The 72,089-nt window shown below is 45.5% G+C and overlaps 1 protein-coding gene across 1 annotated transcript; it reads right to left on the reverse strand.

Annotated features, from left to right (window-relative positions):
• Positions 1-3,020: 3,020 nt before the first annotated feature.
• Positions 3,021-31,058, reverse strand: PATL1 (PAT1 homolog 1, processing body mRNA decay factor). The gene is made up of 19 exons (XM_068988408.1): positions 31,044-31,058; positions 29,029-29,140; positions 22,946-23,163; positions 22,573-22,653; positions 21,636-21,830; positions 20,600-20,701; positions 20,067-20,156; positions 19,611-19,831; positions 17,685-17,774; positions 15,379-15,559; positions 14,732-14,855; positions 13,812-13,909; positions 13,313-13,372; positions 12,147-12,295; positions 10,775-10,934; positions 7,071-7,226; positions 5,104-5,195; positions 4,859-5,008; positions 3,021-4,544 (listed from the first exon to the last, which is right to left on the reverse strand). Exons 1-19 carry the CDS (start codon positions 31,056-31,058, stop codon positions 4,523-4,525), a joined length of 2,316 nt encoding a protein of 771 aa, XP_068844509.1. The 3' UTR covers positions 3,021-4,522.
• Positions 31,059-72,089: the final 41,031 nt, after the last annotated feature.

Genomic DNA, 72,089 nt, shown 5'->3' on the forward strand with positions numbered 1-72,089 from the left:
AAAGGCTGAGCACCGAAGAACTGATACTCTTGAACTGTGGTGTTGAAGACCCTTGAGTGTCCCTTGGACTGCAAGATCAAAGCAGTTAGTCCAAAAGGAAATCAACCCTCAATATTCACTGGAAAGACTTATGCTGAAGCTGAAGCTCCATCCAATATCTTTGGCCACCTGATGCAAAGAGCTGACTCACTGGAAAAAGACCCTGATGTCACAAAGATTAACAGCAGGAGGAGAAGGGGACGACAGAGGATGAGATGGTTGGATGGCACCACTGACTCCATGGACATGACTTTGAGCAAGCTCTAGGAGATGGTGAAGGACAGGGAAGCCTGGCGTGCTGCAGTCCACGGGGCCGCAAAGAGGCGGACACGACTGAGCACCTGAACGGCCATTGTGGGTTCACCTTTGTTCACTGCTGGATGAACAAGAGTGACTTGGCAAAAACTACCTGAGGATGGAATCTATTAACAGGGGAGCAGTTAAATCATGGCATGCAGTGGAACACCATACAATTATTAAACAGTGGTGCCTCTCTACATGGACATGTAAGGAAATCCATGATGCGTTAGGAAAAATCCAGCATCTACATGCATCGAGCAACCGCTTGGTGGACAACATCAGACTGTCAGCCAGGGTTTTTCTGGGGGTGGTGGTGGAATCCCTTAGAGTGGTACTAAATCGTAAGCAATGTAAGAGATGCTCTACTCACAACAGGGGAAGCACACATCACTGATTACCTCGTCCCCATCCAGATGCTTCCTAGGTCTCGGGCTTGACTTAGGTTAACCGTTACTTTGGAGAATGAACTTGGCTGAACTGCAGAGCTTAGAGTCACGGTGAGTAAACAGGCTCCTTGGAAGTCTTTCATGCCACATTCACAAGATAAAAGGCAAAGCTGAGGCTGTTAGGTAACCTGCCATCTATTCACAACTGTGCCTCTGCTTCAAGGTTAATGGCCAAAACTACGCTACCTGTGGCCTTAACACACTAGACTTGCTGCCTGAAAACCTGTTTTACTTTCTTAAGGATCACAGTGCCAACATACTTAAACACAGCTGGGTGAGAAGTGTGAGACGCCTTCCACTACTTCCCCACTTGGACTTTGCACACACGAGACTTCACTGCTCTCCACGGGGAGAGGGCAGTCGGCGGTCTGTGTCAAACTCAGAAGGTCATTGTGGCCTTCCTGAGACAGACAGGGCAGCTCTGGTGAAAGCCGGCTGGCTGGTACTCAGGCCACAACGGACCTGAGCAGGTTTTCTGTGTGGACGGAGCGGAGATCCATCTATTTTGATTCAGCAGTCAGTGAGGAAAAAATGCAATTTCTGTAAATATAGAAACTCACTGGGAGACATGGCTTGGACTTAAAGTGGTTTTGTGATTCCTCAACTGTTTAACAGGGGAATTTAAAGTGTCTAACAGTGCAGTACCTGACCACACCTCACAGGATAACTGTCTTGCTTTCACATTTTTTTCAGTACATTCACCTTTCAAAGTCAAGTACGCTGGCTCTGCAACCGAGCACAGCCAGATCAGGCCTTCTCATCCTGCTAGCATGCATCACTGGAAAGTAGGGGGCTATGCTTTCTAGCAGTTTTTAGAGAACAACCCCCTTTCGGTTCTACTATCAATACATGCAGACTGAAGAGAGTCTGGACAATGGAACCGAGAAACCACCACCCACACACACACTGCTCCACAAGCCTCCCCCTCGGAGGCAGCCACCGCCCTCCAAGCTCCCTGGATCGTACCCCTTCCACTCCCCGTGCCCACATGAAGTCATATACATGTGAAGGGCTGACCTACACTCGACTTCATACTCGAAGTGCTTTCTGATGTAACTAAGCTCTTCAAAAATAGTTATTTCTTCTCAGAATATAAGCAATGCTTGCTCTCTACAGAAGATCTGGAGAAAACTGAAAGCAAAAGGAAGCTCCCCCCAGTCCTGCCACTGAGAGATGCACGTCTTTAGGGGAACACCTGCAGGAGCATTGCTCTCGCTCAGTCGCGTCCAATTCTCTGCGACCCCATGGACTGCAGCCTGCCAGGCTCCTCTGTCCATTGGATTCCCCAGGCAAGAGTACTGGACTGGGTTGCCATGCCCTCCTCCAGGGGATCTTCCCGACCCAGGGATTCAATCTCTATCCCCTGCATCCACTGAGCCACCTGGGAAGCATGTCCTCCCAATTTCTTCCCCATCACATATACAGTTTCATAAGAACTGCATTCCAAGCATATATACTTTCTGCTTTCCCCCACACCAGACCATAAACACTTTTCATGATTAAATATTATACCTGTACCTATCACACAGATTACCCCTTGGCCACTAGTGAGCATTTAGGTTATTTCTAATTTTCCTATTACAAATGATGCTGTGGTAAGTTTGAAATAGCTAACATGAATTTACTACAAAGAATCACCAATTTCTTCTCACCTCTTCTGAGAAGATATAAATGAGAGCTAAGGAAATACTAACCATGAGGCAGCTTAAGTTAAAACTAGGCTTTGTGAAGGTTCTTAACTAAACTCTCAGCTGCCAAGAGACGAGGAAGGTGAGCTGCGGTCTATCCACTGAATTTTCTAATTCTGCTTTGCAGTTAAAAGTTGGGGGGGAGGGGCAGTGACTGTTGAAAGCATCCTAGCTTTTCTTTTTAAAAATATGCATTTATTTGTTTGTGGCACACAGGATTGGACCAGGGATCAAACCCGTTTCCCCTACACTGGAATTGCAGTTTCAGCCACTGAACCATCAGGGGGGGCCCACACCCTAGGTTTTTTAAGGAAAGTTATGTAAACATAAGATCTTTATCTGTCTCCCTTATGCCAAAATAAGAAATAAAAACATCAGGTGATACCATCCTCGCCAATCCCCAGCACCAAGAGGCCTGCTGATCTATCTAAACACGCAAGAAACACGCTAAAAGGCATGTTCAGGAGAAACAAGCAGGAATGTTGGCACATTTTTTTTTCAAGTATACAATTTGTTTTTATTTACAATACCCTATAAAAATGTAAATTTAGAAACTTTTTAATTAATTAAAACCAAACAAAAAAGATAAAAGCACAGAAGAGAAGGGATAATCATCGAGCCTTCACTTGATCGGCTGTGAAGGGAAGGCAGGGGGCGGTGGCAGAGGGGAGGAGGGGGCGCACGGGGCACAGGGGGGAGAAGTACAGGCGGAGAATAGGACAGCCGGTTGGAGCGGAGGGCCTCGCTGCTGTACAATACATTTATGTGCAAAATGTTCACTTGGGTATTAAATACCGGAACCTGCCCCCCTCCCCACTACATTCAGAAAGGCGAGAGCAGCGAGGTGTGCTCAGGACAGGCGGGTGAGATCAATCAGATGCTGTCTGTTCAGGGCTGGCATCACCAGGGACCCAGGCCCTCATCTGGGTGACTGCGGAGTGGTAGAGGGTGGTGACGGGGCCACAGGCGGACACCCCCCCCGCAAATGGACACAGACCCAGGCCCTGGCTGCAGGCGAGACCAAGGGGCTAGGGCAGCGCTTCCGCCTGCCGAGCCGAGGGACCAAGGGGCGGAGCGGCGGCCTGCGCTCCCGTGGGGAGGTGCGGAGGTCCCCCCCAGGACACCAAGTACAGACAGGGAAGGGGACGTCAGAGCATGGCTTACTGCAGCGGTCTCAGGAAGACAGAGCGAGTGCGCTGAAGCTGCGCGGTGGAAGCAGGCTCCAGGCCTGTGCTCCCGCAAGCCTCCGCGCACCTGAAGGCGCGGGCTCAAGCACCCGCGGCCGGAGCGGGACCAAGCCTAACCGTGTGCCGCTTCCACTGCGGCGCACAGAACCGAAGGAAACCCGAGCGGGGAGGAGACAAGAACGGCTCAGCTGAGGGTTGGGCACCGGCCACTGAGCGCGCTGAGCCGATTACATGTGCTGCATACCCTACATTTTATTAGAACAGGTAGAACCCATCAAGTCAGCAGAGGATGGACGAGGAACAGATTAAAAACACATCAGCTGGGTTGTGGTTAGAGAAGGGATGGTGTGCCAACTAAATTTCTCAGTCTAAACTCGTTCTTTAAGGGCCCTCTGGAGACCACATAAACATACGTGTCGGGGTGTGTGTGTGCGCGTATATATTTATATCTCTACTTCATCAGCTCTCCTACAGTCATAGAAATAAGGGGCGATGAGGGAAGGAATTCTGTGGCAGGCTACAACCTACTCTGAGCTGGAGCGGTGGTGGGGGGATGAAGGGAGAGGTGATGTTTGTGTCTCAAGGGCAAAGAAAAGGCAGGATGGAGGAGACTCGAGTAACGTGGGACATGCAGGACTGTCACACAGAAGGTAAAAGACCAGCCGGTGTGAACCCAGCCGCGTTTCACAGAGCAGTGGGCAGTACCTGGCATTCAGAGACAGCCCCCGTGAATGGACTCGGTCCCACCAGACGCTCTGGGGAGTGAGCTACCTTCCCTCCCTCATTTAAAACAACACTCCATTGGCGATGGCAGCAGAGCGGGAGGCAGCCAAGAGGAGGCACAGGACGCGCGTGGAGGCCTTTACCGTATCCCCTGAACTAGCCTACGGCACAAAGAGAGAGAGGAGACCTGTGTGAATGAGTTCAGAGAGCAGTCATCTGCACCAGAACCCAGCCCTGTGTGACCTCTCCTATCGGAACACTGCGAGATCTGGACCCCAGCTGTTGTCCCACTGGGAGGGTTCTGCTGTGGCCACAGTGCTTTACATCCAGCAGACACTCGTGTATTTCACAGAAGTCTTTAATCTCTTCCACTGGATTCATGACGTCTTACGCCCCTCTCACCCCCAACCTCCTCAACGTAACTTCTAAAGTGCCAGCTTCAGTGAGATGTGGAATTCTCCTGTTTCCAACTTACTGCAGTTTTGTCTCCAGCAAGTTCAGTTTCTGTCGGTCAACGTAACGAGAAAAGAGGGATACTAGGTTTGTGGGTATAGAGATTGGCTTGGCCAGGCCCGTCTGGGGAATCCGCAAAAGTTCTCGGGTTGCCACGAACATCACCTCCGTCCTAACAGGGAAAACCGATAAAAATAATAATGTAAGAAAAGGAATGAAAAAGAGGACCTGAAAGAACTTCAAAGAAGAAACACGGCCCAGACTGACCATGGGTTGCTTTGCGCCGATTCTGAAGCGGCGTCTGAGCTCTGTAGGTCTTCCCCGCGGCTCAGGACGAGGAGGAGCAGGGACAGGCCAAACTGTGAGAGGAGACAGAGGGTGTCAGATGCCGCACTGACGGCCAGGGCCAGGGGGTTGAGGGGGCGGCGCTGAATGCAGGCACCCCCCACCGTGCTGCTCTGAGCCCACGCAGAGCCCAGAGGGGTCCCTCCTGACTCGGCAGCTCAGGCTCTCAAGGGCAACGGGAGCCCCGGGCCCCACAGCCCCCAGCTCCCCCATCCCACCCTTTGATGAAAAGCGGACTCTTCCCTGCCACAGGATGGGGGCGGGGGGTAGCGTTTCTCCTATTTACTGGAACAGAGATAGAAGGGAAAGTTACAAGAAGACGAATTTTGATACAGAAAATTAAAGTTTATAGAAAAAAACAAAAACAAAAAAAATAAAACATAGAGTTTGAATTAAGAAAACAGGTGTTAAAGCCCTGTGGGAAAATACACAAAGAAAGGGAAATGGAATGATTAGGCTACGAAGAAAACATTCCCTTAAAAAGTGACATACATATCTGGAAATATAAAGGCTTAGAGGATGCTAATGAGAGTTTGAAAGACGAAAAGAAGAGAGGATGAGCAGATCCATCCGCCGTATCTAGGACTGCTAACACATGAATATTTATTTCACTCCGTGGGCAGGAAGAGCAGGAAACACAGACTCTAAGGGGCCCAAACACGGGCGAGGCCGAGGCTGGACGCACGGGTCACGGCTGCCAGGGCCCAGGAAGGGAAGCGGGCAGGTCCTGGGACTCCAGCCCCCTGTCTGAGTCCACCTCACGGAGGATATCCTCGCCTTTCCACAAAGGTCCCTTCATGTCACTGTCAGAAAAACAGCAGGTCACATCATCTCATCTGCCTTCAGGCTTCTGCACTGCCTTTATCAAAATAAAGCTAGGGGACCGGACAACGTGGAAGGCCCACAACTCCGGGACCCCGTCTCGCGTCCCGAGGCCCCGCCGCCCTCTCCGTCTCCGAGGCGCTCCCTGCCCTTCCAGCCAGGCTCTCCAGGTTTTCAGGTGCAGAAGAGCCCCCCCCGCCCCGGGTCTCCTTGTCCCTCTACTGTAGCGGATGGTCCCGAGTGAGCGTCACTGTGTACCCAGCATTAAACTGCATCATTCACGGCTGCCTGCTCACCTAAGTGATGCCGACATCACCTCCACTTTATAGATCAGGAAACCGGCTCAGCAAAGTGCAATGATCGGTTCACGGTCACAAACCTAGGACGCAGCCGAGGAGGGGTGGAAACCTGCTCTGCCTAAAAGCTCACCGCTCTCCTTCTGTACTGACTCCTGGGAGTCTCTGGACCTTTAATCTGATATAAATGAAATATGAACTGGGATGTCTTGTGACAAAGACCAGTCATTACCTACCTAATCCTCTTTCCTTCTACTAGATCTGACGCCACCCGTGGTGACAATGGCGTGAATTCAGAGATGTTTCCAGCTTTCCCTGCACTCGGGTGTGGCGTGAGACTACGAGCTGGCCGTTGAGATTAAGTAGAAGTCGGTGGTTAGAGCTCCGGGAAGAGGTCCAAGTGAGGAGGCCAGCTCCCCTACACCCTTCAGCCCTTTAAAACCACCACTCCTCCTGGGGCAGAGCAGAGCTCTAAATTCCACACCCACTGAGGACGCAAGCGTGGCAGCCGCTGCTGGGATGGCACAGCAGGGGACCAAAGGAGTCTGCACCCCAACACAAACCGGGTTTTCTCCACGTGAGGTACAGAGCACCCTGTCTTGTGAAAATCACTACCACCTCCAGCTTCTGTCACCACGAGCTTAATGGAGCTCCCGGCTGAGGTTACAGCTGCAACCCCCTCGCCCTCCTGTTTCCCGCCACGATGGCCACAGCAACCACCATTTGTACCAGTACCTCGGACTGAGAAGGCTCGCAGGGCTCAGGGCTCACCTTGTTCTGGAGCACGGCAGAGAGGTGCGGGTTGGACGGAGCTGGGGCCGCTGCACTCTGAGGTAGGTTCATCAGCTGCTGCAGAAGGCTGGTGACGGTCACTGGTGGAAGATGGTAGAGGAGGAGAGAGAAGGGACTCAATAGGCACGGCAGCACCTACCGGAAGACAGAACGGACAGGCCATCACAGTCTGGTAACTGCTGCTTCTGCCACACCCCTGAGTGGGCAGGGACGGAGGGGTGCTCACTGCCCCAGGCAAGATGTAACAAAGGAGCCTAACAAGTCCAGCAGATACTGCCAGCATCTCAGCAGCGGATTCCATGGTAACTGCTGAGAATTTTTTCCACGCGCACAGGAACATCATTACTTGTGATTACTTTTGAACCAAGGGTGCAAAATCACTTCTCAAATACAGAGCAAGATACATGATAGAACATCAGTATTCATTCTACAAATACTCAGATGCTTACAATGTACCAGGCACTATGGGCTAAAAACATAGGATAAACAGGACAGACCCTCAGGGGTCTAAGATACAGAGAAGCCATGAGTTAACTGTCAACTTAATATACTATGAGAAGCACTCTAACATAGGTAAATTCTGAGAGTCAGAGAGTTACTGACAAGTATTTTCAGACTTAATGGTATCTTGATTTATCTTTATAAAAGCTCAATGAGGAAACGGAGAAATGATCAATCAACGTTTATAGATCAGAGATGCTAAGTGATCAGAAACCCAGACTCTGGTCACAAAGCTAGTAGCCAGAACCAGAATTCAAGGCTGTTGGATTCCAGCCTGCTAGTTCACTCCTTCTGCTCTGCCATAAGGCCCAGACTGGGAAATTAAAACACAGGGCTGCTGGTGTAACCAGGCTGTGACACTTCAAGTCGAGGGTGCTTCCAGCACTCAATGACCACAGCATGAAAAATGAAGGCTGGTTCAGCTTTAAGTAGCATTCAAGAATAGAGAGACTCCTTTTCATGGTCGACTCTTCTAAATAAGCAGAGCTTTAAAAATTAAAGCATTCTTGCGTGCGTGCTAAGTCACTTCCGTTGTGTCCAACTCTGTGCGACCCCAGGGACCGTAGCCCACCAGTCCCCTCTGTCCATGGGACTCTCCAGGCAAGAATCCTGGAGTGAGTCGCCGGGCCCTCCTCCAGGGGTCTCCCGACCCCGGGACCGCACCCATGTCTCCTGCGCCTCCTGCACTGGCAGGTGGCTCGTTACCACTAGTTCCGCCTGGGAAGCCCAAAGCATTTTTAAACATACAAAGAAGTACCAACAACAGTATAGTGAAGTCCACGTACCCACAACCAAACTTCAACAATTCAATCAGTAACAGGTTGCCAACCTCATTAAATCTATGTTCTTCCCGTATCACATCATCTTTTTCATAAACAGCAATACTTCACTGCTGTCACAATATTATCGTACCTGCGGAAGTTTAACTCCTTAACGATCATCTAATATCCACTCCAAACTCAAATAAGTCCAACTGGCTCAGAAGTGCCTAGAAGCCAATTTGTTCTGATGGTTCAAACCGGACCCGCGCATTGCATGTGGCTTTAAGGCTTTCAGAATCTGTTAGCAGGTCCTCTCTCACTGGCCCGTCTCCTTTTCTTATGCCATTTGAAGAAACTGGGTCATTTGTCCCATAGTTTGAATCTGGCTAATGGCACCTCTGTGGTATCACTTAAGAATGACCCAATCTTCAGTCTTTCGCCCATAAAAACTGGTAATTAGGATCAGAGGTTTGACTGAACTCAAGTTCAGCAGAGGGGGCAGGGCGGTGCGCAGCAAGACACCCATGGAGAGCTGAGAACTCCCTCCACACAGTGTCAGGAAGCACGCTGCTCCCCTCCATGGGGCTCGAGGTCGTCTGCAGGTTCAGGTGTGGCCAGCCTGCCCCAACCAAAGAAATGAGAAAATCCCCATTCATCTCTGACCTCACGCTTTCAGCTCCAGTAATGGCTGCTGCTCAGACAGACTGTTTTTTCCATTAGGAGCTGTAAAACGGCCATTTTGTCGTTTCTTTGGAATTTATTAGCTGAAATTCTTCTGTAAAGAAGAACTTCCTAATATCAACACTCTAGTCACCTTGACATCTGGCTGTAATGCAGCAGGATAAATGCTTCTTTTCCTTTACTTACCACTTTTCAGAATAATGAGTTGATGGCCAAGCAATCTCTTAAAGTGTTTAGTACATTCTTTTCATATTATGAACTCACGAAACATATCCAATCTACAGCAATGCACTGGTGTTAATTTTTGTTTCTGACACAAATTATCCCATTGTGACCAAAAGGGGGTTCCTTCAAGTTGGTCTGTGCATCTTTCAGGCAGAACCATAGTAATCTTTCAGCTCTCTTGGTTTCTGACACGATACTCCATAATTATCTTGTACATTTTATGCCTCAGACCTGGAACCTGCTATTACCTCAAACAAACAGTATTTACAGATGTGGTCTATTACTCTTTAACACATACAGGTAAAATCTTAGCCTCTAAATTCAACCAAGTTTTCCTCAGTAGCAGGTGAGCTCCACTACAGCAGGCCTCTCTGGGTTTCTAACTCCTAGCACCAAGAATCAGGCGCTATACTTACAGGACCTGACCAGTGCCTGGGACATAGAAGTGCTTAGTAAGTATTTGCTGAGTAAAGAAACTCTTTCAAGTCTATTATTTCAGAAAGAATAATTTTCACATCTTTCGGGTTCATTCTCATAAATGCTATTATTCTGAATCTCATACTTAATGATACTAGCCCTTTGTGCTAACTGTATCAACTTCTTGCTTTGAAGTTCTAATACTATTTCAAATTTTGCTAATCTTTCAAGTATTGTGATAGGAATAAGCAGAGAGCAGTTCTTACAAACTTGATAATCACGTTTCAAATTCTAGCCCATGACTTCCCTAGTGCTCGGCAGTAAAGAACCTGCCTGCTGGTTCAGGAGGCATGGGTTTGACCCCCCGTGTGGGAGGACCCCACGTGCCCTGGAGTCACTAGGCCGGTGCACCCCGACTGCTAAAGCCCACACCCCCGAGAGAGAGAGGCCCGAGCGTGGTAACTGGAGCGGCCCTGCTGGCCGCCACGAGAGGAGCACCCATGAGGCGACAAAGACCCAGCACGGTCAAAAATAAATAAAATCTAAAATACTACTACGAACAGTAAAGAAAATAGAACCCACAAATTCTAGCCCAGTTTAAACTGCTTAAAAGCACTGGCCCAATTCCTGTGGGACACCACTGAAGTAAGCGTACAGGTCAGTGTTAAGCCACTAATAACAGCCCATGAATGATACTTTATATCCAATAAGGTAAGCAAGATCATGAACTGCAAATAGTGAGCAGTCAGACCCAGCTGGGGGCCTGATCTTCTCTCTGTAAATGCAGATTCAGCAAGTCTGGGGTAGGGCTGAACTATTTGCTTCCAAAGCAGTTCTAATACAGATCACAGCTTAACAACTGTGACACGTAAGACGGAATTACTGCTTTCCTCATGTTTAGGGACATGGTCTGTTGGATAAAGAAGTAGCATTAAAAACATAGGTTTGGAGTCAAGGTTTTGCTTTAAATACTCATTGAGCCAAAGATTAGGTAAAAGAACACAAAAGGGAAAAGGGGGGGAAATAAGAAGTTTGGCTTCTGGAAATCTTATCCACTGTGAAGACCCAAGGGAAAGAGGACCCCACATGGCGGGCCACCTCATCCTGTGCGTCCTTCTTGATGAGGAAAGGCAGGTTCCTGGCTGCTGTCATGAGAATGTCAGCTGCTTGCTCTGTGGAGAGGAAAGGCAGGACCCGGGCCACCATCCTCTTCCCCTTTCGGATGCACATGATCTGCACAAAGTGGTCGTCACTCGGGCTGCGGGGAAGAAAAGGCCAGCTCGGGTCAGCAACAGCAACGCAGAAACCCCCTTTCTCCTCCTACATGTTGCCAGATGAACACACTGCATTCATGTGCACCCTGCAATGATCTGCACTACAAAACAGTGAGAGTTACTTTACCAACTCTCAACAAATAAATAAAAAGTAAATTCTTTGAGTTTCATGAGTATTGAAAATCATTTCAAAAATTGTACATTAAAAAAACTAATCTAACTATAGGCACTGATTTCTTTTATTAACTTTCAAGTAACGACACAAATGACATGGTTAAAACAGCAAAATCTGAAAATATACATGTATTAATAATAATATTCATAATCTCAGAGATAATTCACTAGTGCTATCATTTTGAAGGCATTTTTGCTGTGTATTATATATTTTTATCTTTCATTTTTAAAAAAGGGGGATCCATATAATTTATATGGCTTGTTACTTTTTTCACTCGAAAACTTATGAACACTTTTCCAAGGCAATACATAATACTTTACAGATTTTACTGGCTACTTAACAGTCCAATCTACAGAGAAACCCAGATTTATTCAACCAAGCTCCCTGTCAGTCCAACTCCGGAAAAGATGTGCTAAAAAGAAGGTCCTTTTCAAAAAGAACCATCAACTCTCTAGAATGGGCAAAGACAAAGGGAGCGTCCTCTTGCATTCATCAATAAATCTTGTGATTTCTGGAACATTTACCATTAGCAAGATTCTGTTCCAGATACTGGGTGGGAGAGAGATGACAGAGAGACAGAGAAATTATACTAAGAAGCTTAGTCTTCACTGGAAGACTGACTGGCTTCCACAGCAAATAAGAACTGTACGGCAATCCCAGGAAAGCATGAATGTTTACACTTTCCATCTTAGTAGGAAAGAAAATACATAAAGATTACACGGTTGAACATTAGTAAGCATAAACTAGATACCATCTACAAGCTCAACAAAAGAAACTAAACGTTCCCCACTGTCTCCAGCGCCCAGCACTGTCCCTAACAGGTATTGAAGAGGTACTTGCTAAATGAATGAATTCAAGATACATAGATTTCCACCCCCCACCCCCCCAGGCTCAAAAGGATTCTAAAATGTTTTATATGGAGTGAGCTTACTGAAATGGTAAGGAAGGGTAAGGGTAGGATATATAAAACTCAAAGGAATCTAGCGAGACTAATGTTTTCACCAAAGGACACAATTCTCACCTCTCCTGTCCAGGCAATTTCCCCCTTAAGTTGTCGTACATGCAACAAATTTTGTGCTTTCTTTCATCCATCAGGGCAGGTCGCTCTTCTTCCAGACTTAGGAGGTAACGCCTTTCGTAATCCTCCACATCAAGCAGTAAACTGTAGGTCTAAGGGAGAGACAAAGCGGGCCTCAGCAAACTCAGCATGAGGTGCACAACGTGGCCGTCCAGGACTAGCAGACAACGTAAGAGTGGAAGCTCACAGAAGTAAGAGAGAGGAAAACCTGCTCGCTTAAACCCAGAGAAACAGTGTCAAACAACTTAGAAAGAAAGCACCCTTCAGGAATCGTTCCCTGCCCCTTCTTGACCACTAATCCAGCAGGCGATGGTAGTGACACGATTATCCACTTTCCAAAGTTTCCAGCAGCAGCCCTGTTAGTAATGTGAGCAACGCGTGCCACTGCGTCCCGTGATGCCTCTATCCGTGAAAACGAAACAGCTGACGACTGTAGGGTCCCAGGCCCCGCTCTAAGCACTGTGCAAATACTCATGGAATACTCACCACAGCCCAGTGAGAGGAGACTCTCACCACTTTCATTCTCAAAGATTAAGAAACCAAAGACGGCACAGAAAGGTTAAATGACTTGCCTCAAGTCACAGACTTGGTGAGAAATGATCTGGAGCCTGTTCTCAGAGTCTGTGCTCTTAACGCCTATACTCTATGCCCCACAACATGGTGTTTTATGGTTCAACACTAACTGCCTACTACTGATTTTCCTTAGAGCCCAGGACAGTGCCCAACACCCAGGGAATGGTCAATAAACATATGGGAACTGACTGAACAGACAATCCATTCACAGGCAGAACAGTGTAATTTTTCTTTTCATTTTCTTAAAAAGATGCCCTGCCCTAAAACACTCAGCCACTAACTGAACAAGCCTGGACAAAACCCCAGGACTTCTGATTGTAACTGCAGTGCTCTTTCCACGAGGCCACAGGCAAGGTAAACCACACTCCTTTCCAGCATGCCCTGTACACAATAGGCACTTTACACAAACATGTACATTAGTTAAAATCACAGGACACTAGCCGACTGTTTACTTTCCCACGTGTTGTGTACACATACATTTCACAGTCTGCTAAATTGAAACTAACTACAGCAACTTTAGCAATTCTAAAACTTACTTTCTCAATTATGAAAAGGGTTTTTCGTCTTTTGTCCCGAACCTGTTTTTCTTTTGTCTCCTAAAAAAAAGAAAAGACTTTTCAATATGAACTCTTTAACGATGTTAAGAATTATTTACTGCTGGTAAATTCCATAGGTAATCCTATTTGCGACAGTACTGTGGGGATTAATAATCAAGCAGAAGTAATGGGGGCAAAGGTCACAGAGCTGACTGAAGGGCCCCCACATGAGCTAGTAACTAAGTCCACAGAGGAGCAAAAGGTACTGGAGAGTGCAACGGAAGATGAGGGCGTCATAGGGAAATCTTAAACACACAGAAAATGATGGTTTTAAAAACTGGAACAAACAGCTAATGCTGTTTGTGGCCAGGGTTACCCAGTTCAAAGGCTCCTGCCACCCCAGGTCCTGCCTGGCTGCCTTGGGATTCCAACCCAGGGACCGTCAAAGAAGCAGTGCTGACCCAGACTTCCTTAAACACACAATTCTGTGGCCACTTACATCATCCTCACTCCGAGACGTCACAACAGCATCAATCATTTTTCGGGGATTATTCACACTAGAGACAGTGAGCTTTCCCAAAGAGCCCTCAAACTGCACTGCAAGGACAAAAAGTTGCCAACAAGTAAAAACCCAGCAACACAGGCAGACAGCATTCAACGAAGATCATCACAGTCTCTCTTTTCTGGCCCCACTGCATGGCCTGCTGTTGTTTAGTTGCTGAGTCGTGTCCGACTCTTTGTGGCCCTATGGACTGCAGCCCGCCAGGCTCCTCTGTCCGTGCGATTTCCCAAACAAGAATACTGAAGCAGGTTGCCACTTTCTTCTCCAGGGGATCTTCCTGACCCAGGGATTGAACCCGCGTCTCCTCTGTCCCTTGCACGGTAGGTGGGTTCTCTGCTGCTGAGCCTCCAGGGAAGCCCCGCTGTGTTCCATGTGGGGACTTTAGTTCCCCTGACCAGGGATGGAACTCAAGCCCCCTGCAGTGGAAGCACAGTCTTAACCACTAGACTGCCAGGAGGTCCTATGTTCTCTAGTCTCTACTCCAGACCTAAAAATTCACTACAAAAATCCATGTATTATCTAAGGCAATCTCTTATCAAAATCTATCCTTTTCCATTTTTTTTTGGTTGTAATAATAAAAAGTCTGAAGTATCTTCCCCTTTATCTATTTTATGGATACTAGAAATTATAACATTTTAAAAAGTCATGGAATCTCAAGCAGAAATGGACTTAAAAGGTCATCTGTCAAACTATCCAGTCCGCGCTTGAGTAAGTGGGCCTCCACATCTGTCAGGGACAGCGGTGCCGTGTGCATCAGTCTCACACGTCCCCGTCCCGTCATCCACACAGCTGCGGCTGCTGTCCCGCCAGCAGCACAGCGCGTCTCTCGGCCATGGGCATGGGGACGGCGGCCTCACCTGGCTTGTAGGTGTGCTCCAGCCTGGCCACCTGGGGCGTGATGAGCTTGGTGCGCTCCTTTCTTGGGCCGTCACCGTGCACTTCTTCAGCAGCTGACAGCTTCTCCAGTTTTTCAAAGTAATTCTGCCATGTGAGAAGAGGATTGGCCGCTCTCTATCATGGAGCGACTTACACCAGTGGCGGCACCGCTGCTCACGCTCTATACGTACTGGCTCTTAACTTTTATCAGATTGTGAAGAATTTACTTTATCAAAAAATCCCAGCCTTCAAAATTAGCATCAATGGAAACATCATTAGACTGCCAAAATTCTTAATTTTAAGAACCAGATTATTGATGCCAAAAAGATTTGAAAATATTGGTTTCAGAGTCTCTACAGTTTAGAAAAGGCATATATGCAAACCTTTCAGTGAATATTGTGAGAGATTCTTCAGCTTGAAAAACGGGACAAAATTCTTACCCACTTGAAGACTACCTCAGAAGAAAATTATACCAATATTTAAATGAGTACCTTCACCAGGGTAAGCGACTAAGCTTACCTTTCAAACTGGCTCAGAGTGCATACCTGGTAATAAGAATCATCCAGGTAGGGGTCAGTGCTCATGCCTGGTAACAGAAGTCATCCGGGCACTGGCCCAGAGCGCGCACCTGGTAGTAGAAGTCGTCCAGGTAGGGGTCAGTGCTCTGCAGCTGCATCATCTGAATCTTAGAGACCCAGTCTTTCTCTCGCTGCAGCATGAGGTTGGCATATGGGTCCTTCCGGATATGATCCTGATGACTGCTCCGGTGACTCCCTCTGTCTCCTGCACCGTTGAGAGTCCGATGCTGACTGGAAAGGAAATACAGGTCACATGCACTTCGAGTGGACACATGAATTACGCCTTATAACAATACTGGCGTAAACCAGGCCAACTGAAAAAAAAAAAAATCCCCTTTGCTTTTATTAAAAGAGGAGTGAAAAAGAATAGAATTTTAACAAAATTTGAGAGGAAGGAGCTATGCAATACCTAATCAGAGGACTAAACTAAAATCTGGGTGCCTTACCATAAGCTAAGCACCTTCTCCTATGGACTTGTGTATAAGCCCCATAATAACCCTATGAGGTCCGTAAGTTTATTTTCCCCACTTAAGACAACAAACTGAGCTCAGAAGAGATCAGGTAACTTGCCCAAAGCAGTACGCCTGGCAGCAGTGAGAGGTGTGATCACAGGCCAACTTGACTCCAAGTCTACATACTTTTAAAAAACTTGTTGAAAATTATGATATACTTTAAACACATAGAAAGGTCCAGCAAACATTATCCAAAAATCCATTTACTCACCATTTGGACTAAATGAAAAAATTATTTGGTCAAATTTGTTTCAGATTTTTAAAAAGTAAAATATTAAACTAACACAGTGCTACGCTTACAGTTGAGGGGCCACCTACAGCCCTCAAGATCAGTTTCCAGCTCCCCTTCCTTCCTATAGGAACCACTATCCTGACTTTGATACATATCCTTCATGAAATATTTTTATACTTTTATTACTTGTACACCTACCTTTTATTACTTTTATTACTTGTATGTCTACCTTTAAATATCATACAGTAGTATTCCATTTTACATAAATGGTATTAGGCATAAAATTCTGCTCCTTGATTCTTATTCAATATTATGTGTTTCACACTTGTCCACATTGATAATATACCCCCCAGGTATATTCTGAAAAGTAAAACTGCTAGGATTCAATGTATCTACATTATAAGTCTTATTGTTTATTGCCAAATTCTCTCTCCAAAGGCTATATATATTCCATTCCTGCTAACAACGACAGTGTTGAGACACTTCATGTTTTGCTGTCTCAGGATATAAAACGGTTATCTAATTTCAATCTGCACTCTTCTCATTACAAGTGAGCCTGAAAATCTTTGTGTTTTTATGAGCCATGTAGGTTTCCTCTATTGAAAGACTGCATGCTTGTGTCTGATGCCTTTTATTACATAGAAGTTTAATATATTTTTACAATTTCATAAAAAATATTTGTAAACAACTTTACAAATAACTGCTGCTAACTGCTGTACAAAGAAATGTACAATTTAATGTATACAAATTGGTAAGTCTGGACAAATGCAAACACTTGTCATGCCATCAGCATAAAAAAGGCACTAGACATATACACCCACTCCTTGGGTCCCTTTTGGGGGGCTTGAGGGTGGGGTAAGATACTTAACATGAGATCTACCCTTTCAAATTCTGAAATGCACAATACCATAATGTCAACTGCAGGCCTGAGAAGCTTTGTATTTTAACAGTCAATGTATTATTAATCTTTTCCTTTATGGTTTGTATTTTTTGTGTCTTAAAGGCCCATACTAGTTTTTTACCTCTGCAAAGAATATTCCAGAATTTTTTTTTTGAAAGAAAAAGGAAATTACACACAAAGAACCATGTATAAGAATGATGACAAAATATAAGCTCCATGAAAGCAAGGGCGTGTTATGTCTTGTTCTTCTTTCAATCTCCCAAACTGACCACAGTAGCTAGTACACAGCTGGGGCCACATATATAAATATATATTTGAATGAGGATTAAACAGAGGCAAAAACAAAGTGACTGTCGGCTTACATAAGACCCAAATGTAATGCTAGAGACTATACTTCAAGATTACCTCTGAGCCGAGACGGTACACAAAACGCAGTCAGAAGTAAGGGAAGAACTTGGTAAGGAGTGAGTGGAATATGCTGACCACCCCCACCCCAGATCTAAACAGCATTTCAGAATCATATTAACTTGGAAATAAGTTGATAAGCTCTAGTCATTCAAAGCTTGTCCATTACATAAACTAGCACGTATGATCTGACTTAGCCAGTTGAAATAAGCTCAATATTGATTAAATTTACTTAAAAAGTAAGCTAAATCAGGCAAAAATGAAACCTAGATTAAGAAACCACAAAAGAGGAGGTTAAGTACATACTTTCTATTCTGTTGCTGCCTCTGATGCAAGAGTCGACGGTGCTGTGGATGAAGATGGGTTGTGTCTGGTCTAAACACTGGGGTCTGCGATCTAAGAAAAAGGGAAAGATGTTTAGCTCTGTCCTTTTGATGACCTGAAGCTTTAAAGAATGTGATCAATACCGGATAACTTCACACAGGTTCACCCAAGAGAATGTTGGTGTCTACTCTAAGAAGATCTTTCAGAAGGAAGACACAGCTGTATTTTCATGTCTTCCATGAAAGACAATTCTCAACTCCTAAGAAGACAATCATAAAATCTGAGTGAATCAGCAGTAAGCTAGTTTAATTCTCTTTGCTCCTAGCTGTTAAGGAGAAGTCTCTAACTAAATTTAATGTACTCAAATTCACATTTGGAAATCATCCTGAAAATACACGTGACGGTTAATTTAATATGCTGATTGCCTAAGACACCCAGTTGTTTGGACACTCATCTAGATATTGCTGTGATGGTGTTTTATAGATGCTATTAACATTTACAATTAACTTTAAGAAATAGAAAGATGGCCCTAGATAATGTGGGTGGGACTTGCCTATCAGTTGAAGGCCCTAAAAGGAAAACCAGTTTCCCAGAGAAGGGATTTTGCCTCAAGACTGGAATACGGGAAGGCCTGATTGCATTTCCAGCCTGCTCACCTGCCCTACAAATTCAGACCTCAGGCTGCAACCACAACTTCCAACAGAATGTCCAGCTTGCTGGCCTGCCCTACAGATTCTGGACTTCCTAGCCCCACATTCATGTAAGCCAATGCCTTAAAGTAAATCTCTTATTTACCTATATGCTATTGGTTCTGCTTCTCAGGAGAACCCTGAGACAATGTGATATATAATAAAACACAATTTCACTGAAGCAGGAACTTAAACCTCTATCGTAAAATCCCAGTGGAAGCAAGCAAGTAGCTAAGCACTGAGATTAGCTGACAACTCAGCATCTTTATCTCTGTTCCTCTTTTTTTTTGGTTGCACAATGTAGCTTGCTGGGTCTCAGCTCCCCTGACTGAACCTGGGCCATGGCAGTGAAAGCACTGAGTCCTAACCATGGGACCGTCAGGGACTGCCCTCTCTGTTCCTCAGTGTAAGATAACTCTTGTTAGATGAGAAGCACTTGGCGCATGTATGTGTGTGTGTCAAATGGATATGTGAGACAAGAAACTTTAGAAGAAATAAAAAGGTGACTGCTGCTGCTAAGTCGCTTCAGTCGTGTCTGACTCTGTGCGACCCCATAGCTGGCAGCCCACCAGGCTCCCCGTCCCTGGGATTCTCCAGGCAAGAACACTGGAGTGGGTTGCCGTTTCCTCCTCCAATGCATGAAAGTGAAAAGTGAAAGTGAGGTCGCTCAGTCGTGCCCGACTCTTCGAGTCTTCCAGGCTCCTCCGTCCATGGGATTCTCCAGGCAAGAGTACTGGAGTGGGGTGCCATTGCCTTCTCCAGAAAAAGGTGATTATTAATGTGCAAATGTAAGTAGGAAGCATCTTGTTGTTTAGTTGCTAAGTTGTGCCCTACTCTTTGTGACCCCAAGGACTATAGCCCATCAGGCTCCTCTGTCCATGGGATTTCCCAGGCAAGAATCCTGGAGGGGGTCGCCATCTCCTTCTCCAGGGGACCTTCCCGACCCAGGGATGGAACCCAAGGCTCAGCACTGGCAGGCAGCTCTTTATCACTGAGCCACCTGGGAGGCCCAGGAAGCACATGACTGGAAGGAAATGGGATTCACATGAAACCTTGGAGACCATCCAACATTTCTGTGTTTGCCAACTTGAGGATCAAATAACATCACAAAATACATCATTTGAAAATAGCAAGGAGACTGCTTGCCTTCTATCACTAAATGTCAACAATCAAGTGACTCAGTGGACAAGGGACAGACAGTCGCACTTTCTCTGTATACCTTAGATTCTGCAGGTGGGGTCCTGGGCCAGGGGGGTGCTGCTGTGGAGGTGGTGGTGTAGCAGTGGGTGGGGCACTGAAGAAGGCGCGGAAGCCTGGCGCAGGGGGGAGCATCTGCCCAACTCGCCCTTGCAACAGCTTGGGATTCATGGCGGCAAGTGGGCTGCCCACGAATCCAGGGACCCGTGCAAACTGGCTGGGAGACATCCGTCCAGGCTGTAGCTGCAAAAACAAGATCTTGGATTTAGCTGATTGGCAGGTCCCCTTACTTTCATCCACAGAACAGTGAATACTGTTTCCATCAATAACTTTGCTTGAGAAAGTAATGGCAGGAAGAAAGAAGAGGCAGTAGGAATTGATTAGTAGCAAAAAAAAAAGGGGGGGGTGCGGATGTGAGCCAGTGAACCTTAGGAAAGCTAGGCGAGCTCTTTACGGGCTGAGCTAATCCTGCGCTTACCTGTGCTCCTCCAAGAAGCTGCGCTCGCTGGAGGGGGCTGAGGACAGGAGGGACGCTAGGGGGAAATGGGTGGCCCAGCAGGGAGGAGTTCTAAAACAAAGGAAAGGAAAAGAAAACATTAGAGTCATACCGTAAACAGAGAAACAACAGAGGAACTCAACGGAAATGCGGAACAGACATGGACAGGGAAACTCTTAAAGGGTAGAGCTGAACTGTCCGCTGAAGGAATGCAAGAGTGAGTAATGCTAGGAGCTACGAAGCACTAGGATTATGTAACGTGAAAAGGCAGCAGTCGAATGAGGGAGTGTAACAGCACGAAACCAGATCATTTCGAGTCTAGATCTTTAAAGATACGAGATGAGCTGAGGGAAGAAATAGCTGAGTACGATGAACCATGTCTGCTGATCTGGGCACTCTAAGACCCAGAAATTCAAGTATGGAGATTATGAGAAACATGCATCATTTAGGAGGTACCGATACACTGATGAGAAAATACACACTGCACACCTTCACTAGGGTGCAGAGCGACCTACCGGGACACTGCAGAGCTGGTTTGGAGACATCCTCTCACCATAGGGAGCAGGATACCGCGGCGGCACTGGGGGCCGAACATGCACAGGCTTTGGACACAGGATCTACGAGGACAAGCACACATGCGACGGCACTCAGGGAAGCCAGTTTTCCCCCGACCTGTGCTCCCTCCCCTCGAGTACTGGCAGAGACACAGAACTCAATGCAAAGCCCTACTTCCAAGCAAACTGCTATGGCTTCGGTCCACGTGTAGAACCTTCGGTCACTTCCTCTCACAAATACCAAGCAACGTGCCACTTTTTAACTGAGGAAGACTTAGCTAATTCTCCAGTTATCCCCACCCTTCCATGCTATCTGAGGGAGGGACCAGCAGATATTCTGACCTGCAAATTCTTTCCAAGAGGATATATTCTGGTAGCAGTGAGGGAGATGGAATGATAAGAAAGCTGGAGGATTAACTAAGCCCTGCTCTGACGCCCCTGTGATATGGCCGCCATGCTCAGCTCTTCGTGTCCACTGCGACTCCACCGTTTCAGAGGATACTGAGCCTAACTAGGCCAGACCAATGCCACCCTCCCCCCATACCTTCCACATTGGCCTTCCTTTCCAGCTGCTGGTTTCAGGTGGAGGGAAGTCTATGGAACAGGACTGCACAGGCTCTAGGGAAAGCAGGGATATCTTAAAGGTAAAAAGGGATGTGGACAATGCTGTGTGTTCCCACTCCCCCCAGCTTTCAGCTACCTCTCTGCCAAGGTTCTGGGCAGCCAGCAAAACACTTTAAAAAGGATATGTACACTAAATGTGGTTAACTACCCTTTTTCTCCCCCAATTAAAAGGCAGCAGCGACAGGAGCAGCACCAGCAAAGGGCATTGGGGAATGTGTCTCTTATTTGTGCTAACTTCTCCTCTAATCGGCTATTCTCCTTTTTAATCTAATGCCTACCCCACACTTCCACCCTCCTCCCAGTAGCACATTTCCCAAAGAGTTTTGCTCAGATTCCCAGTATCCTGGGCTGAGTGCCTGTTGATGAGAGGTACCTGCTGGTTGAAGCTGGGCACAGCCATCTGCTTAGGTGGGGTGCCTATGGGGACAGCTCTAACAGGAGGACTCCCAATGACAGGCGAGGTGGACCGCCTTGGTAATGCGCGCTCGGAAAGGTCCCGATCGTCTTCTGGGCCCTGGGGGGGCCTCTGAGGCAAGGCATATTCTAACACAGACACTGTAGGCATTTCCTAATTGAGGAAGTAGTGTTAAAAAAATTAGCTAGCTCGAAATGTCTTAATCACCTTTACAGATGCCCAATACCTTGAGAAATTATTTTTTTAATTTTTAATTTAGTTTTATTTCATATCCAGTAAAATTTACCCTCTGTGGCGTATAGAACTAAATTCTGATAAATGCACAGAGTCACGGGCCTGCCACCAAAATCAAGACTCAAGTTTTGTCGCTCCCCAAACTTTCTTAGCGCTGTCCCTTGGCAGTCACCTCTCCCACTGCCCTCGACCCCTGGCCAACAGCAACCTGCTCTGACAGGTGTGCCTGAAAATGAGTGAGTGAGTGTGTGTGTTCAGTCGTCCAGACAAGAATACTGGAGTGAACTGCCATTTCCTACTGCAGGGGATCGTCCCGGCCCAGGGATAGAACCCGTGTCTCTTGCAACTCCTGCACTGCAGGCAGATTCTTTATCACTAGTGTCACCTGGGAAGCCCCTAAAATGACTTTAATTGAAACTGAGATCATAAGCTGCCAAACTTTTCATGTTCCAATGGCTCCCTTTCAACCATTTCAAAGGAAAGCACAATCAAGTGGGCATTACCATGGAGTCTGAGGTTCAGCTACAGCTGCTGGACGATGTGACCAACACAAGGCCAGCAGAGAGCACACAGCTGCACATCGCTCCAGTAAGGGAAGGGCAACAACAGGAGCCAGGTTGCAGACGCTAGAAACTTTATATAATGCGAAAACGTTTAATACCTGAGCAAGCAGTGGTCCTCGGATTCGCCTTAGAACTTCAGATCCATCCCAGATGCTGGAATTGAGACTTCCTGGTTGGGGCTAGCAAGAAGGGAAAACACACACAAAGTGTGGAATAGTGCAGGCTCTCTGGGGAACTTACCAGTTTGTGGTGAACAAAGCTCCCAAAGAGCTGCAACTGTTGAGGATCAAGAAATTACCACATTCTAGAAAATACCTTATACCCCAACTTCATCTCTAGAACTGCTATGAGGAATAATACCATCAGATTTCTATGGAACGTGTAACTCTCTTGGTATCGTAAATGAAACAGCAACAGCAAAGCCCAATACTCTACTCAGTCCCTAGTCTGCTCCAGCTCACAGCCACTTACTTCCAACACTGGCCTGGTCTGTACCGCCCTCATGATAGCTGGGTCTTCAAGTTCATTTTCAATCACCATCTTACTGAGCCTCTCTGCCAGATTCTCCTCATGGTCACCCAACAAGTCCATCTCATCCCTTTCTCCATTGCCGGTTTGTTCATTAACTGCTGCAGGCGGCTTCTCTTCCAGTTCAGCCAGGCGCTCATGAGCTTCCTGCCAATCATCATCTATGAGGAAATCAGAAAAAGAAACAGAGTTCATATTGGAATTAAAAGTTTCATGAAATTCTTCTGTCAGCCAATAAACAATTCCAACTCCAGAAGACAGGTGGGAAGTTAAATTTCCACCTAGACACACGAAATAAGGTTTAAATTAAGGGGGCACATTTAAAGTGGGCTTCTCACCATTGAGAACAAACATCCTAGCAGGAATAAAATTTAAACTAATTTTCAAAAAAATTAAATTCAAACTAATTTACAAAATTCAAAGTAATAGGTTAATACATTAGCAATGGCATCTAGATTATATTCTGAAACAGATTTCTAAATTGGTGATATATGCATATACTACAACCAGTGGCTTTGAGATTCTATGACATTTTAGGCAAAAACTCATGCTAGCATACAAGTTTCTCTTAGATAACTGATCTTCTTTACAAGCTTTTAAATCCATTCATTTCATCCAATTGGTGTGTTCTGAGCATCTATTATGTGACAAACACTGTTCTAGGTGCACGGCATCCATCACCATAAGAAACAGACAAGGAAAGTGACATCTGAGCAAAACTTCAGGAGTTAGGCACGTGGATATCTAGGGGAAGAAAGTCTCAGGCAAAGGACGGTCAGTATAGAGGACTCAGGATTAGAGACCGACAATTTTCAGAAGCAGCAAGGGCTGCATTTGAACTGGAACGAACAAGGGTGAGGGTAGAAGAAAAATGAGGTTGGTGCGGATTGCGGGGAGCTCTCGGGGGTCCTTTAGAGCTTCTCTGAAATGGGACCCTCAGAGGTCAGGATGTGGCTGGGCTTGCTGAAAGAATCCATCTGGCTGCCATGCTGAAAACAGATTTGGGGAGAAGGGGGTCGCACTACGGGAAGCACGGAGGTCTGTTAGGAGGCTACTGCAAGTACGTCAGGGGAAAGGTGAGCACCAGCCCTCTTCCTTAACCGCTGCCGTTTCAGTACACTACTATAGTCTGTATCACTGATACTAGGTAATTTTCTCATTGTTTATGCTGACAGAGCATTATTTCACAGATGAAAATCTTCAGAAGCCTTTATCAGCTTCTCCAGAACTAGACCTCACTTCCATCACCTCTTTCATTCCAGGCTCCTTAACCACATCACTCATCATTCCCTTCTACCTTCATCATAAAAGCGCTACTACTGTGCCTTTAGCATGCCTCCTCACTGATGCTTCCTCTACACAATCTTTTCATTTCAGTTCTGGCCTCTGCCTCATCTGACCCACCAAACCCCGTGCACTATTCTGCTGCATATGCTACCTGTTTTCTTCTTATTTCAGTTTTGTGTGTTCTGCGAAATCCAACACAGAGAGACAACAGGGAATTCTCTTTATGACTAACATCACAACACAGAATTCTGAAAACTGTCCTTAATGACAATCCTCCCCATTTAATTTTTCTATATAGCTTATTTAAAGAAAGGAGAAGGACTGGAAACAACATACAAAGAAAAAAAAAGTGTCTGGTATATACTGAGGATGTAATAAATGGTAGCTATTTCAAAAAAAGATTTAGACTTTCATATGCAACTTGTTAAAAGTATCTTTACTCTTTTTTCCTGTTTACTAATATATGTTTGCTAAAAAAAAAAATTTAAACATTATACAAATATGTAACTTAGCGAAACTTCCCCACAAATTCTTCAGGAATGTTAAATTTTTAAAAGTAGAAACACGTAACTACTGATAAAAACAACGTTAAGTGGGATTTCCAAATTTATAACCTGATACGCTCGGAACCACCGTCTAGTCTTGGAGGACTGTGGTAGATCTGAATGTGCTATGTACAGTAAGGGAAAAATCTAGTTTAGATAAAAATTTACAGTACCAAGTTATCAGTTATTAAAACACACAAGGAACAGCATAATCAAAAATCAACTGTGACATTAATATTTGGTGTCATCTTTGCTAAAGAAGAGTAAGCCAAGCATGCTCTGAAGGACCAACTGGTTTTTCCAACCTTATTGACCCAGCAGTGCCAAAAAAAAAGGGGGGGGAAAAAAAGAGAGTCTATAATCCCAAATTATGGGATGTTTTAAAAACATTTATTACCAAAATTTAAGAAACTGATCTGTTAATGGATTAATTCTAATGTAGAAGAGTTTTCATTCATTTCTCATAATCCTATTTACTAACTTTACTATGAAGTGAAGTGAAGTCGCTCAGTCGTGTCCGACTCTTTGCGACCCCACGGACTGTAGCCTACCAGGCTCCTCGGTCCATGGGATTTTCCAGGCAAGAGTACTGGAGTGGGTCGCCATTTCCTTCTCCAGGGGATCTTCCCAACCCAGGGATCGAACCTGGGTCTCCTGCATTGTAGGCAGACGCTTTACTGCCTGAGCTACCAGGGAAGCTTTACTATATGTCTCATCAAAGATGATAATCTATTTGTCCTTAGTAATTAATTTAAAAAACACTGATTAATAGCCATATTCTGTAAGAAAGGCTCTGTTGTGAACTGTTACTTTTTCAAACATTAAGTAAAGAAATCTATGCCACAGAACACCATCATCATTTTAGGTATTTCCTGTTTTGTGAAAAATCACCTGAAGCAACGTCAGAGGCCACACATGTCCTTGGTGTAAAGAGACCCTTCACTCTGTATCTTCTTTGAATGACTGAAAAATATAGTTACTTAAACATGCCCTTGCTTGTTTGACCTCAACCCACACTCATCAAAATGATGAAGGGTAGGGAAAACAAACAAGAGAAATGAAGGGAAAGAGATACCTACTTTCCTTCAACTAATCAACCTATACTCTGGGACTTCCCTGATGGTCCGACAGCTAAGACTCTGTGCTCCCAATGCAGAGAGCAAATGTTAGAAAAAGTTAACCTATACCCAGATGTGAGTTACTAAAACCCTGTCTGCTTTCATAAACATGTACTTGTTGTGGCAATTCGCTTCAAATTTGTCTCTGGGATATATCTGAATAAAAACAAAATAAAAAGGAAGTACAGTTACTTTAATTCTAGAGTGATCTCAGTCTCCAAAGATTTCAGCAGCTATCAGTAAAAAGGAGGAAGGAAGAATGAGGATCCTTCCACATGGAGGCACAAGATTTCCAAGGACTCCCCAAAGACTCTTAAAAATAACTCGTAGTTTACACTGATTGTATTCATAGTTACTTAACCTCTCTGGCACTTTCCTTCTTCATTGGCTAAAATGACGATAATAATAGTGCCTACCTCAGAAGGTTGCTATGAGGATTGATAATAGATGCAAAACATTTAGAATGGTCCCGAGTATCTAATAAATACCTTGGAAGTGTAAGCTTTCATTTTTAGAGAATGAGTTGAGCTTATTGTGGCCCATTTATTGCTCAAAGATGATGCAAATGTTTTTTTCCATGCAAAGACACTGACTAGTTTCTTACAGAAAGGTGACATCAGAGCATTTGTAGCCAGTGACTTAAAATAACTACTGTATTAACAGGTATTACTCAAGACACTCACTTCTTGAGTTAGAAACCATCAAGCCAAAACATGTCACAGGTCTAACATTCTACTTCCTTGTTTGAATTCTCTACCCATCTGTGGAAGTATATTAAACAAATCACAGGTGGACTTGGAAATTTTCTTTTTATAAATCTGTATACTATTTATATCAAGGTGTTAGGAGGAACTAGGATTTTAACCTTACAACTGTCTCAATGTTATGGGCTCACACCTGGAAATCTTTTCTCCACTACGGACTCTGTAGACCAAGAAGTCCTTAATCACCCTTGTGCCTCAGGGGACAGAAATGGGCTCCCCTATCCACACGCTACTTCACTGCTCTTACCTTTTCACCAACCTGTTCTTTTACTGTGTAACCCTAGGGGCTTTTTCAATGTGTGTGCACTTTTTGCTTTTCCATCCCATAAAACACAATTCTGCATACTTTAAAATTCTTTTAAGGCAGTACTTTCCTTATCTTGGGAGAAACTCAGAAAAAAGTCGAGCACTCTAGAAGTCAGGGAGAAGGCAAGACTATTTCTCTCCAGCCCAGGTTCAAAACTGAGGACATTTACTATGTCTCGTCTTAATATACTTCATTTTAATACAGACGAATTTGCTATAAAATGGTAACATTCAGTACACTATTTTAAGAGAGAAAGAGTTCCAGAAGCAAGCACACACTTGTTTGCAGCTTCAATGTATTCTATAGGTTTTTGCTAAAGTTTCAAATATAGTCTGCAATTCCCACCAGCCCCTACTCCCGTCATCCTCTGTTCTTCCCCCCTCCCCTGTGACCTCCCTGGAGAAAGAGCAACATCTTGGATCATCCTCCGGGATGAGCTCTTCCCTTAACTATGGCTGGAATCCAAAAGGTCTTCAGTTCCCTTTTGTAATGAGCCTTGTTTCCACCTTAAATACTCCTCTTCCTGCTCCCAAAAGCGGCAGTTTTAGTTCTCCAGTGAATTCTGTAAACCCTGACTGAACAAAGAACATTTTTTCATTTTTGCCAGTTCACTCAACTCGGTCTAAGCTTAAACAAACTTAAGCCATTTAGGTCACTGCAAAACCAGTAACCAATACATTTTTAAAGACCTCTTGTTTGTTTTTGATATTCAACATTTTGGGGTTACCCAATACTGGTAAGTTTCCTCTTCTTCTTCCTTATTGCTCAAGTTTGAATATCTGTTGCTTGGACAGAGTTCAAAGAAACTCCACAGATGCACACATCCCAGTGTAAATGCGGTCATTGTTGGTTTTCAACACCATCAGTCAAAGCAATGGCACCCACTCCAGTGCTCTTGCCTGGAAAATCCCATGGATGGAGGAGCCTGGTAGGCTGCAGTCCATGAGGTCACTAAGGGTCGGACAGGACTGAGCGACTTCACTTTCACTTTTCACTTTCATGCACTGAAGAAAATGGCAACCCACTCCAGTGTTCTTGCCTGGAGAATCCTAGGGACAGGAGAGCCTGGTGGGCTGCCGTCTATGGGGTCGCACAGAGTCAGACACGACTGAAGTGACTTAGCAGCAGCAGCAGCAGCAGTCAAAGCAAAGACAGCTGCATCTCCCTCTTTTTGGCGTCCCACACGCTGGATCTTAGTTCTCCAACCAGAAATGGACCTGGGGCCCTTGGCAGTGAGAATTCAGTCTTAAGCACTGGACTACCACGGAACTCCCTTACCTATTCATTTTTAAAGTATAGTTTAATTTGAACTTATTAGTATGCTTTTTCTAGAAACTCAAGTTTCAAACTTAATCATATAAACTTGCTCCCTAAATTTCTCATCTCAGTAATTATAACCGTGACCTTTAGCTTAGTTTGGCTCTTTAATTTTTTAACCTCTTCCAATTCCCAAAATATTTATCTATCTCCAGGGATGAGAAAATCTCATCTGTGCACAGCACTTTTCTAACTCATGAAGACTTTCTATCACCAAAATTCTTGGAATCAAGAACTCTACTTAACTGAATATACTACAGTACAACAGCAGGATCATGCTATATACTACTGATCAACTAAATTTTAAAACATACATATCTGAATCTGAGTTTTCTCCTAGTCCACTAGTTAATTTGTACATTTCACAAATAAATATTTACTTCTTCTAGGATTATTTTAAGCCTTTATAAAATGTGTACTTCTCTAATCACTTGATTTTCCCATAGTGTCAACTGAGGGCCACAGATCATAAAGCTGGAAGGGAAATGGCTTAGAAAAACACCTGGTTTTGTAAGCGAGGCAAACAGAAGCCCAGAGGAGCAGGGGAGCTGCTTGGAGTGGAGAACAGAACTCTGCCAACTCTGTGAATGAGGATATTCCTGCTAAGACAAAAGTATCAATGCTGATAAAAGGCAGCACTTGAAAAGAGCAGGAGACCAAGACATGAGAAAAGAAAGCTGCCACTTACCAACTGCACCTGACCCAAATGTATCATCATTGAATTGATCAATCTCTTCGTCCTCCTCTCCCAGGCCCTGAAATGCATCTTCATCTTCATCCAGAGGACAATCCTCCAGAGACTAAAAACAAAAAAAAGAGAGAAAAAGATTAGCTATTCAGGAAGTTCACAACCTCAATTTCAAAATGTTCTAAAAATGTTTTTCTTACCTTACCAATCAACACAATAGCTTCATTATAACTCTCTGTACAGATGGCATTTTTTCTATCCCCCAATTTCCCTGACATTGGAAGATTCAGCACCTTTTCTTTCGGCTTCTCTTTCCTATTTATTTAACCTCTTCCCCCAAACTTCCATTTCTCTATTTATCAAGGCTCTAATAATAGCATTTCCTCATGCAACCAAGAAATTAGGCCTGCAACTTCCTTTCCATCACTTGTTACAATGACAACTGAAAATGAACACTTTATTATTTTGCCTGAGTTATTTTTCACTGAAATTCTCATCTTCCCCATGTTCATGTCATATTCTCAACTATTACTCCCTTTTAAAGCTTTCTCTTCATTTTCCTTCACACATTTTGTTTTCCTACAGGCTCATATTTGGTGGTAAAAGAGAAAGCTAAGTTTTCAATCACAGTGAACTCTTGAAAAACTGTGATGTGACAAGTTCAAGCTACCTGGACAAGCCACACCCCTTCTGATTAATTCATTCAAAACCTCCTGAGCACCTATTGTGTCTCACGCTGTGTTAGACTTTAAACCACAATCTCTTTAAGTGGTAATGCAGGGACAATACCATCTCCTTCAGAGGTGTTGTGAGGCTCAAAGGAGGCAAAGTTTTAGACAAACACTGGATATTGCTAGACAATGCTAGATATCAACATAACAACCTAGGTGTGTTCTAAACACTCCCTTCCCTCCCCCTTCATTTCACTTTTCAACTGATTAATTCCCCAAGTTTTCTTGGGAACTTTGCCTACTGCATCTCATCGCTTCTCTCCATATTTACATAAAGCCGGTGTGATCTTGAGCCATTCCTATCAAATAGAAGGTCTATGTGTCCACAGTTTTCAAAGACTCAGGGTCGGAAATCCACGCTCTCTCTGCAGGCACATTTCTGATATACCTTGACTGACCACCTCTCAGCGAGGCTGTTCCCAAACGAAAAGTTAGCTTCAGGGGACAGTCTACCCATCTAAAGTCCTCCCAAACTCAACACGAAACAAGCAGGCGACAGCCTCCACATCAGAGGCAACTTCTCGAAGCACTCGCAAATCACGAAAGTCTACTGAACCAAATCACTGCTTCTCAAATTGGAGAGACTCTTAGGGATCACCTAGGCCAACCCGGTCAGTTCTACAAGTCCCAGAAACAGTCCAAGGGATCAGGAGTCGCTAGAGGTCACACGGCGAGTTAGCGACAGCGCCAAGACTCTCGACTGGTCCTGCATTCCCGGGACCTTCCCCCAGCCCACGTCTCCGTCCGCTCGCCCCCAAGGAACTCCTGCGGGACACGCCCCTCCCCAACCCCCAGTCCTCTTCAGTAAACAGTCCTCGGCCCCGGTCAGAAGGCAAGTCCGGGCCCCCGGGGCCCGACGATCGCCCGTCTGTGAGGGGGAGACGCTTCCGAGTCCAGGGCGGGAAACGCGTCTCTGGCCTTTCCCGAGTGACTCCTCCACAGGAATCACCGGCTGCGGGGGCAAGGCTCTCTACTCGGCGCTCCTCCGAGGCGGGGGCGGGGGGCTGCGTGGTCACGGTACTCCACGGGCCCGCCCCAGCCCGACACAGAGGTCAGCTCTGTCCCCCGGCCACCGACAGGGCGGTCCCGCCCCCCCGCGAAGCTGGCTCACCACTCGCGGCTGAGACCCGCGACCCCAGAACCGACGCCCTCCGCGGGGTCCCGCGGGTCCCCCCGGCCGCCCCCTCCCCCCCAGAGGCGCGGGACCGACGCGCGTGAGAGAGACAGGAGAGCGGGGCTTGTGCGGGAGCGAGGGAGGGGTCACTTCCGGTCGCGGCGGCTCACCTCGTAGCGGAACATTCTGGGGGGGGGGGAGGGAGCGGGGAGGGGAATGGGAGAGGGAGGGAAGAGGCGCCGACTCCCCGGGCTCCTCCGCGCGCGGGTCCTCCACCGGCTCGCGACCCCTGGCCGCCGCCGTACGCCGGAGCGTGCGTAGGGACGTGCGCAGGCGCGCCTCGGAGAGGGCGGCCGCCCCGCTCGGCACCCGGCGGCGGCGGCTGCGCGGGGACAGATTTGGCGTCCCGCTTCCTAGTCTCAGCGGCGGGAAGGAGGTCCCGCGGCGAGAGACTGCGCACGCGCCGCCCGTCGGGGGCTTCCTCGCGGTCTGGGCTTGTAGCTCCGCCCCCCCCGTGGCTCTGCGCTCGCCCTGCGCTCAGGTTCCAGTCACGAGTTTTCCGTCACCGACGGGGCGGAGGAAAGCCTTGTGATTGTCACAGGACAGGGCTTTGAAGAGTCCCAGGCTTGAGTTAGCTTGGGCTGGAAGAAACGGAGATTCCTAGACTGTCTTTCCAACGTCCCACACCGTCTTCGGGGTGCTCGGCGTGCCTCACGGCCGGCCGTTTGCGCCCAGTGCGGGGGCGGGGCGGGGGGAGACGTTCAGGCCTTCGGAAGGGGCTGCGTCCGTCGCCACTTTCAGCGGCACGTCTCCCGCTGAGCCGACAGCAGGTCGGGGCTGTGATTTATGTCTCTAAGTGGTGAGGGCGTTAAAAAAAAAAAAAAGGCCGAAGACTTGTTTAGGGAGGTTCCACCCGAGAGGTATTTTTAGGCCCCAGGCGCGCGGAGTGGGAGAGCGGAGAAGGGCAGCCCATCCGTGGGCAGCACGGTCTTGGAGGCTGAGTGCGCCGCTGGTGACACCAGCTCCTGAGAGGATCGAGCCCGGGAAGGCGTTTGCCCGGGGCGCCGTGCTTCCGGGAGCCTGTGGGGAGATGAACCTCTGCTAGCGCGGCCCGCCCTGCCCTCTCGGCCTCAGGACTCTCCTCGAGGATGAAAGTCGCACCACGAAGAATTAACTCGAAGAATTAAGGAGGGCGTTTCGCAGCTCCTTTCTCCTGGTGTCTGAGTGCAGCCTCGCCTTAGGAGTGGCATGAATTCCTTGCGTGTTAGTATGACCAGCTTAATCAGAGTCTGAGGAGTGGACATTGTGAATTTGGAACTGGAAGTTCTGGGTGGGAGGCAGTGGTTTGTCACTGGCTATTAGCTTTGGAGCAAGTTACCTAAACGTGTCTGAGGCTTAATTTCTCTGTAAAGTGGATTTAATGATACCTGCCTCACAGAGTAGCGGTTCAATGGCACGATGATTCTAATACTACTCATGATGGCGGTTTGTGAGACAGTGATACTGTTAGTCGCTCAGTTGTGTCGTTCTTTGCGACCCCATGGACTGTAAGCCGTCAGCCTCCTCTGTGCCTGGAATTCTCCAGGCAGGACCACTGCGGTGGGCTGCTATTCCCTTTGGATCTTCCCGACCTAGGGATCGAACCCGGGTCTCCTGGATTGGCAGGCAGATTCTTTACCTTCTGAACTTGTGAGATGGTACTATTATTTTCTTTATAGATGTGGAACCTACGGATTAGAGATGTTAAATAATTTATCCTAAACCACTTCCCTTGTATCTCAGTCGGCATAGAATCTGCCTGCAGTGCAGAATACCCGGGTTCGATTCCTGGGTCAGGAAGATCCTCTGGAGAAGGAAATGGCAACCCACTCCAGTATCCCTGGAAAATCTCATGGGCACAAGAGCCTGGTGGGCTGCAGTCCGTGGGGTTGCAAAGAAGAGTCGGCAAGACTGAGAGACTAACACTAAACCGCCCATAGCAATGGCAACCAGGTCTTTCTGATTCCAAAAATCCAATCTCTTAATCACTGTGATGGTTTTACAAAAGTGAATGATTACATGGGCCAGACCTAAAGCTTGAAATGGAGCAGGCTAAGTATAAGATGATAATTAGAATCCAAGCATTCATACAACATTACACAATTTCATATGCTAGGTACCAGCAAGTCTTAACAATGATCAAAGAATTGGTGCCATGTAGACCTGCGCATGCCTGCCGAATCGTGCCCGACTCTGTGCAACCCCATGGACTATAGCCCACGAGGCTCCTGTGTCCATGGGATTTTCCAGGCAAAAATACTGGAGTGGGTTGCCATTCCCTCCTCCAGGGGATCTTCCCATCCCATCAAACAAGTCTCTTGAGTCTTTTGCACTGGCAGGAGGATTCTTTATCACTGCACCACCTGGGAAACCTGGCGATGGTGACCCACAGTCGTATCTGGCCAGCTGCCTGTTTTTGTCAGTAAAGTTTTGTTGGAATGCAGCCATCCTTATTTATTTACATATTCTTGGTTGCTTTAAGGAACCAAGGGAGAGTTGCATACTTACAGTGGAGGCCATTTGGCTAGCAAAGCCTGAAATAATGTACTGTCTGGCCTGGACAGAAAGAGTTTGCTGATGCCTGATATCGTGGATCCTGTTTTGTGATGATTATGCTAGAAATCAGAAATTAAAAAAAAAAAAAACTATGCCTCTAATGAATGAACTACTTGAGAAAACATAATGGGAAGTAGGAAACATTTAGAACTAAGCTATAAACTTATTAACATAGAAAGACTTTTCAGTTCAGTTCAGTTCAGTTGCTCAGTCGTGTCTGACTCTGCGACCCCTGTCCATCACCAACTCCTGGAGTTCATTCAAACTCATGTCCATCGAGTCAGTGATGCCATCCAGCCATCTCATCCTCTGTCCTCCCCTTCTCCTGCCCCCAGTCCCTCCCAGCCTCAGGGTCCTTTCCAATGAGTCAACTCTTTGCATTGGAGGGCCAAAATATTGGAGTTTCAGCTTTAGCATCAGTCCTTCCAAAGAACACCCAGGAATGATCTCCTTTAGAATGGACTGGTTGGATCTCCTTACAGTCCAAGGGACTCTCAAGAGTCTTCCCCAACACCACCGTTCAAAAGCATCAATTCTTTGGCTCTCAGCTTCACAGTCCAACTCTCACATCCATACATGACCACTGGAAAAACCATAGCCTTGACTAGACGGACCTTTGTTGGCAAAGTAACGTCTCTGCTTTTGAATATGTTATCTAGGTTGGTCATAACTTTCCTTCCAAGGAGTAAGGGAGATATAGCTAAAGCAGTTTATATAGAAAATAGGATAATCTCAAAGAATAAGAAAAAAAATTATAACGAGCAGCAGTGAAAGAAACAGAAAGCAAGGTATCATAGAGACCATGAATAAAATTACCTGTTTTTCTCACTGTGAGGCCTGTCTTTAATGGAGGTTCATGAGAATCCTTTAGGTGAATAGTGTATTTTTGGAACTACATAACAGGCCCATTCTTTTCTTTAAAAAAAAAAAAAGGTATTTATTTGGATGTGCAGCGTATTAGTTGCTGCATGTGGGATCTAATTCCCTGACCAGAGATTGAACCCAGGTCCCCTGTCTTGGGAGCACAGAGTCTTATCCACTAGGCCACCAGGGAAGTCCCAACAAGCCCATTCTTAAGATGGAGAAGGTACAAATTATTTTCACAAGTAATTCTGGGGAAATACGACATGAGGTCTCTGGAGAGTGTCCCTTGAGTGGATGGAATAAAAGTCTCTCCTTCATGCCAGGTGTATGAAAAAGGCTTTTGACATCAGAGAGAGGACACCAGTTAGTGGAAAGTGCCGTGCTTTAGCATGGTCTGTCCTTTTTCAGAAGTTGTAAATAACCCACTGTGATATTTACAGAATCTAGACATCCTCTTTCTGTTTTTAGATGGTGGTAAAAACATAAAATGCACTTTCTTGGGAGACTAGTTTCAGATGTTGTATCGATTTTCATTAAGTAACGTACAGTTCTACAATAGTGGTTCCCAGCCTCAGCAAGAGGGCTCATTAAAGCAGGCTGCTGGGCTCCATCCCCAGGGTTCATGAAGTCAGTAGTCATGGAGTGGGACCTAAGGACTACATTTATACAGTTCCCGAGGGATGGTGATGCTCTTGGTTCTGGGACTACACTTTGAGAACCACTGCTTTATTACCCTTGAGTGCTTGCAGAGGGTTATAGAGAGGGAGAAAAACAGTGGTGGGCTGTCCAAACGGTCATTTCTTACATAGTCAACAAAGTTGTGACGGACATCCTAGAAAGTTACGGGAACCCTTGGTGCAGCAGACCTTAGACAAAAAGACTAGCAATATATTGAAAATAAAAATGTATAAGACAAAAACCTGTGGTAGATTAAAAGAGCCCACAGATTCTTTGACTTTCTCTCATTGAGAAGTGAGTTCTGTTTCCACAGTTCCTTGCATCTGGACTGGACTGTGAAGACTTTGACCAATGGAGAGGTGGGGGGAGGCGTGCTGTGTCAGCTCTGTGTCTAGTGTCTGAGAAGGTTGACATTGTGGGTCCACGTTAGATGCCTAGTTACCTCGCTGAGGAGGTCACATGGGAAAGCTCTGAGACTCCATGGAGAGGAAGAGGGGTCCAGCTGAAACCAAATCACCAGCCACACTAGACTGATGAATGAAGCTGTCTTGGACTCTCCAGACCCACTCAACTACCAGCTGAATATTATCAAGTGACCCCACTCAACCCCATGTGGAGTAGAAGAATCACTCAACTGAGCCTTTCCCAAATACCTGACACATAAAACTGTGGTGATACAATAAATGGTTGTTTTAAAACACAAAATTCTGGAGTGGTTTATTACCACTAATAGGTACCTGGGACTTCTCTTTAGAAAAGTTACACCAAACTTGGAAATAAGGAAAAAGGTTACCATGTGCCCTTTCTGTGTTGTAACAAGAACATTGTCTAAGGATAACTTGAAGTTCTCAGGGAGGTAATTTTATTTGACTATTTACTGTTAGTGAGGTGCCAAACTGGGTACAAGTTAGATGTTATTTTGCAGAAGATTGCTAAATTGCAAATTACTTTTGTCCAGTTGAGGTGATTTCATTTTGATAGAAAGGTAATCCCATAGGGGACAGTTCAACTGCCTCCCCAGATATTAACTGGTATATCTAACATTCGAGTCTTATTCAGCATTCTTTTCTCTACTCGGTTTGGTACATGTTTTCTTGTATTTCTTTTAAACCAGCCTCACCATCCTGCTGAGATAAATAAATAGCCCATACTCATATTGGTTCACAGACTGGTCCCCATACACGGAGGGCAAGGAGAGACTGGAGAGAGCCATTCCAGGTTGGTAGGTGGTAGGAAGCGCCTACAAAGCAAGAGAACTTACATACTGAGTCTGTCTTGGGCAGTCAGACGAATAGATCACTGCACTCACCTTCCAGAATCTTAAAAGATTATGTAGAACCCTGAACAGAGTCCAGTCATGCGTACCATCCAGGTGGTCTCAACAATATCTTACTCTCTTGTCCTTAATAGTAGCTCCCACCTTGGGAAAGGTGGGCAGAATGTACCTTCTGAGTACAGAGGAGGGGGTGTGGAGCATCCGGTATCCAGGGTCCAGTTCTGGGGGCAGCGGATGATCGTGTCCTCTTAGTGATGACCTGCAACAGCTTGTGATACACGCAACAGTTTATTATGTAAGAAGCTGAGAATCTGTTCTGTGCTGAGTTTTGATCATGGGCCGGGTGGTTTATCAGGTCTGAGTTAAGTGCTGAATGGTTGTGTATTAGTTTGCGCTCACTGCTGTAACAACTTAACACAAACTTAATGGGTTAAAGCAGCACTAACTTATTCTCTGACAGTTCTGGAGGTCAGAGTCTAAAATGGGTTGTAGAACTGTGTCCTTGCTTCCAGAGATGACTAGGAGAGAATCTGTCTTCTGACTGTTTTTAGTGTCTAGAGGTTGGCCACATCTTTTAGCTTGTAGCCTCATCCTCCGTTTTCAAAGCAAGGAGCATAGCATCTCCCAGACTCTCCATCTATCTCTCTCTCTTTCTGTTGTCACATTTTTCTCTCCCTTCCTCCTTCCTCCCTCTTATAATCTGTGATAACAGTGGGAGGGGGGACTCCCTCCTCCTCCAGGGTAGTCTCTTCATCTCAGGATCCTTAATCTCATCTGCAAAAATCCCTTTTACTGTATTGCCGGGGTCCAGCCCCAGTGGATCCAGGGAATTCGAAGGGTGGACGGCGTTGGCGTGAGAAAAACTTATTTATTGATTGATATAAGATTAGATTAAGAAACTGTAGTGTAGTACGAAGATTAAGTGGAGGAAGAGGGCTGAATAGCTTGGTTTACGTGGAAGACCAATAAAATTCCAGACTAGGAATTTGCACCATCTACGCTGGGCCACCGGCGCCCGCTTGAATATCTAAGGGTGCCTCACCTTAGGCTCCCTTTCGTGCAGGTCTTAACAGCCAGGGCAAGTAAGTAGACTTGGCGGGCCTCCGCGCCCCAGGTGGAGATTCAGCCTGAAATTAAAGAAAAGAACGGAGGGAGGGAAAGAGAGAGGAGAGAGAGAGACACGGGGGAAGCCAGATTCCCAAGAAACCAGGCCGAGAGACTAGTCCGAGAAACTGGTCCCTTCCTTTATTGTTCAGAAGGCCTTTTATACTTTTGATAAAACATGGAGATCAATGGGTAACACAAAATTATGTAGCGTTCGTAGCCCAGACTCTTTCTATACATCATTTTGTATACAAAAGGTCTCAGGTGATTTACATTATCTTCTGGCCAAGAGGCTTGTTAACACTTTTTGGCTCTCTTCCTTAATTAATGTTATTTTTGTTTCCCCTGAAGTGTTTTTCTTTAATCTGCATCTCCTTAAAAGCGCTAAAGTTACATCTCTATGGAACAAAGGTGCAGCGGGTTATAACAAAGAAGGTACTTAACTCAAAGATCTAATGTTGCTAATACCAGGTCTACTACTTGTTTTCCTATATACCAACTATATCTAAACATAAAGGATATGAAAATTTGGCAGCAAGCATTGCCTCAACAAATGAAACCTTTAATCAGTCCTATTCTAGTGATTTTGACTCTTCGGAAGCCCCTACATTCCTAGGATGTTTTAAGCTTCCTGTGCCTCCTGCGGTCAGGAGGCCTCAAACAATCACACGCGCAGCTGTACGAGTCCTACAGGCAGGCTAGAAAGCCATCAGAGGGGTTTCTGGATTGAAACACTCTTTCAAATGCAGAAGACTAAAGCCCTGAATTGACTTTTTCCAGAGAATGTCAGAAGAGTGGAAAAGCAGAGCACAAAAACCGGCAGATTTTTGTTGGGGTACATGCTTAGGAATTTCCAGAGGGGCCCCTGAAGTCTGAGCACACCTTGTGTATGTCAGCTCCCTTCCTCATGACCTTGTCACGGGCGGGAATCCTCACACTGGCTTCCAGCACTGTATAAAGTGACACACAGGTTCTGGGTTTAGGACTTGGGGGACCATTTGGGAGACCAGTTTTCAGCCTACCCCATGTGGTATATGTGAACAATTGTGGGGTGTCCAAAATGATTTTGGGCGGTATAATGAAACATTTTAACATTTAAGTGTTGGTTCTGTATACTATTTAAAGATGGAAAAAAAGATTTCACTAGGTGGAACTATGAAGGGCGTTGAAAGGAGAATCGAGAATGAGCAGGGGATCAGGCAGGCTTCCCGCCCCCTCCAGCCACGGGTCCCGGAAGGGGCAGCTTGGTGCTGCAAGGCCTTGGCAGTAAGAACAGGCTGTAGAGGCATCCCTCCTGTGTGAGTCTGTGAGCGGCTGGCTCTTGGAGGCGAGGAGATGTGATGGTTTGCTGGGGTAGACCGTGGCACTGGAGGAGAAGACGCCAGAAGGTCAGTCTTGCTGCACGTCTCTCTTACCGAGCTGGTGAGAGAAGGGGGCGCGTGCGGTGCTGATGCTCCTGTCGTTTCCTGCTGACCCTGAGCGCTGCAGAGCAGAGGTGGGGCGCTGAGAACGAGTCCCCTCATCATTCACACCAGTGGTCCCCAACCTTTTTGGCACCAGGGACAGGTTTTGTGGGAGAAGTTTTTCCACGGACTGGTGGAGAGGGGAGAGTTTGGGGATCATCCAAATGCATTACTCACTGTGTGCTTCACTGTTCTTACACTGTGATGTCATCATGCAGCTCACCACCCGCCGCTCACTGGTGGGGTTTTGATACAAGTGTGTAAGCAGCTGGTTTGTGGTCCCTGGGAGTCAAGCCTCTCTGGAGACCATGATCGGTATTTGCAGCCGCTCCCCAGCACTAGCATCCTGCCTCAGCTGCTCCTCAGATGGTCGGGCGTTGCGTTCTCATCAGACCTGATGGGAGGCAGAGCTCAGTGGCAACAGCTCTGGGGGGCAGCTGCAAACACAGATGAAGCTTCAGCTTCCTCACTGGATGCTGGGCATTTCCTGCTGTACCGGAGCTGGGAGCCCCTGATTTACACAACTCAGGAGAGGGATGGGTTTGTTTGTTGTTTTTTTTTTCCGCTGCTTGGTCTGCAGGATCTTAGCTCCCTGACCGAGGGTTGAACCCATGTCCGCGGCACTGAAAGCACTGAGCCCTACCCACTGGACAGCCAGGGAATTCCCAGAAACTGCTGCTTATTCAGCATTCCATTCTCTCTGCAGCACCTGCTTCAGCACCTAACCGTGTAATTGTTCAAACACTGCTGAGTTCTTCTTTTTAGTTGTAAACCCACATATAGAAAAGAGATGGTTCATAGGCAGTGTCTTCACACCCTCCACCTTGTAGGTCCAGGTGCTCTTCAAGTGCCCCTTAGTATGACCTCCTCGCCTTGACTTCTTGTGGTTTCTACAGAATCATCAGAGCTGGACTGGGTGGCAGCATCCCATTCAAGATATAGCTTTGCCCATTTTACTGGCAATAGGTAGTGCTAAAGAAATGGGGGTGGGAAGGGTCGGGAGAGAGGGAGCAAATGTCATGAAAACTTAATCAGCTCTTACCCTTAACTTCCTGTCCAATACCTTGGCTTTCCTAGGCCCGAGCTTAGTGGTGCCATGTTTCTGGCATTAGACTCCCACATTTCCCCACACCTAAATGAGAGAGACTGGACTTTCCTGGTGGCTCGGTAGCAAAGAGTTCACCTGCCAGTGCAGGAGACGTGGGGTTGATCCCTGGGTCAGGAAGGTCCCCTGGAGTAGAAAGTGGCAATCTGCTTCAGTGCTCCTGCCTGGAGGATCCCACGGGCAGAGGAGCCTGGGGGGCTATAGTCCATGGATCCGCAGAGTGTCCCAGGAGCGAGTGACCAACAACAGCAACACATGGGGAAGGGCAGTGGCCCCCACTCCAGCGCTCCTGCATGGAGAATCCCAGGGACGGGGGAGCCTGGAAGGCTGCAGCCCATGGGGTGGCTGAGAGTCGGATGCAACTGAGCCACTTCACTTCCACTTTTCACTTTCATGCTTTGGAGAAGGAAATGGCAACCCACTCCAGTGCTCTTGCCTGGAAAATCCCAGGAACGGAGGAGCCTGGTGGGCTGCAGTCCACGGGGTCGCTAAGAGTCGGATACGACTGAGCCACTTCACTTTCACTTTTCACTTTCATGCTTTGGAGAAGGAAATGACAAACCCACTCCAGTGTTCTTGCCTGGAGACTCCCGGGGACGGGGAGAGCCTGGTGGGCTGCCGTCTATGGGGTCGCACAGAGTCAGACACGACTGAAGCGACGCAGCAGCAGCAGATTAGCTTCTAGTTTCTGGCCTTTTCCTGGGGCACTTGGGAGAAGCAGAGAGAGATTCAGACTATTCCATGAGCCTGTTGTTACTGAAGGGACCTTGGCTGGATCTCTTTTTTTGGGGCAAAATTCACAAAAGGAAGAGAAGCTTGTTCAACAAAGCCTGAAAATTTGCCAGCGCTGCATGAATACTACTGAAAGCCTGGTGGTGTTCCACTAACAATCATATAGAAGCCCGATGAAATTACGAGGGTGCTTAAGCGCTCAGGCACGCTTGTTTCCCTCGCTTGATCAGGAAGATGTCTGCATTGCGGTTTTCTTTCGTTTCTTCCCTATTGAGTAAGAGAGGATACCTATAATAGAAAACACAGGGTATGTAGTATAAGACACAGGACATTTAGGATATGATAGTGAACTGGGGATTATATAATGTGCGTAGCAAACCATCCTGGATTTAGTGGGTTAAAACAACAATAATGATTGATTTGGCTAATGAACCTGCAGTTTGGCTAGGACCATCTCTGCTGCAGGTGGCATCAGTTGGTACTGCTTGAAGGCCGGGGGTGACTCAGTGGTTGGTTGCTGGAATCATCTGACGTTTCACTCACTGTCTGGCATTTGATGCTACCAGTCAGCTGGGGGCCCAGTGGGGTTTTCAGCCACAGCACTTACTTGTGGGCTTTCTATGCGGTTTCTTTCTTTCTTCCCAGCATGGTGGCTGGGTTCCAAGAGCAAGTGTCCCAGAAGGGTCCACTGGGGGTGTGTCCCTTTTATAATCCAACTTAGAAAGTCACAAAACATCACTTCTTCTTTAGTTACAAGTCCATCCAGGTTGGAGGGAAAGACGGACCCCATTTCTGGAGGGGAAAAGTGTCAGCATTATCATGTGAGGAGAACATGCGGGAAGGGGTGTGACATCAAGGTCATTTTTGGAAAATACAATCTGTCACAAGGGCTAAAAGGTAGGAACTCAGGCCCTTTGGATCAGACAGGCTCAGAAACCTCTGGAAACAGAAGTCAAATCTCACAAGGCAAATATTTTTCTTCCCTTAGGAAGTCACTACCATCACCACCAGGACCGCTGCCTGCATCTGTTATCACTGTGTGTGAGGAAGGGGTGTATTCGGAGGAGGCTTGGGGAATCTCTGCAATTTGGGAGCTTGTTAAACCTCTGGTAGGTGTATGCCCTGATTCCACAGTAGCATATGGGCAAAGGGCACATAAAATCCCCCTGACACCCAACCTATCGACGGCTGCCCTGTTCATTTCAGTCACTCCCAAGACAGTGTGGTTTGTGTTCACTAACGTCATGTTCGTTATCTATTGCTGCATAAAAAATAGCCCCCAAATAGAGTAGCTTAAAACAAAAGTCATTTACTATCTCACAAAGTTTCTGAAGGTTGGGAGTCTGGGAGCAGCTTAGCTGGGTGGTTCTGGCTCATTGTTTTAGGAGGTTGCAGTCCTCTGAAGGCCTGCCTGGGGCTGGAGGATCTGGACCCAAGATGGCTCACTTACACAACTGTTGGCCAAAGGTATCGGTTCCTCCCGGGCTCTTCATAGGAGGCTGTGGTTCCTTGCCACGTGGACGTCTCCATGGGGCTTCCTGATTGTCCTCAGGACGCAGGAGGTCCTCTTAGAGTGAGTAACCTGAGTGTGAGGCTGCCATATCTTTTATGACCCAGGCTCAGAAGTCGTTTGTCATCATTTCGGCCACATTCTTTTTGCTAGAAATAAGTTAAGCACACCCAGACAACTCAAAGAGAGTGGGATTAAGCCCCACCTTGTAAAGAGAGATATATCAAAGAATTTGTGGATGTATTTTAAAACCAGCACATCACAGCCTATGTGAAGGCAACCTCCAGACCTTTTCATCATGGCAGTTTTCTGGAGAGATGAATAGATTCTAATATTATGATGTAAACGATTATGAAACGGGCTTTCTCAGGTGGTTTAGCAGTAAAGAACCCACTGGCCGATGCAGGAGACGCAGGCAACACGGGTTCTATCCCTGTGTCAGGAGGATCCCCTGGAGGAGGAAACAGCAACCCACTCCAATGTTCTTGCCTGGAAAATTCCATGACCAGAGGAGCCTGCTGGGGCTATAGTCCATGGGGTTGCAATGAAATGATTATAAAATAGAACACAAATAAGGTGATATTGGTGCAGCGATATACAGACTGATTTGTGGAACAAAGTAAACAGCCAAGAACGTAACGTAAATGTGCCTTTAGTGTGTGATAAAGATGACAGCTCAATTCAATGGATAAAGGAAACATGGCTTGAAAATGACACTAAAGCAAGTGGTTACTTGTTTTGGGAGGAAAGTTTACCTGGTAGCACAGCATAAACCAGAATAAACGCCCAGCACACAACAGAACAATTGATCCGTGCCGTGCGAAAGTTAAACAGAAAGCCGCAGGAGCAAAATATGGATGAGGATCTGTACGATTTCAGGAGAACATTTCAGGACTTCCTTACTGTAAAATCGGAAGCATTTCAAAATTTAAACACTGAATTCCATAATAATGAACATAGCATACATATGTATACCAGTTCAGTTCAGTTCACACTGAATTCCATAATAATGAACATATACACGTGAATATCAGTTCAGTTCGGTCGCTCAGTCGTGTCCGACCCTTTGCGACCCCATGAATCGCAGCACGCCAGGCCTCCCTGTCCATCACCAACTCCCGGAGTTCACTCAGACTCACGTCCATCGAGTCCGTGATGCCATCCAGCCATCTCATCCTCGGTCGTCCCCTCCTCCTCCTGCCCCCAATCCCTCCCAGCATCAGAGTCTTTTCCAACGAGTCAACTCTTCGCATGAGGTGGCCAAAGTATACATAATCATTAACAAAATTTTAAAATATTTTTCACACATATGAGGAAGTGTTAACTTAAAATGCCAAGACCAAATAAATCTTAAAGTTCTTTAAGCATCTTAAAAAAAAACTCACACAAATTTAGATGGCTGTAAATATATAACAAGATGAATTAATAAACAAATGTAAACCAGATAAATAGTTGCTGCTGTAAAACCATCAAGTTGACAAATAATAAGAGAGAAAGAAAGAAAAAAAGAAGGAAAGAGAAGGAAGGAGGAAAGAAGACAGGGAAGGAAGACAGAGAGAAGGAAGGAAGGAAACCAGCCCAGGGTTGATCATAAAATTATAAGGTCAGTGCCTTTGCGGAGCAACAGACTGGTTTCAAATAGGAAAAGGAGGACGTCAAGGCTGTATATTGTCACCCTGCTTATTTAACTTATATGCAGAGTACATCATGAGAAACGCTGGACTGGAAGAAGCACAAGCTGGAATCAAGATTGCTGGAGAAATATCAATAACCTCAGATATGCAGATGACACCACCCTTAGGGCAGAAAGTGAAGAAGAACTAAAAAGCCTCTTGATGAAAGTGAAAGTGAAAGTTCAGTTCAGTCGCTCAGTCATGTCCGACTCTTTGCGACCACACGAATTGCAGCGCACCAGGCCTCCTTGTCCATCACCAACTCCCGGAGTTCACTCAGACTCACGTCCATCGAGTCGGTGATGCCATCCAGCCATCTCATCCTCGGTCGTCCCCTTCTCCTCCTGCCCCCAATCTCTCCCAGCATCAGAGTCTTTTCCAATGAGTCAACTGTTTGCATGAGGTGGCCAAAGTCCTGGAGTTTCAGCTTTAGCATCATTCCTTACAAAGAACACCCAGGGCTGATCTCCTTTAGGATGGACTGATTGGATCTCCTTGCAGTCCCAGGGACTCTCAAGAGTCTTCTCCAACACCACAGTTCAAAAGCATCAATTCTTCAGCGCTCAGCCTTCTTCACAGTCCAACTCTCACATCCATACATGACCATAGGAAAAACCATAGCCTCGACTAGACGGACCTTAGTCGGCAAAGTAACGTCTCTGCTTTTGTATATGCTATCTAGGTTGGTCATAACTTTTCTTACAAGGAGTAAGCATCTTTTAATTTCATGGCTGCAGTCACCATCTGCAGTGATTCTGGAGCCCAAAAAATAAAGTCTAACACTGTCTCCACTGTTTCCCCATCTATTTCCCATGAAGTGATGGGACCGGATGCCATGATCTTCGTTTTATGAATGTTGAGCTATAAGCCAACTTTTTCACTGTCCTCTTTCACTTTCATCAAAAGGCTTTTTAGTTCCTCTTCACTTTCAGCCATAAGGGTGGTGTCATCTGCGTATCTGAGGTTATTGATATTTCTCCCGGCAATCTTGATTCCAGCTTGTGTTGCTTCCAGTCCAGCATTTCTCATGATGTACTCTGCATATAAGTTAAATAAGCAGGGTGACAATATACAGCCGTGACGCACTCCTTTTCCTATTTGGAACCAGTCTGTTGTTCCATGTCCAGTTCTAACTTGCTTCCTGACCTCCATATAGATTTCTCAAGAGGCAGGGCAGGTGGTCTGGTACTCCCATCTCTTTCAGAATTTTCCACAGTTTATTGTGATCCACACAGTCACAGTCTTTGGCATAGTCAATAAAGCAGAAATAGATGTTTTCGTGGAACTCTCTTGCTTTTTCAATGATCCAGTGGATGTTGGCAATTTGATCTGTGATTCCTCTGCCTTTTCTAAAACCAGCTTGAACATCAGGACGTTCACAGTTCACGTATTGCTGAAGCCTGGCTTGGAGAATTTTGAGCACTACTTTACTAGCATGTGAGATGAGTGCAATTGTGTGGTAGTTTGAGCATTCTTTGGCATTGCCTTTCTTTGGGATTGGAATGAAAACTGACCTTTTCCAGTCCTGTGGCCACTGCTGAGTTTTCCAAATTTGCTGGCATATTGAGTACAGCACTTTCACAGCATCATCTTTCAGGATTTGAAATAGCTCAACTGGAATTCCATCACCTCCACTAGCTTTGTTCGTAGTGATGCTTTCTAAGGCCCACTTGACTTCACATTCCAGGATGTCTGGCTCTAGATGAGTGATCACACCATCGTGATTAAAAAAGTTGGCTTAAAGCTCAACATTCAGAAAACTAAAATTATGGCATCTGGTCCCATCACTTCATGGGAAATAGATGGGGAAACAGTGGAAACAGTGTCAGACTTTATTTTCTGGGGCTCCAAAATCACTGCAGATGGTGACTGCAGCCATGAAATTAGAAGACACTTGCTCCTTGGAAGGAAAGTTATGACTAACTTAGCATATTAAAAAGCAGAGCCATTACTTGCCAACAAAGGTCCATCTAGTCAAGGCTATGGTTTTTCCAGTAGTCATGTATGGAGGTGAGAGTTGGGCTATAAAGAAAGCTGAACACCAAAGAATTGATGCTTTTGAACTGTGGTGTTGGAGAAGACTCTTGAGAGTCTCTTGGACTGCAAGGAGATCCAACCAGTCCATCCTAAAGGAAATCAGTCCTGAATATTCATTGGAAGGACTGATGCTGAAGCTGAAACTCCAATACTTTGGCCACCTGATGTGAAGAACTGACTCATTTGAAAAGACCCCAATGCTGGGAAAGATTGAAGGCGGGAGGAGAAGGGGATGACAGAGGATGAGATGGCTGGATGGCATCACTGACTCGATGGACTTGAGTTTGAGTAAACTTCAGGAGTTGGTGATGAACAGGAAGGCCTGGCGTGTTGCAATCCATGGGGTTGAAAAGAGTCAGACACGACTGAGTGACTGAACTCAACCTTTGTGAATGGGGCTTTGCTTGTGGCTCAGTGGTAAGGAATCCACCTGTCAATGCAGGAGACGCGGGTTCGATCCTGAGTGGGGAAGATCCCCTGGAGGAGGACATGGCAGCCCACTCCAGTGCCCTTACCTGGAGACTCCCATGGACAGAGGAGCCTGGTGGGCTGCAGTCTGCGGGATCGCAAAGAGTCGGACACGACTGACCGAGCACACACCTACGTGAGTCATCTGTGCGAGTACAAATTAGTGGTCTTTCTAAAATGCAGTTTGGCAGTGTGTAAGGAGGGGGTTAAAATATTTTAACTTTAAGGAAGTAACCAGGTTCATACACAGTGGCTTATATATAAGGCTTTTTATCACAGTGATACTTAGAACAGTGAAGCATTGGTAGCCATCTGTTTTTGTTTGTTTGTTTTTTCAAGTGGCATGGGCTTAGTTGCTCGGAAGCATGTAGGACCATCTGGGATCAGGGATCTAACCAGTGTCTCCAGCATTGGCAGGCGGACTGTTTACCACTGAGCTGCTGGAAGCCCTGGTAGGCATCTAAATGCCAGTAAAAATAAATGGATATGTTACGACAGCCATGTTTTTGAAGGCTACTGGAGAGTGGCAGATGTTTGTGCTACCAGTTAGAGAGCAAAGCAGGGTATCAAAGCTCCTTGGTACATGATATATGGACGGGGAGGCCTGGCGTGCTGCGATTCACGGGGTCAGACACGACTGAGCGACTGAGCTGACCTGAACTGAACGTATGAAGTTCCCAAATCTTAGTTGAGGTTTGACTGGTGAGGTTAGAAGGGCTTCCCGGTGGTCCAGTGGCCAAGGCTTTGCGCTCCCGGTGCAAGGGGCGGGGCTTGGTGCTTGCTCGGGTAACTAAGGTCCTGGCGGCCACAGTGAAGGGGAAACAGGGAAACCGTAACGTCGCAGCCCAGCAGGAGCGCGGAGAGGAAGACGGTCTCATTCCGGTTCTGCCAAACAACCACTGTTAGTTCCTTCACCCCTTCTTGGACTGTCCCATTCGTACTGAGAAGAAAATGGAGTGAAGCTATTGTTTCTGGTTTTAAAGCATCGCCCATTACACTTTTCTCAGTGGCACATCAGATATTAACGTGCTATGCTTTACAGCTTCTCAAGACTGACTGACCTTGAAATAAACATTTCCCCAAACTCAGTCAATAGAGAGGAGAAAAAGCAGAGTTTATGAGTGGAAATCTGAAGAACCATTAGTGTTCTTAGAGGGACTCTCCGGTACTCCACAAACAGTTGTTGAATACCCAGCATATGGAAACCTCTGAATAGCACTGTGGAGAGATTACAAAGAAATAGGAACATTCTTTGCCATCACTTGATCATTAATTCAATAAATATGTATTGAGTGTTTCGTTAAGTACTATTTTTGACTTGGTGGCTCAGCTGGTAAAGAATCTGCCTGCAATGCAGGAGACCTGGGTTCAATCTCTGGGTTGGGAAGATCCCCGGGAGGAGGGGAAGGCTACCCACTCCAGTATTCTTGGGCTTCCCTGGTGGCTCAGCTGGTAAAGAATCTGTCTGCACTGTGGGAGATCTGGGTTTGATCCCTGGGTTGGGATGATCCCCTGGAGGAGGGAAAACCTAACCACTCCAGTATTCTTGCCTGGAAAATCCTATGGACAGAAGAGTCATGGGGTTGCAGAGTCAGACACGACTGAGCGACTTCACATTCACTTTCACTTCAGGGTTCATCGATGGAAAATATTCCTCTTCTACGCTTGAAAGTGAAAGTGAAGTTGCTCAGTCGTGTCCAACTCTTTGTGACCCCATGGACTGCAGCCTACCAGACTCCTCCGTCCACAGGATTTTCCATGCAAGAGTACTGGAGTGGGTTGCCATTTCCTTCTCCAGGGGATCCTCCTTGTGTCTTATAAGCCTGGTTCAGCTTAATTCCTTTGGGTTTAGAAAACATGGCCACTAAAAATGTGCCCATCTTATTAGCACTCTTTAGCTTGGCTTTAAATCATTCAGCGCTCAAAGCTCCTACTGTTTCTGCACATAAGGAAAATATCCACTCTCTCCATCTCCCTGCATCTCTGCGTGAAGGAGATCAGGCTGGTGTGCACTGCCCATCGGGGCGATCACTGCCCTGGGCGGCACCACCGAAAAGGGACTCCAAGATACATTTCTCTAGACCAGCGCTCCCGCACTATTGGCACCGGGGCTGGTTTCCTCGGACAGATTTTTCCCCGGACCAGGGTACAGAGGGGGAATGGTTTGGGGATGATTTAAGCACATCACATTTCCTGTGCACTTGTTTCTATTATCGCATCAGCTCCGATCATCAGGCACTCACTCCTGGACTTAGAGGACTTCTGCTCTAGACTGTTGGCAGTATGCTGGGCTAGAACAGACTCTCAAAGGGAAATGAGAATTCAAAACAAACGTCTTGCTTCTGATGCTCTGTAGCTGCTCTCACACACACAAGCATTCCTCCCACCCAGCAGTCATCACGTAACAGGCCGCCCAAATGCTCACGTGTTTTGTTCGTTACTACTTGGACCTGGGTCAGAGTCACCCTCATGGGAAGGACGTTTAGGTTTCTATGAAGGGGCAAGATTTTAAGGGTCTCATAAAGACTGTCATCCCTAAAATTTTTTTTTCCCTGATAGAAAAGAAAATTCACCCAGCTAAGATAAAAATGTGAGCTAAGATGGACGGGAGTGGGCGTGCGAATTAAGAGGGCAGGCAGATGCCCTATTACCTGTCAATGGCACCTTATCTGATTTCACTTGCCGGAATCAATTGAGCTGCTTTTTCAGGCCCTACAAAGGGCATTTGGGAGGAGAGGGTGACATTTACTGGGTGTAAACCTTGGCCTTCCCTTGTGGCTCAGATGGTAAAGAATCTGCCTGCAATGCGGGAGACCTGGCTTCTATCCCTGGCTTGGGAAGATCCCCTGGAGAAGTGAACGGCTGCCCATTCCAGTATTCTGGCCTGGAGAATTCCATGGACTGTTTAGTCCATGGGGTCCCAAAGTCAGACACGACTGAGCGACTTTCATTTCACAAACTTTGGGGCATGACTAAATGTCTTCTAGCAACTCAGACAATTTGTCAAATACCACTTTAAACTTTGTCAATGTATGCACGCTCAGATAGCTTATTTAAATATTGTTAAAATGTTCTGCAGGTAGAAGGTTAGCTAATAATACCTCCATCTTGGGGCTAGGACACAGAAAGTGTAATTAACTTGACTCATTATCTTCCAGGGATTTGCAACATTCAGATCTCCTTGTAGGTAGCAAAGATGACGTACATCTTGGCTTGACTCTTGTCCCCAAACCATGAACCATCTGTGATCTTGTCACTGGAAACAGTCAAGGAGCCCAGGACAAACCAGTGGATGACTTTTCCCAGGTCGTAGGTCTTTTATACACAGAAGCATGACCTTAATGACATTTAAAACTAGAGGAAAAGATAGAGAGTTTCATCCAAAATTTCTAGCTAATTCTTTGAATCTACAAGGTGTCTGTGGTTGGGCTACTCTAAAAATACTACTGATTCGAATAAAAATTACATGAGTGAGACTTAGCTGAGCCTATAAGCGGTTCATGTATCTGCAGACTCAAAGCTGTGGTTATAGGCACCACAGGGGCCAACCTCTGGTTCTTTAAAACACAGTCATACTGACTGGTCCACAAAATTGGCAATAAAGTCTGGTAGGGTTAAGAGCTATTTAGAAGAATGTAATAAGAACTCTACAACCAACCTGTCTTTTGATAGATCTAACTCACTCTGAGTAGCATATGCCCAGGAAAATATTTTAAAAGCAAAAAAAGGCTATTTGTATGAAGATATTTCTAGTGATTGCATTCATTTGAATTAAAAAAAAAAAACCTCAGTAATTGGAAACTGGATAAGCATATTTTTATGTGTTACGATTGCTATCACAGATTGTTATATAGCCATTAAGTAGTATTGATATATGTAAGACCACATGGAAGAGTGTTTAAATGAGACTCGAAGTGTTAAAACACAAATTATTGTGTTTACTGATCGAACTTGTATAAAAATTTCTCTACATTAGAAAGAATCAAAAGAAAACACTATAATTAGAGTTTAAGAGGTTCTCTTTTTTTTCTATAAAATACTGATGTATGAAATAAAAAATAAAAAACTAATTGGTAAATGAAAAAACAAAAACTTGAGTCTGGAGTCAAGAAGACCTTGTCAGCTGCGTAACTATGACAACCGTATCTATGTGCATTTCACTTTAATCTTCGAAGTGCAAGTGATTAGCATCCACCCTATAAAATTGTTGTAAAGGTTAAACGAAGGAATGATTTATACAGGGCCTGGTGTTGTCATAACAGGCTAAGTATTATCATAACTGATTTATCAAAAGCTGTACTAGTGGCCATGTGTGTGTTTTATCAGACAGCATGAGTTATTCTGATGTAATATTGTATAAGAACCCAGTGATCATTTTTTCCTGCTTTCATTTCTTTCTGTACAATAATATGCCTTCCTGCATCTGATTATCTGCACAGGACAAAGTATGTCGGTGTGGCATTGTTATTACTGCAAGTTGAACCCGTACGACCCAGTCTCATGAAGAAATCCCTGACCGTAAAAATATTCCTAACTCTGTGAGAAATTGCCAGAGTATCTTTAACCTTCCTGGGTTTTAATCACTATAATTGATGACTAAGGCTGCATATATTTATGTTTTCTCTCATTTCAGGTTCTCCAAGAAGGAGGGTCTCAAGGCTCTTGAATCCTGTGCACACCAGTGCACACGCAGCAACTAGTTCCAGAATGCAGGAGGCAATGTAAGGATGAATTCAGCGAATAAATCAATGGTTTCTTACTTTTACGTGCTGGGAAAGAGAGAGAATATACAGAATAGTCTGGGAGATTTTAAGGTTCTTGTAAAGACTAGTTCAATGTAGGGTCTCATTTTGATCCTTTATAAGAAACAAAAAATAGGAGGGAACTTCTCTAGACCATCCTGAATCTTGGGGCCAGAGCCAAAACAATTTCTACCTGATACTTTAGGACCACACAGATTCGTGTTACTTAATGGGGTCTTAAGGAGTTGACCTGTCTACCCTCGAAATGATCATTACCGTTCTCGTGGCCAGATGTATAACCCCTGAGTTCTCTTCATTGTGAAGTTATCGGATACTTTTCTACTCTGAACCCACACAGGAAATTGCTCAGTTGATTCCCTTCGTCTGTCTTCACTTGCTCTAAATTGGGAGAACAAGGCCCCGTGACGAATGGCACGGCGTGAATAAGTCTGATTATCTGGATAGAAAGTCAACATGAAACAAACAAAAAGAAAGTCAAGACTTAGATCAAAACTCTGTGGTGCTGCCAGCCTTCCGGATTTTTGCAGATGTTACAAAAACCAAAGGCAGAGCATCTTTATTACCCTAGGGAAGATCAGGGTCATTTCGCTGTCGTGAAGAACTCTAAATGGCGTAATCTGTGCCTTTACTAGAGTCTGTGTCTTCATAGCTGGATCTTAAACACAGAGGTAAAGAATCTGACACCCTAAAAGGCAGCCAAGAGAGATGCTGGGTTTGGCTGAGAACTTACCTTCCCATAGAAGAATAAACCTGTCTTCTAAGCCAAGTATAATGCTAAAGACTTCCCACTGTCCCGAAGCCTTTACAGCTCCTGCAGGGATTGACACTAATCTCCTGGGGTCCCTAGATCCCTGCCCGGAAGCAAGGGCCAGCTTGTGGCATACGCCTCGTCACTGCTACTCCTCCTCAGAGCTCAGACTTGCCTGCAGGAATCTCTGTTAAGTGAAAGCTCTTCTTCAGCAGTTTGGCATCTCGCTCTGTTTTATTTAGAGTGAGGCATTCCCCTCTCAGAGCTTGGACACCAGAAGTGTTGCACAACCAACAAGTAAATTTACATCTCCAACAGTGGTTGGTAGCCCTTAGAAATTTCAAAGCAGGAAAAGCAAAAAGCCTTTATTAGTCATTGTTTAACAGCTTTTCAAGAGTCGACTTGATACTTTTCACTGGTACTTTGCCTTGATGATGTCATTCTCTTTCTCTATTGTTTTAAAAATTGTTGCTAAGTACTCCTGAAAGGGCTTCTCCCAGGGGGTGCTAGTGGTAAGGAATTCACCTGCCAAGGCAGGATAAGCAAGTTTCCATTCTTGGGTCAGGAAGATCCTCTGGAGGAGGAAATGGCAACATACTCCAGTATTCTTGCCTGAAAACCCCATGGACAGGAGAAGCCGGGCGGGCTACAGTCTGTCGGATTGCAAAGAGTAGGATGCGACTGAGCGCAGACCACGGGTACACCCGGAACTGACGCAGCGTTGTAGATCACCTGTGCTCCAGTACAATTTTTAACAGATGAAAAATAGTTCCTGGGGTGTTATGTGGATGTTATACTCTGTGATACTCTTGTTACACCAGAAGGCAACAGCCAGAATAATTTCTCTTCTAAAGTAAGATCACTAGTGCTATTTTTGTATATAAAAAAAAGAATATTAAGTAACACAATATCTAGTTACCTAAAGGGTTGAGAGATTGGATCAAACATATGATTATTTTGATGCAAGTCCCTTGAAATTTTATGTGATAAAGGCAAAATCTGGGGCTAAGAGAATGCCTCTTTATTTTTCAGATATTCTGAAGTTTTGTAGACACAGTAAAATACTCGTTTAAAAATAATGTAAAATATACATGTATCACAATGTGTAATTTTTTCCAGGTGCTCTTGCATTACTGTTTTATTCTAAAAGGGGGCAGAGCACACCCTTGGAAAGAATGACATAGCCCAAGGACACAACCTGAACCGATTAGAGCCGAAGGGGGCAAAGGCGGCGGACAGGTTGACTTCCCTTAGACCTTGAGTCTCAGAACGTGATCACTGCAACACGTCAGCAACTAAGGCACCAGGGCGCTTCCAAAGCCAACTATCCAAGGCCAAACCATGGGTGATGTTCTAATTTCTGGAAATTCCTGCCCCTTCCCACAAATAGTTGGAATAATCCTCCCACTTTTTAGCCTATGAAATTACCCAGTTCATAAAAACTAACCACACTATATTTCAAGGTCACTCTTACCTTCTGAGATGGCCCATACACTGTCTATGGAACATGTTTCTCTCTAAATAAACCCACTTCTTCCCTGGTGGCTCAGACGATAAGGTGTCTGCCAACAATGCAGGAGACCCAGGTTCAATCCCCGGGTGGGGAAGATCTCTTGGAGAAGGAAATGGCAACCCACTCCAGTATTCGTGCCTGGAAAATCCCATGGACAGAGGAGCCTGGTAGGCTACAGTCCATGGGGTCACAAAGAGTTGGACACGACTTCACTTTCACTTTTCTTACCTAAAAACAAAAAACAATCCCCCCTCATTTAAAAGTAATGTAAAATGTATGTAAAATATACAAATATTACAATATGTAATGTTTTCCAGATACTTTTGCATTACGCTTTTATTCTCACACTATTTTGTGAGCTCGAGATTATTATTTGTGTTTTACAGATGAATTAATAGATACTCACCCAGGTTAAGTCAGGCACAGTGCTAGAGACAGGGCTGAAATCCAGGTTTCATACCTTGAAGTCCCTTCCCTTCTGTTTTTGCACAGCACACTGTTTGGTACTGAATCTTACGAAAGTCTTAAGAGCAACAGGTTAACACAGAAAAGCGTCATCTTCTGAGCCTCAGCGGTACAGTGCCAGGGGGAGGTTTCTTTTATTATATTAGGCTACCCTTGTGGCTCAGCTGGTAAAGAATCCGCCTGCAACGCGGGAGACCTGGGTCCGATCCCTGGGTTGGGAAGATCCCCTGGAGAAGGGAAGGGCTCCCCACTCCAGGATTCTGGCCTGGAGAATTCCAGGGACTGTGTATTCCATGGGGTCGCAAAGAGTCGGACACGACTGAGTGACCTTCACTCTTTCTCTCCTAGTGAAACGACCTGTTGCCCTAGACGGCAGGGTGAAGCTTTGCTGATTTTTCCTCTCCCCTGTCTTGCTGCTGCTTGGCCTCAGACTTGGGTGCTGTCAAGGGAAACTCCCTTCAGCACAAGCTGAACAGAGCCTTCTCAGCCTTCTGACCCAACAGGAGAACCTCAGGAACCCAGAAGCACCAGGGAGATTCTGGAGAGGGAGGTCTTAGGGAAACAACCGGTTAGGGTTGTTTATGAACTCCCAAGCTCACTCTTGAGCCACAGATGAGTGGAAATGATTCTACACAGCAAGACTTTGAGAACTGAACTAAGAGATAAATTGCTTTTCAGTTGCCAGACTGGCCACAGGGTGCTGGAACGCGTGCGGAATGCATCTGAATATCCCGTTTTTACTTTGAAATATCCCTTCTCGTGGAAAATGGAACTGACATTGAGACCACAACATGAAGGGCTGGTGGCGGTAAGAGAATTTCCTGCCCTTTGACTCTAATAACAGAGAAATCACGGCTACTTGGGGTGATAGGAACCGTGCCAGAGAAGCAGGATGGGGGGACAGATGGTCAAGGTTTGGGAAGAGCTGTGAACGCTGCTGATGCCCCAGCTGGACCACTCTCTCGGGCAGTGGATCTTAAACTTTATTAAGTATCAGGATCACTTGGAAGGCTTGTGAAAACCCAGGTTGCTGAACTCCGCCTTCTCCAGTTTCTGACTGAGTAGGTCTGGGCTGGGGCCTGAGAGTCCGCATTCGTAGCGGCTTTCGAGGTGACGCGGATGCTCGTGGCCCTGGAAATGCACTTAGAGGGTCACTGCTGTCAAGGAGCATGGCAGAGGGACCAGCTTGGTTCCAGGTGCATATTATTAGTTGGAATAAGAGAGACGCCAGATAGAATCCTGGGTGATTTAACATTTCCACCTAACAGTTAGGTGTTCAGTGTTACACACACACACACACACACACACAGAGTTCAGGCCCTAACCCAAGCTCAAGAGACTTCCCTGGTGGTCCAGCGATCAAGCATCCACCTGCCAGGGCAGGGGGCGTCAGTTCGATCTCTGATCCGGGAACTAAGACCCGACATGCTGTGGAGCAACTACACTCGGGCCCCACTCCTGAGCCCGCGGCCTGGAACTCTGCGCAGCAGAGAAGCCTCCGCAAGGAGAAGCCCGAACGCAACTAAAGAGCAGCCCTCGTCAGGGCAACTAGAGAAGGTCCGCGGGTGGTCACAAAGAGCCAGTTCAGCCGAAAACGAACAGACAAACGAACAAATAAGGAGTAATACATATATGTAAAAAACCCAAAAAACAAAATAAATAAATAAGAAATAATATATATATGTAAAAAAACAAAACAAAAACAAGAAATAATACATATATGTAAAAAAGAAAAAACAAATAACAAAGAAGAAATAATACATATATGTAAAAAAGAAAAAACAAAAATAAATAAGAAATTATACATATATGTAAAAAAAGCAAAAAACATTAATAAATAACAAGAAATAATACATATATGTAAAAAACAAAAATAAACGAAGAAATAATACATATATGTAAAAAAACAAAAACATTAATAAATAACAAGAAATAATATGTATATGTAAAAAAGAAAAAACAAAAATGAATAAATAAACACGTAAGAAAAGATACCTATATGTAAAAGCACTCTGGCCCTACCCCCAGGAGCAGCCCCTTCTTTCTGCTCCCCTCCTCCCCCCAACACTCCTCACTGTCCCCCTCTCCTCCTCTGGGAGCTGGTGCATCAAGTGTGCAAAGAATGTCTGTGTCTCCCCGACCTCAGGAACAGCTCCCTCTGTCTCCCCTACCCCCTTCTCCTTCCCTTCCCTCATCCCTTTCCCGTCTTTCCACTCTACTTCCGCCTTATCTTGGAAGCACTTACAAAGCATAGTTGGAATTTCCATGAGAACAGTTCCAATTCTCAGCACAGTGGTGACTCAGAGGAGGTCAGAGAGACTTTCTTCAAATAATTATTCAATTGTCGCAACATCGGACACCTGGTTCCATCACCTATAGATACTCATAATACCTTTCGGCTCACTTCTCAGCCATACATTGCTGAATTTTCCAGGTGAAGACTGGGTCTAGGTGGGGTTCACTGATTCGATTCCAGTTTTGGTAAACTGAACGTACAACATATGTCCATTAAGACAGATCGGTGTCTAGAAAAATCAAACGAAAGAGCTCTTTATTCGCAGTGAAGCCCACCCACCTCGCACTGGGCGTGGCTGCTACACAAGCTGGCCTCTGTGCTTTTTTGTTCCTGGGATTTGGGAAGAAAGAGACAGAACTTGAGAAAGATAACAGATGAGCTAGTTTCAGCAAGTACCACAAGAACAGGAAAGAATCCTTTCGAATGTCAAAAAGCAATCACACTTACAATCTTTCTGACACCAGGAAGAAAAGAATGAGCTTGTTCTAATTCTTTTAATAATTTTCCTTTTTAGAAAAATATCCATAAATAACACTTTCTCACCCTACCCATATAAACAGCATATCTGAACTTAATGATCAGAGATAATGGAGCAGTCTTAGGAACAAAAAAGCCCATTTATTTGTATTATTAAAAAACTGGATGCACCTAAAACGTTCAGTTTGGGTGGAATGGTTTGACTTTATTAACCAGCTCTTGCTTCGAAGATGTTGTGTAGCAAACCAGTCCCAAACCCAGCGACTTATAAGCGTAAATTTACTTATTTACTTAAAAAAATTGTCCAGGTGGCTGCGGGCCAGCGTGGGTTGCTCTGATTCAAGCTGCAGGTGGGATAGACTTATCTTCAGACTGTGTTTCGTCTTCTCCACACATGTTTTCGGTCCAAACTGAAGGGTCATGCTTCCTGGGGCATGGTTTTCTCATTGCAATACAGGAAGATAAGGGGATTAGTCAAACCAAGTCAGTGTGTCTGAATTCTGTGCTCCATCGTGTGTGCTAACCTTCCATTGGTCAGAGAGAGTCACATGACCAAGACCAGCCTCCAGGGAGCCTGCCGGCTTACCCTGCCCGGTCCAGGGTCCCGGTCCAGGGTCCCAGTCCAGGGTGCAGCCAGGTCGTGCAGTGGAGGGAGCCAGGGCAGAGCCCAGAGCGCCAGTCCACGTCTAGGGCACACCCTAACAGTCACGTGACGAGAGGTGAGTGTGGCTGAGAAAGCTCAGCTGATAAGTCGTGTCCAACTCTCTGTGACCCCGTGGACGGTAGCCCACCGGGTTTCTCTGTCCATGAAATTTCCCAGGTGAGAGTACTGGAGTGGGTTGCCATTTCTTCCTCCAGGGGTCTTCCTGGTCTGGAGATCGGATCCACTGTCTCCTGCATTGCAGGTGAATTCTTTACCATTGCACCACCTGATAAGCCCACACGATGAGATATTTTTCTTAAAAACAACAGCGAAAAAACCCACAGCTTTTTATTGTGGGTAATGTCAAAATGCTGAAGCTGAGACTCCAATACTTTGGCCACCTGATGTGAAGAGCTGACTCATCTGAAAAGACTCTGATGCTGGGAAAGACTGAGGGCAGGAGGAGAAGGGGACGGCAGAGGATGAGATGGTTGGATGGCATCACTGACTCAATGGACATGAGTTTGAGTAAACTCTGGGAGTTGGTGATGGATAGGGAGGCCTGGCGTGCTGCAGTCCATGGGGTCACAAAGAGTCGGGCACAACTGAGAGACTGAACTGAACTCAACTGAATGTCAAAATATGCAAGTAGCGAGCGGAGTCCAGGGAGACCCTAGGTGCCCTCCCTCAGCACCAGTAGTCATCAACACGGGCTTCCTCTCCTTTATCTGAGTTCCCATTCACCCACCCCCCACCCCAGTTGGGTTACATTAACTCCTAGATATCATATGCTATAGGGTCTATATGTAAGAGAATTTTTTAAAAAAGCACTGGCCATGATCTCTTGAACAATAATTTCTTAAGAACGTGATGGAATCTTAGTTATAAAAAACTATGTCAATTATAGGTTTGAACAACGCAGGAAATGAACATAACTTTTTGTAAAAGAGGATAATGTGTTATTACAGGTACATTAAAAGCCTGCTATATAAGAGATCAAGTGTAAATTTAACAAAATGCTAATAACAGTTGTTCTTTAGTAGCGGGAATAAAGATGAATTTTAAGAACTTTTAATTTCTATCCACATGCACTTTCTTTAATAATTATGGATTACTTTTATAATGATGACAAATTTCAGTTCAAACATAAATTTAAATTCCTGGGCAAGGCAGCTTACCTGTTTGGATATGTAATCTTCCCTAATGGTCCTGTAACTAGTTTACTGAAAAGGAAGCACAGAAAAGTAGAAAGAGAAATACACTTGCCATCAAAGGACCTTGGGCAGACCACTCAGACTCTCACAACCTAGGTGGACTCCCCATCTGTCAAATAAGGATAATGTAAGAGCAAGCTTCATAAATTAAATAAGCAGGGTGACAGTATACAGCCTTGACGTACTCCTTTTCCTATTTGGAACCAGTCTGTTGTTCCATGTCCAGTTCTAACTGTTGCTTCCTGGCCTGCATATAGGTTTCTCAAGAGGCAGGTCAGGTGGTCTGGTATTCCCATCTCTCTCAGAATTTTCCACAGTTTATTGTGATCCACACAGTCACAGGCTTTGGCATAGTCAATAAAACAGAAATAGATGTTTTTCTGGAACTCTTTTGCTTTTTCCATGATCCAGTGGATGTTGGCAATTTGATCTCTGGTTCCTCTGCCTTTTCTAAAACCAGCTTGAACATCTGGAAGTTCACGGTTCACGTACTGCTGAAGCTTGGCTTGGAGAATTTTGAGCATTACTTTACTAGTGCATGAGATGAGTACAATTGTGTGGTAGTTTGAGCATTCTTTGGCATTGCCTTTCTTTGGGATTGGAATGAAAACTGACCTTTTCCAGTCCTGTGGCCACTGCTGAGTTTTCCAAATTTGCTGGCATATTGAGTGCAGCACTTTCACAGCATCATCTTTCAGGATTTGAAATAGCTCTACTAGAATTCCATCACCTCCACTAGTCCAGGATGTCTGGCTCTAGGTGAGTGATCACACCATCGTGATTATCTGGGTCATGAAGATCTTTTTTGTACAGTTCTTTCGTGTATTCTTGCCACCTCTTCTTAATATCTTCTGGCTCTGTTAAGTCCATACCATTTCTGTCCTTTATCGAGCCCATCTTTGCATGAAATGTTCCCTTTGTATCTCTAATTTTCTTGAAGAGATCTCTAGTCTTTTCCATTCTGTTCTTTTCCTCTATTTCTTTGCACTGATCGCTGAGGAAGGCTTTCTTATCTCTTATTGCTCTTCTTTGGAACTCTGCATTCAGATGGGAATATCTTTCCTTTTCTCCTTTGCTTTTCGCTTTTCTTCTTTTCACAGCTATTTGTAAGGCCTCCCCAGACAGCCATTTTGCTTTTTTTGCATGTCTTTTCCATGGGGATGGTCTTGATCCCTGTCTCCTGTACAATGTCACAAACCTCCGCCCATAGCTCATCAGGCACTCTGTATATCAGATCTAGGCCTTTAAATCTATTTCTCACTTCCACTGTATAATCATAAGGGATTTGATTTAGGTCATACCTGAATGGTCTAGTGGTTTTCCCTACTTTCTTCAATTTAAGTCTGAATTTGGCAATAAGGAGTTCATGATCTGAGCCACAGTCAGCTCCTGGTCTTGTTTTTTCTGACTGTATAGAGCTTCTTCAAATTTGGCTGCAAAGAATATAATCAATCTGATTTTGGTGTTGACCATCTGGTGATGTCCATGTGTAGAGTCTTCTCTTGTGTTGTTGGAAGAGGGTGTTTGCTATGACCAGTGCATTCTCTTGGAAAAACTCTATTAGCCTTTGCCCTGCTTCATTCTGTAGTCCAAGGCCAAATTTGCCTGTTACTCCAGGTGTTTCTTGACTTCCTACTTTTGCATTACAGACTTGACATGGAACAACAGACTGGTTCCAAATAGGTAAAGGAGTACGTCAAGGCTGTATATTGTCACCCTGCTTATTTAACTTATATGCAGAAAACATCATGAGAAATGCTGGACTGGAAGAAGCACAAGCTGGAATCAAGATTGCCGGGAGAAATGTCAATAACTTCAGATATGCAGATAACATCACCCTTATGGCAGAAAGTGAAGAGGAACTGAAAAGCCTCTTGATGAAAGTGAAGGAGGAGAGTGAAGAAGTTGGCTTAAAGTTCAACATTCAGAAAACGAAGATCATGACATCTGGTCCCATCACTTCATGGGAAATAGATGGGAAAACAGTGGAAACAGTGTCAGATTTTATTTTTGGGCTCCAAAATCACTGCAGATGGTGATTGCAGCCAAGAAATTAAAAGATGCTTGCTCCTTGGAAGAAAAGTTATGACTAACCTAGACAGCACATTAAAAAGCAGAGACATTAGTTTGCAAACAAAGTTCTGTCTAGTCAAGGCTATGGTTTTTCCATTGGTCATATATGGGTGTGAGAGTTGGACTGTGAAGAAGGCTGAGTGCTGAAGAATTGATGCTTTTGAGCTGTGGTGTTGGAGAAGACTCTTGAGAGTCCCTTGGACTGCAAGGAAATCCAACCAGTCCATCCTAAAAGAGATTAGCCCTGGGTGTTCTTTGTAAGGAATGATGCTAAAGCTGAAACTCCAGTACTTTGGCCATCTCATGCGAAGTGTTGGTTGACTCATTGGAAAAGACTCTGATGGTGGGAGGGATTGGGAGCAGGAGGAGAAGGGGATGACAGAGGATGAGATGGCTGGATAGCATCACGGACTCGATGGACGTGAGTCTGGGTGAACTCCGGGAGTCGGTGATAGACAGGGAGGCCTGGCGTGCTGCGATTCATGGGGTTGCAAAGAGTCGGACACGACTGAGCGACTGAACTGAAGAGCAAGCCAGAAACATTTTGTTCTTGAGGATCAAGTACATGTGAAAACATTTTGTAAATGGAAACTTGCTATACAAGTTGGAAGATATTACTACTATTTTTGAGACCAGATTCCAAGCTAGAACCCGAAGGCTGATAACCATGATAGTACGCTTTAGACGGCAGGCTCTGAGGAATTGTCTTGTTCCTTCGTTTCGTGTGGCCAGTTGGAAAGAGCACTAAGCTGATGGCACGATGGGCTAGGGTTCCTGGTCTGTTGTTATCACTGACGAGTGCTGGAACCGTCTAAGAGTCCTGCCCACTTTTTTTTTTTTTTTTTAAATTAGAAGTTTGGATTAGATAATGTTCAAGGATTTGAACATTTGCTTCCGTCACTAGGTTGATTTGTTTACTATCTGCTGGGTTGATATTCACGCAAATCTGTGCAAATATGGTGACAGGGAATGGACCAATTAAAACATGGAATCCAAGTTTTCACAAAGCAGATGTAGATTATGGAGTTTCATATTTAGAACCACACAGTACACGGAAACATCATTTATTTGAGAAGTTATGAGCGGCCTTCAGTGTGAGCTGGACTTGATCAGAGCGCTTAAGTTGGCAGACCGCGCCTGCCCCTTACGAGCCGAGTGACCTTGGGCAAATCCCTGAAGTGTCTTGATGATCCGTTTCTCAGTCTGACAAACGTACGTTATAACGTTTGTTTCATAGGGATTCTGTTAAGGGGATAAAGATGGCAATATTCTCGAAAGAGCTATGCGTGTGGAAAAGTACTGTACGCACGCAAGATTTCTACTCTGACGGTCGGGGGTGAGTCAGCTGAAAATGGGGCACGTCCTGTTCTCACTGATCTTAACGAGAGAAGCCGGGAAAGGGAGTAACCAGAGGCCGTGGGTATTCTTTTTTTTTTTAAGTAAACAAAAGAAATAATTAGTTTCAAAAGCTTACAAGAACCTGAAATGGGAGTTGGAGTTTTGAATGTTGACACAGGAGCAAGAGATTTGTCAGGAGACCAGGGCTTCAGCTCAGTGATTACCACTCCCTGGATTATTACCCTGAGCCTTACTAAACAGAGTTAGAACCCATATGTCTAAGGGCAAGCTATAATAATTCTCTGGGGACACTGTGCGACCTCAAGACATAATTATCAGACTCAAGAAAAAAGTGGAATTTGTATTACATTAACGAAGAGAACTCCGATAAAAACTGGGAGCAAAAGCTTCAGCGCACATCTAAGTAAACACGCCGGTTCCCAAGTACTGGGGTCAGTGGCTCCCAGACGTTTTCTCGTTTTGTGCATTGGCACAGCTCTTTTAAGACTGCGCCGTTTACAGTCTGTTCCCTCTTTCTCACCTCTTACAAAGCCTTAGTATTCTGGCTATTTTATTCCTCATAATCTTGATGTTTTGGGAAATATAATTTTTTTTCCTCTAATGGTAAAATGAGCAATTCTGTTAGTTCCTCCTGGCAGTCCAAATGTCCGTCTCTCTTTTGGAGGGCGCTCCCCTAATTATCTTCCTAGAAAAGTCCAGCTCATCTTTCCTCAGACGCTCCGGTGCCACCCCTCTGTGGGGGCGCGTGTGGCTAACCCAGCGGCTCACAGTGCTTCCTGTGTGTTTCAGTTTAGCCCTTGTTGCGTCAGATCACAGTGATTTCTTACCATGTTTGTTACCCTCCCTGGCCTGTTAGTTCCGTAAAGAGAGGAGCATGTCTTTTTCCATCTTTAGGTCTCACGATCTCACACTTTGTCTGATGTTGAATATGGGATGACATCAGAAGAGAGAATGGAAGAACCCAGTGGCTGAACATGTGGTCTAATTTTTTAAGAATATTTGGCTGCTCCAGCTCTTGGGTGGGGCACACAGAATCTTTGATCTTTGCTGGGGTAGGCCAGGGATCAAACCCTCTGCATTGCAGGTGTGGCGTCTTAGCCACAGGACCACCAGGGAAGTCCCACCCAGCTTCGTTTTTGACCTGCGTCTCTTCTCCGAAATGGATGGACGCTCAAAAGACAGAGCTAAGAAAAGAAATCTCTTGATTAGTATTCATCTCTTTTCTTGCTTCCTTAGTGGTAAAGAATCTGTCTGCCAATGAAGAGACCTGGGCTCTATCCCTGGGTCAGAAAGATCCCTTGGAGAAAGAAATGGCAGCCCACTCCAGTATTCTTGCCTGGAGAATCCCATGGACAGAGGAGCCTGGCAGGCTACAGTCCATGGGGTTGCAAAGAGTCAGACACGACCTAGTGACTAAACCGCAAGAAGAACCATCCCCATTACTCCAGTCCTTCCTTCCTTTCATCTTTCCCCGCTTCTTGCCTGTAATAAGTAAAATGGTTCATTGTCAAAAAATAAAGCAATACATGGATTATGACCTAAAGGACAAAGTAAATGATCATGATTAGATGCTGATGTAAACACGGACTTGAATAAAATTAAAGAGGGAGAACGCAAATCTCCCAAACAGTAGACGCTTCCCTCCCATCCGGGGAGTAGAACTCTACGTTATCTGGACGCGAGTTTGAGCCAACTCTGGGAGACAGGGGAGGACAGGGAAGCCTGGGGTGCTGCCGTCCATGGGCTCGCAAAGAGTCAGACACGACTGAACAACTGAACAACGGCAACAAACTCTATGTTCCTCAAGCGTGACAGTAAGTGGTGACTTCCTTCCCCAAAAAGAAATATGGGAAGGGAGAAAAAGGGTACGTTTACACTGGAGAACCTGACAATCGCAACCTCCATCTGGCGATCAAAGTCAGTGTCAACAGGGAAGCCGTGTTTTCAGTATGAACCCTTGACACGATGTGGTTAGAATGATGCTTCACCTCCGTGTCTTTCTTCCCAAAACTCAGAACCCTTTGTCTCACTGTCAGAAAAATTCAATCTGAAGGAAATTCAGCAAAATACCTGACCAGAACGTCTCAAAACTGTCAAGGCTATTAAAAATAAGCAAAGTCTAAGAAACTCACAGCCAAGAAGAACCTTAAGGGACACGACAACTGAGTGTTATGTGGTATCAAGTGGATGGGATACTTGAACAGAAAAAAGGTAATATGTGAATAAAGTATGACATTTAGTTCTTAAGAAATTTGTCAATATTGGTTAATTAGTAATGACAAATGTACTTTAATAACGTTAACAATAGGGGAAGCTGAGGGCAGTGTGTAGACACTCCCAGTCCTTTCTAAACAGATAGGCCCCTGGACTTCCCTGGTGGCACATGGCTAAGACGCCAAGCTCCCAGTGCAGGGGCCCAGGTTGGACCCTTGGTCAAGGAACGGGATCCCACATGCTGCAACAGAATTTGCACATCACAATTAAACGTCCCACATGCCACAGCTATGACTGCATGGCCAAATAAAGAAATATTTACTTAGAAAATAAAATAAATGTTCCCCAGTTTATGTCACCGTGTTGATCACCTTTATGGAGAATATTGCAGCCTATAATTATCTTTTCTGTTGCTTTAGCACCAGAATTTATTAGCAGGCTGACACAAACATGCAAAGTAGGCCAAGACTGTTTTCACTGCATGTTTGATTTCCTTACTTCTCTATATACCATGGGACCCTGGTTAGAATTTAGAGCCATGGCTTCCTCCTAGAACTCAATAAGACATTGCATATAGGCCTGTTTCTTAATAGCATCTTTTTCTTGTGTTTTTTTTTGTTTGTTTGTTTCTGTTTGAGCAGAGAAAGGTTTATTTCAGGACCAAGCAAGGAGAACAAGTGGCTTGTGCTCAAAAAACCCAACTCATCCTAAGAGCATCTTACGTCACCATTAACCTAAGTCAACGGATCGGCATGGTGCAGAGAGTCCACCTTGAAATACACTTATCTTCTATGTTTACTTTCTGTCTTTCTCATTAGATCGTAATCTCCATGAGGCGACCATCTTCTCCGTCCACGCCCTGTGGCGTTCTCAGTATGTTCCAGGTTGCCATACATCGAAGATGCTCAGTTAGTGACCGTTGAATGAAGGAAGGAAGGAAGTCGGAGGTTACAACCTAGACCTGTAGGATCATCGCAGCTGGAGCAGAACTACCATCACGTTACATTTTAGAGGAAGACTCTTTACGCCTTCCCCAGGGAGAGGCAGCAGACAACGTGCCTTCGACCTGGGCTCCGCTTCCCTCCTTCCCTCCCTCTCACCTTCCCTTATCTCTTTTCTTCCTCCCTCTCTGCCTTGCCCACTTCCCATTCTCCCTCCCTCCCTTCCTTTTCTTCCTTCCCTCCTCCATTCTTTCTTTCAATAACAAAAATAATAATATCCCCAAGCATCCCATGAAGTGTGAATAACATGACATTGCCTGGAGTTGTGTAAATAAGGTGGTGACGTACGTTGCTAGGAAGTCACTTCTAGGAGACTCAGACTTTATTGAAAAGTTGTCACTGAACCAGAAGCGCCTCCCTATTAAGGATAAAGAAAGGCTGTTTCTGTGCACAGCTGGGGGCTTTCCCCACCCGGGGATCCCTGAAGACAAGGATGACAAAGAGGCTGGGAGCCCTGAAAGACAGTCACAGAGGAAGGGCTGGGCGTTAGGCCCTAAGCACAGTGCGTCTTCCTATGTGTTTAATCAAGAGCGTTGGCGGAGAGCTAAGGAAGACTGTGTTTCTTAGGGTCTGTGTTAGTCTTTGAAGTATTTCTGTGCTTTGACTGGTGTGTTCTGTTTCTTCCATTAGGTTATTTAACCTGCACTTCTCCAGATAATTTTTTTTTTTTTGAGTGTCATGCATTCAGTTCAGTTCAGTCTCTCAGTCATATCCGACTCTGCGACCCCATGGACTGCAGCACACCAGGCCTCCCTGTCCATCACCAACTCCCAGAGTTGGCTCAAACTACATGTCCATCGAGTTGGTGATGCCATCCAACCAGCCCATCCTCTTTCATCCCCTTCTCCTCCTGTCCTCAATCTTTCCCAGCATCGGGGTCTTTTCCAGTGAGTCAGTTCTTCCCATCAGGTGGCCAAAGTATTAGAGTTTCAGCTTCAGCATCAGTCCCGGCAATGAACACCCAGGACCGATCCCCTTTAGGATGGACTGGTTGGATCTCCTTGCAGTCCAAGGGACTCTCAAGAGTCTTCTCCAACACCACAGTTCAAAAGCATCAATTCTTCAGTGCTCAGCTTTCTTCACAGTCCAACTCTCACACCCATACATGACCACTGAAAAAACCATAGCCTTGACTAGACAGACCTTTGTTGGCAAAGTAATGTCTCTGCTTTTTAATATGTTGTCTAGGTTTTTCATAGCTTTTCTTCCAAGGAGCAAATGTCTTTTAATTTCAAAGCTGCAGTCACCATCTCCAGCGATTTTGGAGTCTAAGAAAATAAGGTCTGTCACTGTTTCCATTGTTTCCCCATGTTTTTGCCATGAAGTGATGGGACTGGATGCCATGATCTTAGCTTTTTGAATTTTGAGTTTTAAGCCACCTTTTTCACTCTCCTCCTTCACTTTCATCAAGAGGCTTTTTAGTTCCTCTTCACTTTCTGCCATAAGGGTGGTGTCATCTGCATATCTGAGGTTATTGATATTTCTCCTGGCCATCTTGATTCCAGCTTGTGTTTCTTCCAGTCCAGCATTTCTCATGATGTACTCTGCATATAAGTTAAATAAGCAGGGTGACAATATACGGCCTTGACGTACTCCTTTTCCTATTTGGAACCAGTCTATTGTTCCATTCCAGTTCTAACTGTTGCTTCCTGACCTGCATACAGATTTCTCAGGAAGCAGGTCAGATAGTCTGGTATTCCTATCTCTTGAAGAATTTTCCACATTTTGTTGTGATCCACACAGTCAAAGGCTTTGGCATAGTCAATAAAGCAGAAATAGATGTTTTTCTGGAATTCTCTTGCTTTTTCAATGATCCAGCAGATGTTGGTAATTTGATCTCTGGCTGCTCTGCCTTTTCTAAATCTAGCTTGAACATCTGGAAGTTCACAGTTCGCATACTATTGAAGCCTGGCTTAGGGAATTTTGAGCATTACTTTGCTAGCATGTGAGATGAGTGCAGTTGTTCATTGTGGTAAATTTATGAGATATTCAAAGACATATTAGGTATGGTCTCTGGCATCAGTGAGGTCAGTGTCTGACTTGGGAGATAAAACACAGCTTTATCTCCCAAGGTTTTGTTAGAAAGGCCAGAAATGTTTCCCTAACAACGAAGTCCAAAGTGAGACTGCCCCTTGAAGGAGATGTTAGCATAGTTGAGGATGGACAGACGATAAGAGTCAGGGAGGCTTTGTGCTGGAGGTGAGCCGGCCCTGAAAGAATGGCTGCGAGTCAATGACGATTGAGTTAATGTAGTGTTTTTGAAATCTCTAGATCCCAAGCTAATGGAAATAGTTTCTTACTCCCAAGAGGTCAGAGTGTACCGAGAGAGGTAAATAGGAGCAGTGCCGTGTTCCGGATGCAGCCATGTCGTCATATCCCAGCACACAGGACGCCCAGGCTCAGCGCCGTCGCGTGTTCTGCCTGAGAGGGCGGCCAGGGAAGCCTTTTTAGTTCATGTGCTGCTGGGCTAAGTAGCTCGGAATAAAATTACGTGTCCTTTAAAAGTATGTAAAAGGCGGGCTTCCCTGGGGGCTCAGAGGTAAAGAATTGCCTGCCAATGCCTGGGACATGGGTTCAATCCCTGGTCTAGGAAGATCCCACACGCTGCAGAGCAACTTAGCCCACGCGCCACAACTACCGAGCCTGTGCTCTGAGCCGGGAGATGTGACTACTGAGCCCATGTGCCCGAGGGCCCAGGCTCTGCGACAGGAGAAACCCTGGCAGGGAGATGCCCCAGCATCGCAGCCGGAGAGTTACCCCAGCAACGACTGGAGAGCGCCCGCTCACAGAGACAGAGACCCAGAACCACCAAGAATAAACAGATAAATGACCCTTTTAGAAATGGGGCAGAAAAGGGAAGGGATGGTGGGATAGCATCTAGCTTTTAACCATCTTCCATAGTTTAAACAGAAAAGATGGAACGTAGTGAGCCATAAATCACTGAAAAATCATTGAAAGGGATGGAGAGGTGGGCTCTAGGTTCAGACTCCAGGAGAGACTCTACAACGCAGAACTGTCATCCCAAGGAACCAGGTTGTTTAACTGAAAGGGTCGGGGGAGCAGGGAGTCCCCAAAGACGGAATGTTTGACTCCAGAACCACGACTCAGGTGCTTGACTCCCAACAGCAGCATGGAAGCCTCACGCTCAGGACACTTCCTCCTCCAGGTTACTGGACTCCAACTCATGTCTTAAGGGACTGCATTTGGTTGGTGGAAAGCAAATAATATCCTAGTTGCTAGGGAGTCTGGGAAGTCTAAAGCTGGTACGTGAAGACTCACCAGAGGGTGGTTGGAATAGGTTATGTACAGACCAGGTTGCCATATCCTGCACAAGCGGTACACAACCGCAAAAGTCAGAGAGCACCTAGTGCATTACCCATGTGTGTGTGGGTGTGTGTGTGAATTATAAATTGTTGTTGTTCAGTTGCTAAGTCATGTCCGACTCTTTTCTGAGGGACTGTAGCCCACCACGCTCCCCTGTCCATGGAGTTTTCCAGGCAAGAACACTGGAGTGGGCTGCCATTCCCTTCTCCAGGGGATCCTCCCAGCCCAGGGATGGAGCCCAGGTCTCCTGCATTGGCAGGAGGGTTCTTTCCTGCTGTGCCACCAGGGAAGCCCAATTATAAATTACACACTTGAATATTCTCCACGTGTTGACTGGTGTGGGGCAATTTCTGATCTGTAATTTGCAGTCCATGTTGACAGCCCACTTACCTGAGATCCCACCTACCAACTAGAGATCCTGTATGCCACTACTAAGACCCAGCACAGCCCAATAAATAAATATTAAAAAAGATAAAGTAGTGATTCTCTTCAAAACCAACCAACAAACAAAGAAACTAGTGATGACCAAGAGTCCACAGGAAGTTACTCAGATGGGCCAAACACGTGTCACCTGAAGATAAGGCTTCTAAATGGCCAGGTTTATAAGTGTTTTAGGGTAATTTGATTGTATGAAAGGATTTGATACGCTCTCTATGATGTCCTTCTTGAAGAGATGGTTTAGTCTGGGTGTATGGTGAATCAGTTACTTTTTTGCTGCAAAAGGAGCCACTCCAAACTTAAAATAGCAGTCATTTTATTCTCCCAGGCTTCTGTGGGTCAGCATTTAGGCTAGCTCAGCTGGGCAGTCCTTCTGCTGGTCTTGCTGGGGTCACTTGTGCGGCTTCAGACAGCCGGTGGCTTGACTGGGGCTGGTCTCGGGAGCCTCAGCTTGGCGTCCAGTTTCTGCTCCGTGGGGTGTCGCCCTAGCCCTGGCCTCTTCACAGGTCAGTCTTAGGACAGCAAGAGAGGACAGGGGAAGGGGTACCGCTGCCTGTGGCACCTTTGCGGACGTCCTGGTGACCAGAGTGAGTCACCTGTCCATGGAGGACAGAGGTCACCTAGAAGCACGGATACAGGACTATGGGGTGTCGTGGGGCAGGTCCCCATGGAGACACTGCACCACAGCTGGTATTAACTGAGTGGCTTTCTATCTCATTGGACGACAGTTCCCAAGGAGGAAGACTGCATTCATCCCGGCCTATTCTAGATATTTGTCAATGACTGGGAGAAGGAAAATGAAATACAATTATAGTTTTGGCCGTGACGTAAAATTCTGATGAATGAAATAAATCCTGAAGATCACTTTGTCAGTTTGGATCACTCCAAAACCAATAAAAGCACAATGTATCAGTGTTAAATAAAAAGTTTTGCATGTGCGTTAGTAAAACAAATCATGGTCAGGCGGCATCGAGAGGCCTATGAAAGCTGGTCTTGGGGGCCTGCCTGGTGGTCCAGTGGTCAAGACTCTGTGCTTCCAATGCAAGGATTGGGTTCCATCCCTGGTCAGGGACGTAAGATCCCACACACCCGTGTGGCACAGCCAATAAAAGAAAGAAAGAAACAAGGAAAACAGTATTTGATTCATATTTATGAGACTAAACTGATCAAGATGAATTAATAAAAATACAGTTCACAGGTAAAAATAAAAATTAATGGGTGAATGTAACTCAGATGACCATTGTATCTACTACTGTGGGCAGGAATCCCTTAGAAGAAGTGGAGTAGCCATCATGGTCAACAAAAGAGTCTGAAATGCAGTACTTGGATGCAATCTCAAAAACGACAGAATGATCTCTGTTCGTTTCCAAGGCAAACCATTAAATATCATGGTAATCCAAGCCTATGCCCCAACCAGTAACGCTGAGGAGGCTAAAGCTGAAAGGTTCTATGAAGACCAACAAGACCTTTTAGAACTAACACCCCAAAAAGATGTCCTTTTCATTATATCGGACTGGAACGCAAAAGTAGGAAGTCAGGAAACACCTGGAGTAACAGGCAAATTTGGCCCTGGAGTACAGAATGAAGCAGGACAAATGCTAATAGAGTTTTGCCAAGAGAATGCCCTGATCATAGCAAACACCTTCTTCCAACAACACAAGAGAAGACTCTACACATGGACATCACCAGATGGTCAACACCAAAATCAGATTGATTATGTTCTTTGCAGCCAAAGATGGAGAAGCTCTATACAGTCAGCAAAAACAAGACCAGGAGCTGACTGTGGCTCAGATCATGAACTCCTTATTGCCAAATTCAGACTTAAACTGAAGAAAGTAGGGAAAACCACTAGACCATTCAGGTATGACCTAAATCAAATCCCTCATGATTATACAGTGGAAGTGAGAAATAGATTTAAGGGCCTAGATCTGACAGATAGAGTGCCTGATGAACTATGGGCGGAGGTTCGTCACATTGTACAGAAGACAGGGATCAAGACCATCCCCATGGAAAAGAAATGCAAAAAAGCAAAATGGCTGTCTGGGGAGGCCTTACAAATAGCTGTGAAAAGAAGAGAAGCGAAAAGCAAAGGAGAAAAAGAAAGATATTCCCATCTGAATGCAGAGTTCCAAAGAATAGCAAGCAGATTAAAAAAAAAGTCTTCCTCAGTGATTAATGCAAAGAAATAGAGGAAAACAACAGAATGGGAAAACTAGAGATCTCTTCAAGAAAATTAGAGATACCAAGGGAACATTACATGCAAAGATGGGCTCGATAAAGGACAGAAATGGTCTGGACCTAACAGAAGCAGAAGATATTAAGAAGAGGTGGCAAGAATACACGAAAGAACTGTACAAAAAAGATCTTCACGACCCGGATAATCACGATGGTGTGATCACTCACCTAGAGCAAGACATCCTGGAATGCGAAATCAAGTGGGCCTTAGAAAGCATCACTATGAACAAAGCTAGTGGAGGTGATGGAATTCCAGTTGAGCTATTTCAAATCCTGAAAGATGATGCTGTGAAAGTGCTGTACTCAATATGCCAGCAAATGTGGAAAACTCAGCAGTGGTCACAGGACTGGAAAAGGTCAGTTTTCATTCCAATCCCAAAGAAAGGCAATGCCAAAGAATGCTCAAACTACCACACAATTGCACTCATCTCACGCACTAGTAAAGTAATGCTCAAAATTCTCCAAGCCAAGCTTCAGCAGTACGTGAACCATGAACTTCCAGATGTTCAAGCTGGTTTTAGAGAAGGCAAAGGAGCCAGAGATAAAATTGACAACATTTGCTGGATCATGGAAAAAGCAAGAGAGTTCCAGACAAACATCTATTTCTGCTTGATTGACTATGCCAAAGCCTGTGACTGTGTGGATCACAATAAACTGTGGAAAATTCTGAAAGAGATGGGAATATGAGACCATTTGACCTGCCTCTTGAGAAACCTGTATACAGGTCAGGAAGCAACACTTAGAACTGAACATGGAACAATAGACTGGTTCCAAATAGAAAAAGGAGTATGTCAAGGCAGTATATAGTCACCCTGCTTATTTAACTTCTATGCAGAGTACATCATGAGAAACGCTGGACTGGAGGAAGCACAGGCTGGAATCAAGATTGTCAAGAGAAATATCAATAACCTCAGATACACAGATGACACCACCTTTATGGCAGAAAGT

The sequence above is a fragment of the Capricornis sumatraensis genome, chromosome 16 (genome assembly GCF_032405125.1).
Source record: "Capricornis sumatraensis isolate serow.1 chromosome 16, serow.2, whole genome shotgun sequence".
NCBI lineage: Eukaryota > Metazoa > Chordata > Mammalia > Artiodactyla > Bovidae > Capricornis > Capricornis sumatraensis.

Excerpts from the sequence above, each read along its gene's own strand:
- PATL1 (XM_068988408.1), bottom strand. Across the intron at positions 17,775-19,610 it reads CCCCACCTGCAGAATCTAAG|ATCGCAGACCCCAGTGTTTA; the intron begins GTATACAGAGAA and ends CCTTTTTCTTAG. Across the intron at positions 15,560-17,684 it reads AGGCAGCAACAGAATAGAAA|TCAGCATCGGACTCTCAACG; the intron begins GTATGTACTTAA and ends TTTCCTTTCCAG.